Source organism: Drosophila hydei, unplaced genomic scaffold (genome assembly GCF_003285905.1).
Source record: "Drosophila hydei strain 15085-1641.00,03,60 unplaced genomic scaffold, DhydRS2 tig00000090-arrow-arrow-pilon, whole genome shotgun sequence".
NCBI classification, from domain to species: Eukaryota; Metazoa; Arthropoda; class Insecta; order Diptera; family Drosophilidae; genus Drosophila; species Drosophila hydei.
Genome location: NW_022045662.1, coordinates 801,805 through 856,615, shown reverse-complemented (window position 1 = coordinate 856,615; position 54,811 = coordinate 801,805). Strand labels below are relative to the sequence as shown.

At 43.2% G+C, this 54,811-nt stretch overlaps 6 protein-coding genes across 8 annotated transcripts in view; 5 read left to right on the top strand and 1 right to left on the bottom strand.

Annotated features, from left to right (window-relative positions):
- LOC111598145 overlaps positions 1 to 816 on the top strand; it is a 14,478-nt gene extending 13,662 nt beyond the window's left edge. For both annotated transcript variants that reach the window (XM_023313216.2, XM_023313217.2), the window contains exon 6: positions 1 to 816. This exon is cut by the window's left edge and continues 746 nt beyond it. In XM_023313216.2, the coding sequence (XP_023168984.2) occupies positions 1 to 535 (535 nt within the window). In that variant the 3' untranslated portion in view covers positions 536 to 816.
- Positions 817 to 27,168: 26,352 nt separating this feature from the next.
- LOC111598110 lies at positions 27,169 to 28,365 on the bottom strand. The gene is made up of 3 exons (XM_030223047.1): positions 28,096 to 28,365; positions 27,760 to 27,849; positions 27,169 to 27,579 (listed from the first exon to the last, which is right to left on the bottom strand). Exons 1-3 carry the CDS (start codon positions 28,363 to 28,365, stop codon positions 27,169 to 27,171), a joined length of 771 nt encoding a protein of 256 aa, XP_030078907.1.
- A 4,405-nt stretch (positions 28,366 to 32,770) lies between these two features.
- LOC111598166 lies at positions 32,771 to 33,434 on the top strand. The gene is made up of 2 exons (XM_023313254.2): positions 32,771 to 32,942; positions 33,010 to 33,434. Exons 1-2 carry the CDS (start codon positions 32,817 to 32,819, stop codon positions 33,283 to 33,285), a joined length of 402 nt encoding a protein of 133 aa, XP_023169022.1. The 5' UTR covers positions 32,771 to 32,816; the 3' UTR covers positions 33,286 to 33,434.
- A 9,511-nt stretch (positions 33,435 to 42,945) lies between these two features.
- Positions 42,946 to 44,678, top strand: LOC111598157. 2 transcript variants are annotated; one of them, XM_023313243.2, is made up of 3 exons: positions 42,946 to 43,069; positions 43,123 to 44,332; positions 44,384 to 44,678. In XM_023313243.2, exon 2 carries the CDS (start codon positions 43,149 to 43,151, stop codon positions 44,295 to 44,297), a length of 1,149 nt encoding a protein of 382 aa, XP_023169011.1. In that variant the 5' UTR covers positions 42,946 to 43,069; positions 43,123 to 43,148; the 3' UTR covers positions 44,298 to 44,332; positions 44,384 to 44,678. The 2 variants fall into 2 exon arrangements, with proteins under 2 accessions (XP_023169011.1, XP_023169010.1); XM_023313242.2 differs by having other exon boundaries at positions 43,123 to 44,675.
- A 1,850-nt stretch (positions 44,679 to 46,528) lies between these two features.
- LOC111598164 lies at positions 46,529 to 47,498 on the top strand. The gene is made up of 2 exons (XM_023313253.2): positions 46,529 to 46,774; positions 46,884 to 47,498. Exons 1-2 carry the CDS (start codon positions 46,650 to 46,652, stop codon positions 47,284 to 47,286), a joined length of 528 nt encoding a protein of 175 aa, XP_023169021.1. The 5' UTR covers positions 46,529 to 46,649; the 3' UTR covers positions 47,287 to 47,498.
- Positions 47,499 to 53,119: 5,621 nt separating this feature from the next.
- Positions 53,120 to 54,200, top strand: LOC111598163. The gene is made up of 3 exons (XM_023313252.2): positions 53,120 to 53,634; positions 53,695 to 53,868; positions 53,927 to 54,200. Exons 1-3 carry the CDS (start codon positions 53,446 to 53,448, stop codon positions 54,137 to 54,139), a joined length of 576 nt encoding a protein of 191 aa, XP_023169020.1. The 5' UTR covers positions 53,120 to 53,445; the 3' UTR covers positions 54,140 to 54,200.
- Positions 54,201 to 54,811: the final 611 nt, after the last annotated feature.

Genomic DNA, 54,811 nt, shown 5'->3' with positions numbered 1-54,811 from the left:
CTATGACAGCTTGATGAGCCTGCCGGCGCCGCCTTCAACCGAGGAGATTAAAGAGCTCAACGATTTTACGCTGATGGAGTCGACTCAATTGGATTCATTGCCGCCACCACCGCCACCGCTCAACGAGACAGCAAATGGAAATGGACCCCAGCATAGCGAGGAGAATGAAAAGCAGCAGGAGGAGGAGGAAAAGGAGAAGGAGAAGGAGAAGGAAAAGGAGGACGAAGAGGAGGAGAACGAGAAGGAAAAGCAAAACGATATCGAGCTAGAGCAGCTGCAGCAGCAAGTCACTAAAGAACAGGAGCAGCAGCAGCTGGTCGAGCAACAACTGAAGCTAGCCAATGGCAAAATTTGCGCACTACCAAACAGCGCTGCAGCCAATGGAGCCGGCAATGGGCAGGAGCAGCCATCCACATTGACGCCGCCCGCTTCGCCGCCCGCCTCGCCGAGCGGCTCGACATTGTGCGCGGGCAGCCTCGCCAATGGCATACATGCGGTGCCCCAGCCCATGGCCGTTGATGTGAACGGTAGTTAAGAAGAACAAGCAGTCAGCAAGTAAGGCAGAAGAGGAAGCAGCTGTAAGCAGTTGAAAAGGTATGATATGCAAGAGTACTCAATATATACTAATATCTAAGCTATTTAGAAATTCGATCAAACTGGTGTTGTTTTTTTTTTTGCAAGCGGTGGGTGCGTGGCCCCACCCGCACACAAACACTACACACACATGTGTGTATGTGGGTGTGTCAAAAGTTTAGGCTAGACTAAGCGTTAGGCAACATAAAATAATCGAAAAAAAAAACCAAACAAAACTGAAATGAAAAATACTAAATATAAAAAAAATGCTAAATGAATTTCAATTTTTCCACTTAACTGTTTGTTGATTTTTCAAATATTGATAAAAAGAAAACAAAATGAAAAACGAAGACGAAAACGAAAAATATAAGAAAAAGCGAAAATAATATTTAAGAACAATTCAAATGCGATTAATATTACAAATAAAACATAATTAATTGTTTGTCTATTTGCGGCTACAGCTATTTCAATGTCTATCTACAAATAACTAACAAATAAGCCAAATACCGAAACCAAATAATATAAAAGCCTCTCTCCACGGTCCCATCTGCCCCTCTACCCCACGCCGCCCCCTGCCCCAAAAAACAATGGCATACAAAATACCCGAAACACAATTAGAGAATGCATAAATAATACATTTTAATTGTTTGCACACAAATTGTTCAGCTATTTATTGATTGCGCATCCTATTATCGGGGCAAATAGCCAAGTGAACTCTGCTGTTGTAAGATATGGAGCTGTCGGGTTTGGTGTGCGAGCTGATTTTGCTGTTAGCTGTGGCAATTCGATATTTTATCCAAATATATTCTAGAAGCAAGACAGTTTTGAATTTGGGTATGGGAATTTAGCTCAATCCTAGCTCTGCTAATAAGTCCAATTATTTTTGCCACTGACCCAGTTAACTCAGCAACAGCACTTTCAAATTCGGTATGCTATCATTTCTAAGTGTCAACGGCCTAAATAAAAATATTTCTTAGAATCAATATGCATTTGGCATAGATAGACACAAACAGGTGGGAAGATGCCTGCAGGGCGCATCTACAAGTCTCGTACTCCGATATTAATTGACATTTATTTTCAATTTTCTTTGTGAAACGTAATCAAATGTGCCGAAATTTATATAGAACAAGACAAGAACACACAATTTACAATAACAATTTATACAATATATAAGAACTTTACTTATACAAATACGATACGCGAGCAACTTGTGTAATCTTTGAACCACTAGCGACTAGCTAATAGTTTTCTTATTGGTAAATCACAAAATAAAAAAAAAACTAAAAACAAAATAAAACAGAGGACTTCAAATTCAGAACAAAGCATGAACTATATATGTATGGATGTACTAAGTATAACTAAGATAAACAATTGAATACTCCGAAAAAATAATAAATAAAGAAATCAACGTAAAGAATTATACAATACAAGCAAAAACAAAACAAAATAACTCTCAAATAGACGTAAAAACTCAAGATTATGGGAAAGCAGAAGAAGAAGAAGAAGAAATATTATAGAACTAAAAGATAAATGATAAATAAATCAAAGGAAATTAAGAGACATACGTGCACTGCAAGTGGTACGTGTTCTTTTTTTTTTACAAGTAGAGAATTATATATGCAATACCCAAAGGATATAGCAAGTTATATAGATCGGTTCCGATCGGTTCAAAAAAAAAAAAAAAACGAACAAACGAACGAACGAAAGTTTTTTAAGTTTTTTGTTATCTCTCGATTGTTTTCAATTGTTTTATTGACAATTCGCGGTTTTACGGAGCAGGCACAGAATAAATCTAAAGATAATTAAAATAATTAAAATATATAAAACTGATTAAATGATATATGATATATACTTAAATAATCCCAAATAGAAATTGCACTTTAGGCAAGTGCCAGAATCTTTTTTTTTTCAATATGAAAAAGCCAAAAGGAAAAACCAAAACAAAAGTCGAAAAGAGACAAGAGAAAAACGTAAATGGTAAATGAAAAATGCAAAATGAGAAGAAAAACAAAACAGAATAAGTAAATGTGATTGTTATTTAACTTAAGTTATGCATTAAATTGATAATTGATATGAATGTGTATGTGTGTGTAAGGTATGCCAAAATACATATATATATATATACTCAATATATATGTGTATATACATATATATAGCCCAGTTAGCCAAAAGATTGACTCGATCAAATTCAGAGCATGGAACAGTAAAAGCTGAACAGATCAAACGGTAACTACTAAAGGCTACTAAGCTATAAATCGGCCTTATATATATGTATATATATATATATACCAGGGTCTACCAGCGATTGGAATAATGAATAAACTGAAATTCAAGATATTAAGAAACCAATTTTATTTACTTCTTAATGTGGATTTCCTTGCAGATTGGTAAGTAATTTGGATTCCATATGGAAAATTGATCAAATTCTGAGAAATTTCCGCTGAGATGAGCTGTCAAATATTCCGGAGTTGATTGTTGATTTCAAGATATTATATTTGCAGAAATAATAATAACAATTACCATAGCAATAACAATAACAATTTTTAATTAAATATTCGAGTAAATTTATTTGTTTTAATGGCATTTTCTTATTTCTGTGGCCTTGTTCGTTAATTGAGCATTCGACCTCATTTTCATCTTGTCTTTCCGTCACTCTCTGTTTCTATCTCTCTCTGTCTCTCACTCAGTCTGGTTGTTAACATATCTTAATTTGATGAAATTTTCAGCTCAATTTGCTCAGTGGCCAACTTTGCCTTTGACTTTTGGGCTATGCTCGGCTTGGACTTCAGTAGGTCAGCTGGTGTGGTTCTTGCTTGCCAATGCAGGCCATGCGCACACAAACACACATGCACACACACACAGACATACACACATAAATTGGTGCACATCCTTGGGGGCTCTGCTTGGCCGCAACATGTGTCGAGCATGTCAACGTCGAGTGCCAATGCACCACTTGCTCCAATTGTTGCCAACCAGCCGAGTCCCGTTCCCTTCCTGTGCCACGCCATCTTATCTTACAGTGCGGGGGCTGACAACATTCGATCGGGCGTTGGTATCAATAAAATTAACAAGCCCTTAACAGCCCACTTAAGCGGCTTGGCCCGCACGCTTTAAGGCCCATAAAGCGGGCCCAACACGAACATAGAGGGAGACAGTGGGAGAGAGTGGAGCAGGACAAAGGGTGTTGGTAGCCTATAAACAGCGAGTGTGAAGCATCAGCAGCACAGTTTGGGAGTGGGTAGAGCTTAGCCAGTGGGGCATGACCGTGCGGCCAGTGTGGCAAGTTGTCTGTAAAACGCTGCAGTTTAGTTGCACGTTTTGAGTTTCACAGACAGGCGACAATGCCCGGGAATAACAGCTCAACAGCCGCTTCAACTGTTTCCTCCGAGAAGATACCCTCTAATTATGGTGCATGAGAAGCAAAAGAAATAGGATGGGAGCGAAGTTATGAGTTGCTATAATTTTATTTAAATTTAATTCCAATTTAATTTAAATTTAAATTTAAATTTAATTTCAATTTAATTTAAATTTAAATTTAAATTTAATTTTAATATAATTTCAATTAAATTTTAATTTTAATTTTAATTTTAGTTTAAATTCAATTTTAATTCAATTTAAATTTAATTTTAATTTTCATTTTAACTTAATTTGAAAATTAATTTAATTTAAATAAGAACATTGAAATATTTAATTCTAATTTAAGGCTAAATATGTTGTTTTCAGTTAATTTTTACAGGGTATATGGCCTGCTATTAGCTTTACGCGGACAAAAACTTGCTTGCTTTTAATTGCAGGCCAGCTCGTGTTGCTCCCATTTAGCCAAACCTCAGCTAGCCTGGCACACACTCAACCCTTTGCCCCTCGAGGCAACTCCTCTTCCGCTCCTCTCTCACCCCTGCTCCAATGAAGCTGCCACCCCTCGTCCTACTATTTGTTGCTGTGCTTTAACTTTTACTAATTTTAAATTGCTGTCGCTTTCATATTCGCATTCGCTATGTGTGGTGGGCGACTGGGCGTGGCTGTCAGCCTGTGTGTGTGTGTGTGTGGCACAGTTGGGTTGACTTGAAATTTTAATGAAATGCGCTCGTTTTATTGTCGCTGCACGTTTTGGCGTCTGCATTTCAAATTATTTTTAATTGTCAATTTCTGTGGCTGCCTGCAACACTTAGTTGGCTTCTGCTGCATTTGCTGCTGCGGCATGTGGCAATCAAAATATTAATGCCACGGGCAGCTGATTAACCGCAAACGAAACAAACCGAAACAATAACAACGGCAGCCAGGAGTTCAGCCTCAGCCAGTGTTACATAATTAAAATCAAATTAACTCACATATACACACCAACTCACACAGGCAAACACGCACACACACACACACGCTCACACGCATGCACACTCTCTCAATTTGTGCAAAATTTTAATTGACATTTTGCCAGCGACATTCGAGCGCTTTCAACGAATTTGATCATCAACAGAATTTTACTGCACCTCTACCACACCAAGCCCGCCCCTCTCCCCACGAAACCGGATTCAGAACGATTCAGCTCACACGCATTTGCATTTGCAGCTGGTGTTGATCGAAAAAGTGCATTAAGCCGCAACCAAAAAACAAGAATCAAAGCAGCAACAACAACGTAATCCACAAGTCCAACAACAGTTCAATAAATTTTGATTCTCAATTTACCGCATGGCTGAGCTGAATTACATTTTATATTGAATGTATCTCCTATCTCCTATCTCCTATCTCCTATCTCCTATCTCCTATCTCCTATCTCCTATCTCCTATCTCCTATCTCCTATCTCCTATCTCCTATCTCCTATCTCCTATCTCCTATCTCCTATCTCCTATCTCCTATCTCCTATCTCCTATCTCCTATCTCCTATCTCCTATCTCCTATCTCCTATCTCCTATCTCCTATCTCCTATCTCCTATTTCCTATCTCCTATCTCCTATCTCCTATCTCCTATCTCCTATCTCCTATCTCCTATCTCCTATCTCCTATCTCCTATCTCCTATCTCTATCTCCTATCTCCTATCTCCTATCTCCTATCTCCTATCTCCTATCTCCTATCTCCTATCTCCTATCTCCTATCTCCTATCTCCTATCTCCTATCTCCTATCTCCTATCTCCTATCTCCTATCTCCTATCTCCTATCTCCTATCTCCTATCTCCTATCTCCTATCTCCTATCTCCTATCTCCTATCTCCTATCTCCTATCTCCTATCTCCTATCTCCTATCTCCTATCTCCTATCTCCTATCTCCTATCTCCTATCTCCTATCTCCTATCTCCTATCTCCTATCTCCTATCTCCTATCTCCTATCTCCTATCTCCTATCTCCTATCTCCTATCTCCTATCTCCTATCTCCTATCTCCTATCTCCTATCTCCTATCTCCTATCTCCTATCTCCTATCTCCTATCTCCTATCTCCTATCTCCTATCTCCTATCTCCTATCTCCTATCTCCTATCTCCTATCTCCTATCTCCTATCTCCTATCTCCTATCTCCTATCTCCTATCTCCTATCTCCTATCTCCTATCTCTTCTCTCATGTCTTTCATCTATGCAGTTTTTAGGGTATATTATAGTGTAAAAAGAACTACATTTTCGAAATGAAATTTATAATTGATTAATTGCTTTCGTTCCTCTTTTTGGGAGTGATTGATTGATTGAATGTGTGATTGATTGGGTCAACGCTTGGTCACATTTGTGCAAAATTTATTGCGCAGCCTGGCGCATAATTGAATTCAATTATTAAACACGAATGCAATATTTAAATGCCAATCTAAATGGTCACGAGCTTCAAAGCCAAAGCACACAAATCCATCAATCTTCCTCAGCTGCAAATAGGTCAGCTGCGCTAATTAGCGCGATTGAGGCGAGTAATGAAATAAGACTTAAAGCTGTCTGTGAATGCACAAAATAAAGGGCATCGTCAAAGTCAAGGTCTTTTAGATCTGAGGCTAACCAAGCTAAAGTTCTTAAAGCTGTCCATCTTGACGGAAATTTGATGGCTGCTCTGCCCGCTCCTGATGAGCACAAAATTGTACATTGTTCTTGGTCATAATTAAATGAAAACCTCGAGCTGTTTGAGAAACCACTTAAGTGAATGCTTTTAATTGGGCAAATCAACAAGAACTTAAAGTTGATATCCAAGCGATGAAAATATTGTCGGAAATTGAGCCAGAAATTTGAAGACATCTGAAGAGGCGCTCGGACCACTCGACTCTGTCGCTTTTCAAGTGTCTAAATGACTCTAAGATGCCAATGGCACAGACTGAAAGGGTCAAGCCACAAGGTGCGTGTGTGTGTGTGTGAGCGTGTGCATGTGTGTGTTTGTGGCAGCTTTGATGTTGCGTCTGGATGCGCAACCAATATTGGATACATGTAGACAAAGATATGTGTGTAGAACGACTTCAATTTGCAGCTACATGGAAAAGGCAAGTCCAGTTGAAACTTCACACGCCCCTCCCGTTGTACCCACCCACGTTTCGCTCGCCTCTCGTAAGCAGAGAGGAAAGCAGTGAGCAGCGAGAGAAGCGATAAAATTAGCAAACACATCGAATGCCCCACGTTGGGCGCCACTTTGCATAATCACATAGCGGGCCACGGCGGTGCTGCGTGAGCGAGAGGATGGTGCGAGGGGTGTACGAGGAGTTGGTTGGGTAACTGGGTCGCGTGCAATTCAATTAAATCGTTCGACGTTTAAAAACCGAATAAAAAGCCAAATAAAAATCAAAATTAAATTCATGCCGAGAGTTTCATAGCAACGGACACAGACACAGACAGCAGCACACTCGCAGTCACTGTCACAGTCACAGTCACAGTCTCAGTCACTGTCACTGTCACCGCTACGAATGTGAATGCGAAACGGAACGTCCATTTGGCATTTCAATTTGATTTGCTGGCCATTCGAGTTTTAATGTGCAAATCGTTTCGAATTGTTTAAATCAATTAATTTTTGCGATCATCCATGTGAATTGGCCAGTGGGCGTGGCCCCCATTGTGTTTCTCGAACAGTTGCTAAATATGTTTATAACGCTGCACCAACAGCATGTTGCGAATTCGAAAAGCAGTTCAACGGAAAAAGACCTTTCAATCGTAGCCATTAAACTGAAACAACTTGAAAGTCGTGAATATTTATGAGCAAAGGAATTGCTAATTAAAAGAAAATAGACTCAAAGCAAATATCGTTCAAAGAGCTGCATGCAAATGAAGCATGGCAAAAGATGAAGCCAATTTAGCTGAGACTCTTTTATATTGGAAACAATGTTCATAGATCGAAAGGAAAATCAGCTTAGAGTGAGCAAAGAAGAAAGGCCTTTAACTGAGATACTTAACTTAGTTAAGATACTTTCTTTCCGTGAGATCATAAATCATTAAACTTGATTTATCTTGATTGACGGATTGACTGATTGATCTGTGCCTTTTATAGCACTTAAAGTCATTCCTAATATAAAAACTAATCTCTTTGGGGCGAGCAAAAAAGTATCTGAAACTCAAGTCTTATTCTTATCAGAATTTGGTATCAGCTACTTAAGATACTTTCCTTCCTTAAGACTGATTGAGCTATGTCCTTTATAGCTCTTATTACTGATATCCCTTTGGAGTAAATATAATATATTTAATATAATTTACGCTGCCTTGGCGTTTATTTGATTTATCTTTTTACTAATTGACCCATGTCCACTATGAAACTGAAATATTCATGGATATGGTGGATATGTCTGATTCAGTCCACATAGGGTCAGCCATACTTCAGCATTTCTTAGACTTCGTTTTCTGCTCTTAAGTTCATTATATTTCTGCTTCAATTTGAAATTTGAAAGATAAGCCTTGGGCTTAGTAAATGGACTAATATACTGTACGGAAATGCTGCTGAGCACCTTGTATACCCTGTACATACAGTCGAAGAGGGTATATATTGGCATTCTGCACTTTTCCGGCCATGAATATATTAAATAAGGCAGAGCATAGCAGAGTCAGTTACGACTCTTACTTTGCCAATTTTCTTCTAATTAGTCACAAAGTGGCTGAGCAGCTCATGCTACCCTCTTGCCTGCTCTGTCAACTGTTAGCATTTGATATTTGTGAAATCTGGATCTGGCTCAATGTTTCTGTCAGCTGTGTAGCTCTGTGTGTCAGTGTGTGTCGGTGTGTTTGTATTTCTGTGTCCTGGACATGGCGCATTGCGTATCCTTTTGCCCATTTATCATTTGTCATGTTTGTGAATCTTTAACCAACAACTGGGCAAATACTCCCGCCCCCAACGTTCGTCCATTAAGTTCTGCTGCTAGTTGCTGCTGCTGCTGCTGCTGCTGTTGCTGTTGCTGTTGTTTCTGGCGGGGTCAACGAAATGCTCCGCAGTGTCAGTCAACTTGCGCCACTTCCTGCTGCCCCCTTGGCTCACGGACAGGCACAAACTGATTCCCATATACTGCGTCCATTTGGCTGGCTTTATATAATCGAAACCTTCTGTCATTTTCTTGTCGCTTTGTTGTTTTTTATTTGTATTTCCTTGTTTTCTGCGTATTGTTGCTGCTCTTTTTAATGCATTTCCGTGGCATTATTGCGTCGTGTCCAACGTGGCGTATACGCAATGTGCACAGCAAATTTTCATTTTATTCCTTTTTCGGTTTGCAGTTAACTTTACGTTTGTTGCTTGTTCTTGCTGGCGTCGAGGTTGCTGTGCCCGTTGCTGTTGCTGTTGCTGTTGCTGTTTTTGCTGCTGCTGATGTTATTGTTGCTGTTGCTATACCCAAAATGTGACAACGCACAAAATTTTGAAGCACAACTGACCCCAATTTTTTGGAGCTCTACCTCACTCTACCCTTGCTCTTGCTCACTCTGCATCTACCTGCTTCTGCTCTTCACTCCCTCTCTCTGCTTTTGTCTCCTGCTTTCTTGATTCCTAGTTTTTTGGCCCAGCATGTCCGTCTAGCTGGGCTGAGCTGGGCGTGGCGTTTCATGCTACTTTGGCATTTAATTGCAAATTTTACGTTTGCTCTAAATTTGTTGCACACTCACCCACACTCACCCACACTCACCCACACACACACGCAGACAAACAGACATTCATATTTACACACACTCGCACATGTACATAGACATTTGTGAGTGCATTTCATAATTGCCAAATGCACTGAGTGCTGCACAAGCCATAAACTCTCCCTCTCCCTTTCTGCCTCGCTCTCTTTAGGTATATGCATGTGTGTGTGTGTGTGTGTGTATGTGTGCCGTGTTCATTAGCCAGGGATTCTGCTTGGCTCTTTTGAACATTTTTCAGCAGCCGCAACAAAATGCAAAGCGCTTGTGCTGCTGCTGATGCAGCTGCTGGTTGTTGTTGTTGTTGCTGCTGCTGCTGCTGCTGCTGCTGGTTGTTGTTGTTGTTGTAGGAAAATTTATGATTTCAAAAAAGGAAACTGGCAACAACTGAAGGCCAAACCCTAGCCCAGAGCTGTAGCCGCAGCTAAAGCCCGAGTTGCAGCCGGCATTGCCAATTGCAGCAGCAACAGCAACAGCAACCAGCAGCAACATATAAAATGACGACAACAGTTGGTAATGGTAATCACTGGCAGCAATGTAGCCCGCATCATGCGGCCAGTGGATGCTGTAGTTGTTGTTTCAATTCATCATTTTGGCACAAGGCGACGGCGGGGGCCGCCCGAGCATGGCATTGCATCAAACGCATTTCACGCAGAATATCTAACAACAACAGCAACAGCAACAGCAACAGCAAGAGCAGCAGCAACTGTTGCAACTGGAGTGGCAATCAGTTGGCTGGAAACGCATTACTCAAAGTGTGCTACATGCAGGCATCTGTATGCGGGCATAACTAAAGGCGCATGGGCGCGTGGGCGTGCCAAATTGCTACTCAAAATGTTGACAATCGCAAAAATGTTGACGTCGTTGCATCGTTGTTGCTGCTGCTGCTGCTGCTGTTGCTGCTGCAGTGGCTGATTTTGCTAATGGATGCCCATTGCACTGATGCTTCAAAATAATGTGAAATTTAATGCAAACGATATTTAAGGACTCCATCGGCCTCTGTAATCATAAGAGATACGATTGCATCAAGCAACATCAATTGAACGTCTGTTGGGCGTGTTAACTACTTGTGCAGTGTCTCAGGTTTATTATTTCGACAGCTTCTGTAAACAGTGAATGTGTTTGGCTTAATGGTTGTGCTTTATTGGCGCTTTAATTATTGTAAATTAATGCAAATATGCCAATAATTTGCAGGAGCTACAAGCCATAGCGGGACGACTGACAGATACTCTGTATGCATGGGAGCTAAGGCTTATGAAAATGTGAAGTCGATTCAGTTGTGTAAGCAAAGAGAGAGAGAGAGAGAGAGAGAGAGAGATATTGGTATAGAAAGAGTTAAAGAGAGAGAGGAAAGAGAGAGAAAAAGACAATAAGTGAGAGACACAGACGTTGAGAGTGCGAGCGTGAGGGGGGTAAAGATGTGCATAAAGATATGAAGCCGATGCTCTGTTGTGATAGAATCGAAAGAGATAGAAAAGTCAAGAGAGAAAAAGATAGAATGAGAGAGAGTAAGGAAGTCAGAGAAAGAGAGAGAGAGAGAGGTTAAGAGAGTGGTAGAGAGGTAGTGGGGGAGAGTATCACGGCACATCTAATGAAGCCTATTTACTTATCTATTATAGCGCATATACCCAGCTGTTCGGTTTTCTAGGGTATTCCACGTAAGGCCACGTGAAATGCTTAAAATCAAAACATGTATCTGTGACAGCCCATTTTATGTGCCAGTGATATGCACTGACAGCAATTGAATACACTTAGCATGTATCTGGGATTTATGTATCTGCTCATTGGCAGCGCACGCCCTGGCCTCGATTACTCGCCCATTGGATATGGATATATGTTTGCATTTGAATTGAAGCATTGGAAATAATCTAAATATTTGCGTGTAACTAAATTGAAATGCTGCCGGGCCCAGCAGTTGGGCGAAATTCCTAAATTGCTGATGCCACAAAAATGTTTAAAGCACTTTCAAGCCATTGACCCAGCCCGCCTGCTGCTCCTGCGGCTTCATATAATAATCAAAATAATTATGTTGTTGCTCCTAGACAAATGTAGAAATATATGTATATGTAAATATCCAATGCTATCGTGCTAGTCACAGCTATGTACATAGTTATTATGGAGATTCACATGAGATTTGCATGAGGCGTGGCAAAGATCTGAGCTCGGGCGTTCAAAGGGCAGCGGAGCATTCAGGTGCAAGCTGACTCCTCGGGCTATATCCAGTACTTCAACTGAAGTGCGGGTCATTAAATGCCGCATTAAAGCTCGCACTCTATTTCACTTTAAGCGGCTTAATTGGGTATATTAGCTGAGTGGCAACAGGCAGCCTTCACTTCCTCTGATTAACAAAATGGCTTCAAAAGTCAATTTCAAAACTATAAATTTTGAAAAAACATAAATAAATTTCTTCTACGCAGCTCAATCCAATTAAGGTCTAAGTAAATGGAAAGCCAGGCAAAACAGGCTGGCCAGCATAAGAGTTGTTTAAGCCAGGACAAAGTTGTCTCTATGTAAACATAGCCCACAATGTGCTCCATGACAGAATTATGAAGCTCTCTGCAAGGGTATTAAAAAAGATAAAGAGCTGCAACAATTGCATCAACGTTTTATAAAAAACAATTCACTTACAAAATATGAAATATTCAAAACGATGCCATTAAAGAGAGCGTGCGAGAGAGTGAGGGAGATGGAGAGAGAAAGGGAAAGAGAAAGAGAGAGGAATAAAGCACACAATGAACGTTTATTGAGAGTGATGCGAGGTACGGGAACAGCTGAAGCCTGGTCAAGTGGTTGGTGGCCCATTTCGACCAGCGAGAGTCACTTCACAAAAGTGTGAGCATGTGTGTGTGTGTGTGCTCGTGTGTGTGTGTGTTTAAGCTGTTTTTTTTTTTTGCATGTGAAGTGCCAAAAATTGTTCTCGATTGCGTGACAAAGCAAAGTGAAAAGCTAGCAAAACTAGCATAGCGTGCATTGATAAAGAGCTGGCAAAGCACACACAGCTATGCAAAGAAAATGCTGGTAAAGCAAGGGGAGTGGGCGTGGCAAAGGCAAAGTAAAAGAAATGCTGCTGCTGCTGCTGTTGTTGGCGCGCTGCCTAACGATCTATTTACGTTGAGAGTCCATTGAAGCGTATTAATTCTTTTTAATGCCAAAATAATAACGACGCCATTATGCCGAGCAGCAGCAGCAGTAGCAGCAGCAACTGACAACAACAGCAACAACAGCTGACAACAACAATCGCAGCCGATTTTCATGGACGTCATCAGTTTGGCGACCGCCCGTCGAGCTGAGTTTTTGCGAGGCGGGCGCCAAAAAGTCTGCTACGAAATGTTTTCCAATTGACCAAACAGCGCACAAATAAAACCCAGACAACACACACACACACACAGGGAGTCACGTATAGGGTGTGTGTTTCTGTGTGTGTGTGTGTCGCACTTATAAACATAAAAACTGATAACGAAATCAAAACGCCAAGCCAAACGATTTGGAAATATATATCGATAGCCAACAACAACCACGACAACAACAACAACAACAGCAGCAGCAACAGCAAACAACAAGAGATGTGCTCAGAGTTCATTTAACCGCACTCTGTACACCCTATACTTGGCTTGAGTGAAAATTGAGGTGTGGAAACTCCTAATGAAACAATTTAGCTCAGTTGAAGCTTCACTTGAATTTCCGAAGTAGAACAAACAAATTTGGAATATAGCCCAAGCAAAGCTGTGATTAGAGCCACAAAGACTCGTCCCAAATAAGTTAAGCTAGTCCACTTCAATCTTGCTTAAGCCAAATCATCTGTGGCAAGTTCAAATTGGAACTTAAAGTACATTCACATCACATAGACTAAAAGCTTTGAAGTAGTTTTTTATGAACTCGAACCATTCCCATTGGTTTGTGATGTGATATAGTTACCTGATTCTTGTGATTTGCATATATTTTCAGCTAAAGTCAGCCAGGAGAAATGCAGCTTAATGGAGAGAAATCCTTAAGCTGAGCACTTGCTCATGGAATGCATGTGCCTTCGGTGAGGGCATTATATAACAATGAGTAGCTACAACACAACACTGTCCGGCTGTACGATTCGACGGGTTGTCTGGCTGTCGAGCTGTCGGGCTGTTGTTCGTTTGTTCGGCCGTAACGGGGGCAGCCAAGCAACATCAATGTAACGGCCATACGACATTATTATCATCGCAAATGGCAAGTTAGACAAACACATTGAGTGCCCATTTAATGGCCCAGCCGACAAAGGCCCAGACCGAGAGGCCGGAACGGCCAGCCAGCCAGCCAGCCAGCCAGCCAGTCAGTCGGGCTGTCCGTCTGGCCGACTGTCCGGCGGACAGCAGGCAGGCACATAATGACCAAGCTAAACAGCAAATGAACTTTTAAACGTATTGAATTGACGTGCCGGGGGGCAGCTGTAGGTGGCTGCGATAGGCGCCCTACCCTGCCCGGGCATGGGGCCTATGCCGTTTAATGGGTTGTCCGGGCAACCGGAACAACAAGCACAACAACAACAACACAAACAAATAGCAGAATGGGTGGCCATAAGCATAAGAATACTAAATGTTAAATACCTAAGCAAACCAAAAAAGACCAAAGCAGACCAAAAAGGGGCGCCAAAGAGCTGAAAGCCTTATGCAAACTAAAGAAGCAAATGGAAATGCTAAAGGAATCACAGCCAACGTGCTGCAAATCTGAAAGAAAAACATATAAATATATATATAACATATCTATGCATATATACAAGTTAAATGTCAAATAAAATTTCCTTTTTGCATTTGTGCAAGTGTTGTATAATTCGGACAGACAATAGCTCCAGGTCTAGTCTAGTCTAGTCTCGACATCAATAAGATTGCAGAGAATCTTATGAACGAGATGGCCAGCGGGCACTGAAACGCACTGAAAAGCAGCATGTGTTGCTTGGCAAACCAAATTATGTTTAGTCATACATCGAATTTATTTTGCTTGTAGATCACTTTGCCTGACATACAGAACTGTGCGCTGGTTTGAGTCGAAACGAAGACGGCAGTTGGGTGGAACAAACAGAATGAAAGTCACTCAATCAGTCAAGTAGTCAGGTGGTATGTCGCACCAACAGACAGGCATTATCATTGGCGAAGGCAGTCAATCAATTAATCATGCGGACAGTCAGTCGGGCAATCGTTCAATCAATGAGTCAGCTACACAGTAAGTTCGTCAAACAAGCAGTCACTTGATTATATCAAACAATCAGCCAGTGAGCCAGTCAATCAGTTGATCAATCAGTCAGTCATCTAGGCAGCCATTCAGTTAAACTCTCAGTTAGTAAGTCCAGCTTTAAAAAAAGAGTCAGACAATTAGTCAATCAATACAAGCAGACACACGGTCAATCAATCATATTTTCATTCAGTCAAACAACCAGTGTGTCAGTCAGATTGACAACTGTCCCTTTCATCAGTCCACCAGTCCATCAAACATACAATCAGTTCAGCAATCAATCAGCATTGAATTCTATTAATCCCATAGTCAATCAATCAGTCAACTAATTAATCAACCAGCGAGTCATTCAACGCATCAGCCACTGAGTCAGCTAGACAGGTTCACAATCAATCCGTCATTCAATCAGTCAATCATTCATTAAGTTAGCTTTTCAGTGTCAATCGTCTGTCTTCTTAAGCACAGCTACAATATCTGCACCAGCCTCACAGTCTGTCAAACAGTTTCTGCTGGACTAAATATTCCATATTTGTCATATTTGCAGATAAGTCACAGATAAAAATGCAAGCTGAGATCTGTGTCAGCTTGACGAAATGGCAAGGGAAACACAGATTTGAACAGCTGTTGCTCGACGAGTAGCAAATCAAAATTTACAGCCGTGCCTCGCGATGGTTATCCAATTGTCAGCTGGTCACGATCGACGGGTCGCATTGTCGGTTAGTTTTATAGCGTGCCGTGGGCGTGGCAGGGGCAGCAGTTGGTGCTGTGACGTGACCCAAAAATGAAAGAGAAAACTGGAACCGGAGCCGGAAACGGAAGCGGATATGGATTTCGATGCGAAACCTTTTGACTGCGAGTTGATTTAGATGATGCAGCATCAGCATTCGCAGCAGCAGCAACAGGACGCAGATGAGCTTTTGATGCTTGCGACGCTGCGTTTTACGAGCTGCCAAATTGTCAAACAAAACTAGCGGGAAAAGGGCCACAGAATTTGTGCCGCCAGCCGCACGCATAATTTAACAATATGATCCGGGAGAAGCAGCCACAGCTTGGCTCTGGAATGTAAGGGCCAAACTGTCTACGTATTTATGTGTGTCTGTGTGTTTGTAGGCGTGGCATCTTGACGCTCTCCGCCCACAGCAGCCAGCTTCTGTTTGTGTTTACATTTCATCTTAAGCCGGCTACCAATGCCACATATCAGTCACATGGACGCCACTTCTGCAGGCCCCTCCACAAGCGGCTCGCGGGGAAGTTTTGGCTGGGCGGCTCGGTGGCTCACAGGGGGTGGCACAACAATCGTCGAGTGGATGAATGCGGGCTGCTGGCTGCTCGCTCGTCGGGCAGGGGCAAGGAGTGTCGTCGTGCAAATAACCTTAAGCCGTGAAGCTTGTCAAGTGACTTTGGCAGCCAATGTCTACGCATTTGCTTGGCCCCGCTAACCACACACACACACACACACACACACACACACACACACACACACACACACACACACACGCACGCACACACGCACAGTAGCTTAGGCTTTGGCTTCAGCCTGCTGTCAGTTTTCCATCTGTGACTTTGTCGCCGGCGTATTTGCATTTTGTGTCACTTAAGCAGCAAGTTTTTATACCCTGTAAGCCTGGCGTGCAAGGGGTATATGCTGTGTGAATCTTGCAGCATGTCATATCGTTCTTTATGTTAGACTGTTTCATGAGATGTATATGACAGCCAAATACCCTGTAAATGTAGTGAGCCTACTGTACGTCTGTTAATTGAGTAGATGGCTGGACACACTCATTTAATACACATGGCTTGCTTGTACAAAAGGGCGTATTAGAGACATGCTTATCTCATTCTGTTCTGGGTCACATGCAAATACCCTCTAAGAGTCTTCAAGTTGTAGCTGCTCAGGGCTCTTCTCAAACACATAACAGGGTATGATCTAGGCAGTCTGTGCGCATTCTGCGGCAGCTTCCCATTTTTCTTTTTCTTTTCTGTTACCACTGGCCACAAGAGACATTTATAGCCAAGCACACACACACACACGCACACACATTTGTAGATCTGCCTTTCCTTTGGCTTGCTAGTTTACAACCCAGTGTAGTCGCGTGTGTGTGTGAGCTTTGTTTGCTGCTCAAATGTTAACTAACGGTATTATTTGTGAGCTCAAGTGCGTCGGTATTTGCTGCCTCTCCCAGCCCACACCTCCACATAGGAGCCCTCACTCTCTCCTTCAGGCTCCCTCTCTAGTTGACAATCAAATTTGGCTTCGGCTAGAATTTGCTTGGCGCCTGACGCGTTCCCCAGCTCCAACAATGTGTTAAGTAGTCTGTCACACGCGCACATAAGAGCGCACACACACACACTCACTTACAGCCGTGTAGCACTCATCCAGCTTGCGCTCTATTTGACTTTCAGCTTTCCGACTTGACCCACATTTCGCTTGGTCTGCTCCTCAAACGCCCACCTCTTTCTTAGCTCAATTAGAGCCCACTCACATTACATCTCAACTGTATTTCAAATATACATCTCTTTGGCATCGCTTTACTTAGCTTAAGTCGTATTCCACATTTGGATTTTGTCTTCATTCAAACATTAATAATAATTCATTAGATATTCCTTGCCAATTGCCTTTCCACACTCCCAATTATCTTGATTGAGTTCATGAGAGTTGCTAAGGACAACAACCAGCAATAACTATAAATACTCAAATGACAAAACAATTGTTAAGGACTTAAGCTTCATTCAATTGAATTCGAGTATGAAAATCATATTGTTGCTCATGGTAATTGCAGAGAAGAGCTGCAGCTGCAGCTGCAGCTGACTGACCTGCAGGAGACACCTAAAGCCACTCCCCTTGACATGCTAACCGAGAATATAAATATATTTATGTACATTTCTATAGATCTGATAGACAGGGTATCACTGCGGACCCATTGTTGGCCACTAAGCTCCGCTCAGCTGGCTTTCATTCAAGCCATTTATCATTATACTCGAAATGGTTTTAGTCTCAACAAGGCTGTACTTAAATGTCCAGCTCTCTGTCAAGCTGTCCGAGTAAGCGCCTTTTAGCTGCTGCTCATTAATTAGATGCCGTTGTCTCCCGCTCGCATCGGTGCGGGGCCAGCAAAAAGGTGAGCCTGCAGCTCCATTGAGGTTGAGGGTTTGAGCTTGCTGTTCGAACCTGAAGTTGGAGTGGGAGTTGGGCTTTGGACCTTTTTGCATGCGGCTGAATGGAGTTGAGGCTGCAATTTGTTTAATGCTGTTGTCGGTGCTGTTGGGCAACCAATTTCACTAACTTGCAACTCGCATCTCTCTGCCCCAGCGTCGCGTCGTCTGCTGCTCTGCCCTTTCGCTTCGTTGCCGGCCAAAAGCCGCAGCAAAACTTTGCCAATAACTGCAAATGCAATGCATTAAGCCAAAACTCACACACACACAGACACCTACTGAAAGCTGAAAGCTTTTGGCTGCAAAGCGAAAATCCACTTGGCCAACGGCACAACAAACACACACACATAGCTATAGCTGGCTGCCCCTTTAGGGCGTGACCTGGTAACGCACCTGTCGCAAAACTGACATTAAATTCACATTACAAAATTGGTTGGCTGCATTCGGCGTATCAGTTTGTGAGCTAAATAATGCGGGCAGGGTCTGCCGAAGGGTGTGCGGGGCCGGTTGGGGGCGTGGCAGCAGGCAAAAGCCATCGATGCGCTCACCTGCCGAAAAGTTTGTTTTAATGGACAAAGTTGGCAACAGCGCTCGACGGGATTGCGGCCGTTGCCATGTTGCAATGTTGTTCATGGGCAGAGGCAGAGGCAGAGGCGAGGCAGAGGGACGCCAGTTGGCGAGGGCAGGGGGATCTATGTGACAGCAATGCTGCAACATTTAAGCTATGAGGCACTCACCATAGCAGCGGCAGCCGCAGCCGCAGCCGCAGCTTCAGCCTCAGCCGCTGCCTTTAAACTTTTAGTCAACACAAATGAAATTATAAGTCGAGGGATCCTGTTGGATGCCAGGTCTGCTGTCGTCGATTGTGGCATTAAGCATCTTGTTGCACGCTTGCACTCCGCTACCTGTCTGCCCCACTCACCTGCCCGTTCCCACTCTGTCCGTTGCCAGCTTGGAGTGATTTTCTTGCTCGTTAAATTTTGCTGCTCTGACGAGCGACAACGTGGCGTATGCGTAATCTGATATCGACAACTTCGTACAACTTTGCCAGCCTTCAAAAGCCACACACACACGCACACACACACACACCCACGCACGTACACGTTCAGCCAGAACATTGTGAAGAGCTGGGCGTGGCAGGGGCGGCCGTGGTATCTGCTTACGTAAAGTTGCCAGCGCAAACTACGTCCTGCGGCCTAATTTTGGATAGTTGCAGACCTAAAAAAAAACCTCATTTACATATCATTTTTTAACCATTTTTTTTTATGATATACTCTGTATATTATGTTCAGCAGCAGCTCAGACTTCAGTTCAGAGTTGTCCGAAGGACAAGTTCCACTCGATGCTGATCGATTTTCAGCTTTTTCATGTTGAAATATTCAAAGCCTTGTGAAGATCAGAGAGGACTAAGCAACGCAGCTAGCCTGTGAGCAGGAGTGAGCGGCTGCAGGGTATTTTCTAGTCAAGCATCATCAAGAGCGCATCATCACTAGTTTTTTATTTACACATTTTTATCACTTGCGCAAACTCATGAATTTTTTAGTAAAACTTTTCGATTTTATTAACAAAACTCTTTCATTATTGCAGCTAAAGGACGACCACAAAACCATTTCTGTTAAGAACTATGAGCTTATTAATAGCCTGAATATTTTGAAGTTAAGATTATCGATACGATCAGATATATCTTATCTTTAAAAGTACGTGTAAAGCTCTCTAAAAGCTTAAGCAACTTATATCTCATATAAAACTTACTTTAAGTTGCTGTGCCTAAAGCTCCTTTAAGGCTCAACTGAATCTGAAGCGTAGAATAATCCCCTTTTATATTCTCAGCTGCAATTTCATGCTTAACTTGAGTTCACTTAAAGCTCTGATTAATTTTATGTGATCCTTGGCTTGCAGAAAGCTTTGCCAGATAATCTTGCTTACATTCCCAGCTCCCATTAGTCAGTAAGCTAAAAGCTTCGTTTTAAATTGTTTACTTCAAGAGAAGCTTGAAGCTTCCGGCTAACTATCTTGATCCTTGCCTTTAGACGTGGAACAGCTTTAACTGCACAGCGTGCTTTCAGGCTTGCTGCTGTGTGAAATGAGCCAAAGATGTTTACAATGTCATTTAATTGCCTGGTCGAGGCTTTGATGTGCCCGACATGATTGCTGCTGGCTGCATCTATTGTTGCAGATGTTGTTGTTGTTGGTGGCGATGTTGCCTGGTAACCGCGAGCAGCATTTAACCGCGATGTTGTCCTTAAATGTTCGAGCGTTTAATGAAGAAAATTAGCAGCGCAGCGCGCGAGTAATGAAAACGAGGACAAGGACTGGGCAGGCGATGTGGAACGCAAACACAGCATGAGGTAGGACGTCGAAACATGTCAGCTTAAATGAAAATCATAAAATGAAAATATAGTTGAACGTCTCAAGGAAACCAGGTGGCAGGAGCAGCCACAAGCGGGGCTTATAGTGAAAAATATGATGCGAATAAGAATCGGGAGAAATGAAACTAGGCTAAAGCAAATCAAGTACCCGAGACATCTCTCGACAGAGCAATAACAATATGATGAAACTAAGTGAGTGGAAATATATGATGATAATGAAACTATGAAGAGGACTAGATGAAAAACTAAGTGAAATTAATTTTCAGCTTGGAGAGCTCTATCAGAAAGCACTCTAATGAGAGCAGCGACATAAACAATAAGTTTGAAGAGCACAATAGATTGAGAGGACAGAGATGGTTACCCAAGCCAATAAAAAGAGCCATGAGAAGAGCGAGAACAGGATAAAGAAGTCAATTAAAGGAAGGACAGCAGCAAAGTAGTTTCAAGAAACTGCGAACCGACCCTACAGAGAGAAGACAGCTGAAGTTTAAAATAAAGCCACAGACTGAAAGAAAATGCCCAACGACAAGATGGGACAAGAATCCCGCCAATGAAGCTAACTAAAATGTAGAAAAAAGTGGGAGAGCTGACTGAGGGAGCTACGAAACTGGGTAGATTATTAAAGGCTAAATAAGTTGCACGGGCAAAGATTGAGAGAAAAAACATTTCGCACAGGCAGCAGTTGGAGCTGAATGCCAAAGGATGCGGCGAAGACGAGAATCAACGCCGCAGCACCTCAGCTCGCACCACTCTCTGTACTGGCCGGCTGCACAAAATGTTGCCAAGAACTTATAGACCGCAGACGTCTCTCCAACCTATTCACTCGCTGCCGCCCTCTCACTCTTTCTCTCTGGCTTTCTCGACACGCTGCTAAGTTGGTTGGCTACTGAAGCGTGCAACCAGGTTATGTTTTTCCCTTGAAGTTCATGAGCCAAAAATGTCTTAATTTCTGAAATGCGCTGGAAGCCCCTTGAAGCTGGGCATGGCGACGCCGATAGAATAGCTCAGGTGTAGTCCAGCAGGAGTAGTCCAATTGAAGAAATGCAAAAATTTCATTTTAATTAATTTGCGGGCAAGGCTTGACGAGTTGGTTCGGCTGCCGCAGCTGATGGTTGCAGGACGAGTGTCCTGGTCACATCCTGCGGCAATAACTCACAGCACTTTATGCGCTTAAGTGATTTCTAATGCAAACCAATTTCCGAAATCAGCAAAAGCACTTGAAGCCATTTCGACTGGAGCCAGGACGAGTCGCGCCAGCTAAAGGATATTTCGTTTATGTTTTTGCCAGCCAGCCAGCGAGACATACAGATAGAGAGAGAGCGGTAGAAAGATAGGGAGAGGGAAAAGGAAAGGGAGGGAGAGAGAGAGGAAGGAAGAGCGAGCACAGTCTGCCAGGCAAAACAGGAAGTCAGCCTTGTCTATCAGCCAAATGACAGTCGCGACGGCTGCTGCTACCGCCACGCCCCCAACAGTCCAGCCCAGTCCTTAGTCCTTCGGTTCATGCATGTCCTCTGTATGTGTCTGTAGCTTGGCTTCGCTCTGATATGCCAAGGCAGAAATGTGCACATGATATGCCACGCAGTAGCTGGAGCAGCACATAAAAAGGACACACACAGACACACACACACATGCAGCAAAATCATAAAGGATAATATTGAATTTACTGCATGAAATGCAAATTTTTTGCACTGCAAAAGAATAAAAAACAAACCCACTCAGAGAGAGGAAGAGAGAGAGATGTGGAGGGGGCGAGGGAGGGGGACCGAGAGGAGGAGCAAGTAGCGTAACGTGTCCTTAGCGAGCTGCTTGTAGTATCCTCTACCCAAAAGCTAACAGCCCGTCACTGTGCAAAGGACTAACACACACACATGGGCATACACGCACATACACACTCGCACACACACACATGTATCTTACTCAATTTTAATATTCATATATTAAAAATCAAAATTAAAGCATAAACAACAAAAAATTATAATCAAATATTAAACTTTTATCTAGCCAAAGACCCGTTGGCATATTTGTACGAAGCGCTACCGAGAGCAGCTCGAAACATTTGATATATGATACAAAAGGAAGCTAATGAGGCACCCTAGATAGATATAAAAAAGACCTGAAGCAAAGCTAAGCTCAAATTCATTTTGAAACTGAGCGCTCAACATTTACCGACTGCTTGAGTCAGAGAGAAGACATTGGCCCTTAGACATCTTTGAGTCGAGATTGTAGACAAGCGAAATACATAAGAACAAAGCTAAAACCTAAGTCAATAGTTAATGTGGAGCCATATCTGAGCAGGTTTTAAGCCAGGGAGTAACCAAAGAAACAGACAGAAACTGAACCACAAGACAAGAGACAGAGCCAAGCCAAGCATCAGCTGTAAGAAAATTGAATAAAAAAAGTTAAGTTTATTGAGAAAACCTTCTCTACAAGGCTATGGTCTATGGCTATAGCAACTGCCCAAGCAGCCCTCGCTGCAAGCGTTTGTGCCACGTAATCAAACATATTGGACGCATATTGTGGCAAACAGAGCCCGATGCGCGCATGTAATACGCTGGGCAATAAAATGTAATATTGCCAAATGATAAACAAGGAGGCTGAGCGAAGGCTCAATAGACCCTGAAGGTGTGCCATGTAAGCGGGCGGCGGTGTGTGCAATGGGCGTGGCGGCAGGACGAGGCAGATATGGTCTGTAATAACCTCAAATGAAACGCAGCCCATAGAAGACTCCGGCAATGACAATCAAGAAAAACAACCAGAGAAAGCGAGTGTATGTGCGTCTATGTGTGTGTATGTGCGTGTATATGAGTGTGTGTGCGTGTGTGTGTGGCGATAAAATTAACAATTCAATGAAGTGAATTCAAAATGGCAAATCGAGAAACGAAATCAAATAACGAGCCACATAACAAAGGCCAGAAAAAGCACCAGAGAGAGAGAGAGAGAGTAGCAGGGAGTGGGAGAGAGAGAGAGAGAGTGAGAGAGTCACATCGAATACGCATTAGCCATTAAAGCAAATAAATACAGAGCCATAGAAGCAGCATAGAAGCCAGTCGAACAACAAGTCAATAAAAATTGAAATAAGGAACAGCAGGCAAAAGTTTTTATTTTTATGGCCCAGACTGTAACAATTACAAGATTAAGGAGTCTAGCGACAGTGTGAGGCATGGCAAAAAATAAATAAAAATAAGCTCATAAAACAGACAACAATATACCCTGTACAACGGGCAGAGTCTGCCTTGGCTGATGTGAGGCCAATGGCAAGGCTGAAAGAAGAAAAACTTGTTGGAAAATGAAAAAGAAACAAACCAATAAGAGTGCTCTCGTCGGTTAGAAGATACCCTAAGTGGATACTCTAACTAAGCACAAATGCACAGCCGAGACTCTAGCAACGGCCAAAGGAACGGAAGGACGGCCTAACTCATCGTCCTATGTGCTTTATAGTGGTCTGCTGCGCCTCCTCTTCAATGGTTGCAGGGCACGGCGAGATACAGGGCATCTGCTAGTCGTTCACTTTGGGCTGCATTTGTTTAAAAAATCAAGTTTTAATTCAAGAAATCAATCGTCGTGGCATAAATACTTATGCACGCAGTCGTCTTAGCGAGAGCGCACTGTGCAGCACGCTTTACACACTTAAGCTTTGCCTTTATCAATTTTGTTTAAAGCGAATTTCATTTCTGTCATTTTATAGTCGATATTATTTATTTTTTTGATGATGGCATAAATCGTATTTTGAAACAGTTTTCGAAAAACATTTTCCTTGAAATTGAGTTGAAGGCAAAAAACCTACTGCCAAGGCGGCAGGTGGGGTGGGGTGGTGTGGAGCGAGACGAGGCTGGGTGGTGTTACAAAATAGGGGGCGGCGACTTTTGCGCCCCTTGTGAATGCTTTACATTAACATATACCATAAATCTCTCACACTCGACGAGTTGCTGCCGCTGCTGCTGCTGCTGTTGTTTTTTTCTCTTCTGCTTTTATACACATTTTATGATCGCATGAGTTACATATATCGATTTATGCAAGTGTGTGTGTGTGTGGGTGTATGCCAAAAATCACAGCATACTTTTTGGGGCGCTCGCCGAGTGGAGGAGCGGCGAGCTGGCCCGCTCAGAATAATCGAAAATATTTTCACATAAATGCTCAAATGAAGCTGGCGACAGTGTGCGTGCGTGTGTGTGTGTGTGTGTGTGTGTGCAGCGTCTAATGAATTCATGTTGCTAGCAGCGACGCCGGCAGAGCAGCTGCCGCTAAAATGTTTACATTTAGTTAAACGCAAACTTAGCAATTGTGCGTGGGCGCGTGCTTGTGTGTGTGTGTGTGTGTGTGTGTGTTTTAAGCATATGCTGGCAAATGCAAATTGCTGTCAAACTCAGCTTAAGTGGGCGACAGCGTGTGGGTGTTGCCTAGTTTGCAAATGCAGCTGTTTGAATTGTTTCATATTTTGATTAATTTCAGCAGCTGCTTCTTCTGCTCGTTGTTGTTTGCCAGTTGAAGTAATTGCGTAATGCACTCATCTCTCTTTGCGTGTGTGTGCGTGTGTGTGTTTGTGTATTTAAGCACATAATCGACAAACACACAGACGCTCACAGACTCACACACTCGCAGAGCAATTAAGCAAATAAAGCGCTAAAAGGCAAAAACTAAATGAATTAAACGATACAAACGCAGGGCTTAGCAGGAAGGGCGGAGAGCGAGGAGGCGTGGCAGTGCTGCAACACTTATAAGCCAACTGCCAGATATATATATATATCTATATAATGTGTGTGAGTGAGTGTGTGTGTGAGTGTGCGTGCGTGCGCTTCTCTCCTGCTCTAACGCTCTAGTGCGCTTCATGCTCAGCCATAAAATACGAGATAATAAAAAGTGAATTATGAGCCCGCGAGCAGCGACGGCTACAAAAAAAACAGAAAAAATAGCAAACAGCAGCTAAGTTGCAGCAGCGGGCATGCACGACTAGCTGTATGCCCTGGCACTGCGCACAGATAACTTTAGCAATCCGATTTCCATTGGCAGACTCGAACCGGTTCAACACGAGCCTGAAACTGTCTTAAAGCAGCTTTACGATTCAAATTCCATTGAAAACGTATCAGCTTAAGCTGCGCTAGAAAGTCTATAATGAAACCGCAAATTTTTATATATGAACCGGTTCGAACCGAGTTTTATCTGTTGATTCATTGAAAGCTTATGAGCTCTTTAGCTACGTATAGCTTAGCTTTTCTTGAACTGAATAATTTTAATAGTTGAGAGGCCCAAACCTATTTTGAACCGAAGCAGTTTGAAGCTATTTTAGCTTAAGGTTTAAGAGAGCCTTACGTATTGCATTGCCAAGGAAATCTTTTATTTAGAAGCATATCAAATATTCAATAAGTTATCAAAAACATTATCAAACGAAACATTTTTTATAGTTGCGAGCTCTTAACCAGTCGTGAGTCAAGCCTTAAGTTTCAGATTTCCCTAGACTTACGAATGTCTGTCAATTAATGACAACATGCTTTATTCAGCATCTCAATTGCTTAGAGGGTATTGCAGTTACAGCAGCAACAAAAGCAACAGCAGCTACAGCAGCAGCGACAGCAGCGAGAAGCAAAAAGAAAACATTTAATTGCAATTGTTTGTTTTCCTGCTAGTTTTTATTTGCACTTTAATTATGAAAAATATGAAACGCAGCAGCAACTGCAGCAACTGCAGCAGCAACTAATTTTTACAAGTTGCAGTTAAAGTTAACAGCCAGCTGAGGGGGCGTGGAGACGTTTAAGTTATGAGCAATTCATAAGAGAAAGGAAACAAAACTCAGTCCCAAAGTACCGAAAGCCAAGTGCATCAAGTAAATGAATTTGGTTTAATCGATTCAATTGGCAGCAGAGCTAATCCAATACCCTGTAAAGGCGACAATCTGGACTGATGACTGCTGACTTATTGACTAACAGATTAATTTCAATAAAGGACTAAGCTGATCATTGATTGACTGAGCGACTATTTGAATGATTAACGGACTGAGAACTGACTCGTGACTGATTGATTGGTTGATTGATTGACCTGCTGACTACAAACATATTAACTTACCGATAGAGTGACTTACTTGACTGAGTGATTGATTGACTGACTCGTGAAGCTGACTAACTGATTAAATGGTTGTCCGACACTTGAGTGATTGATGATGGACTGATTGACTAACTCATTAAGCTGACTGCTAATTAAATGTCCTTGAGACTGATGACTGATTGATTGACAAGTGATCAGCTGACAAACATCAGATTGATTGAATGACCTGCCTGACTGATTGATTGCTACGATCGACTTGATCCGACAGATTCATTCATGGCTGATTGATTGCTGGCGGACCAATTAATTGATACACAACTGATTGATAAACAAGCGGATAAAAATTGATTGACTAACTTCATTTTAGACATTGAATATATTTTGTGTGTGTTTACATGTGAAATAGGACATAAAATCGCGTTCCATATAAATTACATTATTTCAATCGTAATTTAAACATTTTTTTTTTGTTCTTCTTGCAATGTTTTGATTTTAAGACAAGATGGCCAAAAGTGAGAAAAAAATGTTTAACGAACGCGTCTGCGTGTTAAATCCCGCAGAAAGACGAAGTTAATGGAAAGTATTCGATGGGCTTTGGGTCAATTCCAAGAAATTGGATGTGAATTACGCGTATCCCATTGATATGGTGATGAGTGTTTGATTGATTGATTTCATGAATTATTGATTGTCCGAGAGTGTAATTTAAATTATTTGCTTTAGGTGATCGATTGATTGTTGGAGTGAGTGACTGATTGATAGCTTGAGTTACTGATTGATTGATTGCTTGCTAGTTTCATTAGCCGAGAGTCGGGAACTCAGCTTCATCGTTCATATTGATCGGATCGGAAACACTCTCCACCTCGCATTTGGCCATCGAACGACCGGCAACCCAGCCGCTGAGATAGCCGCTGCGACGGCGATCGTCCTTAAATTTGAACTCGATATTCATGACGCGCTGCTGCCGCCCGACGCGCTGCGGATACATAGAGGCATCATACTCCAGACCCGAATCGGAGTCCGATTTCAATGGCTTCTTCTTTGGCAAGACAATCATTTTCTTCCAGTCCGGCTTGTTGGCCTCCCCCTCGCCGGCCTTGCGTATATTGTAGATGGGCTTGGCACGCTCAACGCGCATGGCACGCCACTCCTCGACAGTTATATACTTGGTGTCATCCTCCTCCATGCAATTATCGCCTTGCTGCTGGAGCTGCTGAAGCTGGAGCTGCTGCGACTGCGATTGCAGCTGTTGAAATTGCTGCTGGTGCTGTTGCGATAGTTCCTGGTGCTGTTGGCGCTGTTTCTGCTGCTGCTCGGTGAGCGAATCATCTTTGTCTGTCAACATGGGTGACTTTATGGCAATGCTCTGGTCCTCGATGTCATTGATCACCGAGCCCCAGTTGTGGGCGCCGCCTCCATTGCGTTTGACCACGGCCTTGATGCCCGTCTTATCGGAGCCCGAATGACGATCGAATTTGCTCTTATAGAGCCGGCCATAGCCATAGCCGCCGGTCTTGCTGCTGTTACTAATGATGCGGCTCAAGACAGTCCGCTCCCTATAATGGCGCTGCGGCTGGGGCGGATCCAGTGGCTGCTGCTGTGATTGTTGTTGTCCTTGCTGCGGCTGCTGCATCTGGAATTGCATTTGTTGCTGTCGCTGCGCATTCAATTGTTGCTGCAATGGCTGCTGCTGTTGCTGCTCAGAGTTCAATTTCTTTAGCTCAACTTTCTGCCCGCCGTTAATCATAAATGTGCCGTTGGTTGCCTTGGAGCGATCAGACTTGGGCCCCTGCTCGCCCTTGCCGCTGCTTTTGGTCTGGTTCGCTGTCTTCTTGCCCAGCACAAGCGACTTTAGCTTCTCGCTGCCTGGCAGCTTGTTGCACTTGAGCTTCGGGTTGTCGTCGAACTCCTGGAGCTTCTTTTGGCCAACGCACACATCGCTGGCCTCGTCATCGATGAACAGCAACTGATAGCGATTATTGCCCAAGGAATCCATTTTCTCGACGAAAATAAACTTTTTCACAATATTTATTCTCTCTCACCAGCTAACGCAATCGTATCAAAATAAACTCTACAGCTCATTTGACGCACTCCCAACAAAAAAAGTACAAATCCTATGTCAATTTGTCTCGGACTACTAGCTCACTTCACTCAGCTGCCGAGCGAGTTGGCCAAAGAGCTGACAAACTATATATTTATCGCCCTCAATGTTCCAATTTATGCCAAGGCATAGAAGCTTTTGCAGCTTTATCCATGCCATCTGCTATAGACCAGGGCATCATTCAAATGACAGCCTGGCCAACAATGATACGCTCGCAATTAGATCTCTAAGGTTGGTCTCGACTTGATGAAGGCGCCAGGGGCAATAATCTCTCCCTCTACCCCCACCACTGCCTTCACATCTTCTGACAACTGAAAAAGATGCAGGATCAAAGGGCAAATGTCCTTGAATACTTACACAAATTTAGCTTAAGCTTAGCTCAAAGAATTCTCAAAACTAAACTGATCGGAAATAGTGTAACTCCTGCTGAACTGCAATTAGCTCTGCTGTAACAGCAGATCATAGTCGCAGCATCCAGCTGAGCCAGCTCAGCTAAGACTCTTCTTCTAAATATCAGAAGCACGATGCACTAATTTTAAAGCTGGCATTAATAACTTGATGCGCGCCCACAGAGCAGAGTTCGGAACGCAGACTCGCTTAGTTTTTTGTATTATTTTGTGTTGTGTGGTTAATGCTCCCTCCTCTGCCGCCTCTCTGGCTACATTAAATTGAACAACTGCTGCCGTCGAGCAAGCACAAAAGCAAAGTCTATATGTTGAGCATAAAAAAATGTCTGTAAACTTTTTGCGCGAGCCCCGCAATTTTCTCTCTAATTAAAACGGGTAGCACACGTTGGCTCTCAGTGGCAACGGGTCCGAAGTGAAGGTACTTTGTGCGGGTGTGTGTGTTGACTGGATTGCAAATTAAATGCGAGAATTGCAGCAAAGAAAAAACTTGTTAAGCAACACAAATCTCAGGCACTTCCTGCTCCTGCTCCTGCTCCTGCTGCTGCTCCTACTCTCCCTCTCTCTCCCTCCCTCCCTCTTTGTCGATGATATCAATAATGGCAATTAGCAGGCATTTGACATGCAGCTCTGAGGAAGTGGCTTGTATATTTTTAGACATGCATGTTAAGACGCACAGCGTTGCCAGACAGATGAAAAGTTGAATGAAGCGGAAAGTGGGCAAACGAAAAGGAAAAGGTGTTTGCGCTTGTTAAAATTGATTGCCTGGTCGAGCTAAGTCAAGTGAGAGCCTTGCAATTGGGCACAGCCGACTGTCTAATACTCGAACACTAGAGGCAAAGATTAGGTATCAGCAGCGAGAATTGATTCGGTATCTGTTTTGTCATGTTCCATGTGAGCACAGATCTAAAACTTGTCATCAATCATCAAGCAGAGAGAGAGAGAGACGGACGAACACACACTGCCCCGAACCAATATGCTCTCTTCAGTTGCTGAGCGAGTATGAAAAGAGAAAAGAAAAAGCAACGCAAAGCAAAGCTGCTCACACACTTTTCAACAGCAGCAAATGCCAACTGTTTGTTTAGAGGCTACCTTTTGGGCTGCTAACATTGATTTATATTTGTATTGACACTTAAAGGATGTCCCAACCCCAGTGCCCACGTTCGTCTCTTTGTCTCAGCTGTCCATTGTTCGGCCGTCCTCTGTCTGTTTGCCAAGCGCACAAATTTGTCCCTGTCATTGTTTTACAAGCCCAAAAGGGAGCTCAACACAAAGCACAAAAGACGAAGACGAGAAACTCTTTCAGTTAAAAGCACAAAATGTATCGATTAAAAGCAAAACACGATATCCCAGCAAAGCTACGACTAGTCGAGACGTGAATACTCTAGAAATTACTGAACCGGTTTACAACTGAAACGACACGAATCTGCCTACAACCACTAAAGTCTATGCCAGAAGCTGTTGCAGTGGCTCAAAAGCTAACGAGCCAAACCATTTCGAATGATTCAACTTAAAATATAGAGCAACTGAAACTGAAACGGCAACAGTTGCTGTCTTCCAAAATGTTCAGGAACAGAAACCAAAACCTGGTTCAAAATTATCTTCCACAAAACAAACAGGAGCCGAGCTTAAGGCGTGAACATGCAGAGAAGCAAAAGAAAACTATTCGAAGCGTAGAGACTCACTCAGAACTGTGAACCAAGCCACATAGAAGACAGAAGCAAGACCTGAAATAGGAAGGCAGTGCCAGGCAAACAACTGAGAGAGTGAAAGTTGAGTGTTGGATGTACAGTGAAGCTCCTAATACCTATGGGCAATACATAAGCCTCATCTACTGTTAGATATTGTAACATCAGCTCTGCGTTACATAAGGCTTTGGGAAATTATCATACGCTTTGGCAGCGTATTAAAAAGATTTGGCTTTAAGTTTCGCAGGCAGCAAATGTGAAGTGACACTTGCAAAACAGACAGACACTTGCAAAAGAGACAACGAGACAGACAGACAGACAGACAGACAGACAGACAGACAGTCGGACAGGCTTGAAAAATGGGAAAGGAAAAAACATTTTGTGTCTTAGCCGACAATGGGGGGAAGCAGTTCGCTGAGTTGCGATTTGCATGCGCAAATCAGACAAGTTGGCAGAGCGAATTAGCATTGATGAAAGCAATTAAGTGAGCACGGAGGTGAGCAGCTAAATGTCAGGCCAAACTTAGGCGCATTGATGTATTCTTAAGTTGCCTAAGTTGAAAGCAAGACTTGAAACACCCAATGAGATTTCTAAAAAGTTCAACTGCACATGGCGCTGAGCTGAGATAGGAGGAGCATACAGATTTCAATAATATATTGGAATATTCCATAAAGTGGGAGTGCTGGATTTAAGATGAACATGGAGGCGAGACAGCAGATAGACTGAGCAGATTACTTTGGGATAAAAAACTGTTATTTGCAAGCAGCTAGCCAAAAGTTGGAATTGAATTTGATAAAGTGAACATGGAGGCGAAACAAGGTAAATATTTGCCTAAGAGGTCTAACTGGAATGCTGTAATTAAATTTCCGGACAAATAGATAAGGAGATAGAGAGATCAACGTGGAGGTAAGGTAGAGACAACTCTAGAGCAACGACGGCACAGCTCAATGGCCTAAATTAATTGAAAATTCAATAATAAAATAGTATTCGAAAACTATTTAATGCACAAATTTGATTTTCATTTTCATTTACTATCAAAGTAGACGTAGAGATAAAAGGCATTAAAGTGAAATGAATAAATACCTTGATAAGCATAAATCGAATTTGAAGCTTATTTGCTCAAGCCATAAATAAACGAGAAATTGAAGCGAGCCTAAGAACTGAACTCAACAGGGAAGTAGATTGAGATTTGCCAGTTGAGTTAAGCGAGATTTGATCCGAGTGTAGAACGAGAAAAGCGAACATGAATGTGGCGCTGGCTTTGGGAGATTCGAAATAAATTTTTAATTATTCAAAGCAGGCAAAACGAAAACCAAAACAAAAACAAGCTGCAAATTGAATTCGATGTAATTTTGATTTGATTTGATTGAAGTGAAATTCCAGTTGATATTCAAATTATTTCCAGCCGCAATCGAAGGCATTATTTATTTTTGTAGCTGATGAAAGACGAGCAGCAGACAGGCAGAGCTGAGGCTGAGCCGTTTCCTTAGCTTTCTGCTTCTTTCTTTTTTACAACAATTTTAGAACTTAATCCTTGAGCAGCAGCTGCTCGGGGCCAAGTCAAATGGGCCAGAAAGCAAATGTGCTACGACGTCTGCTCTCCCCATCTCTCTCGCTCTCGTTGTTTGTTTATCTAACGAGTAAATACGATTTTAATTAAATGTAAATCACATTGTCAACTCACACACAGACACAAACAGCAGCCCATAAAAGTGCCTTCACTTCAGCTAGCAGCAGCAGCAGCAGCAGCAGCTGGAGTAGAAGTCGCATCTGGCATTGGTTTCTCATGTGGGCCTCACATGAGTTGCTTATATAAGTACATTGCGTCTATTGTCTACCACAAGTTCACATTCTACACACACACGCACACTCAGCAACATGCATATGACTTGTATCTTTATGCTTTGTGCCTTGTCTGCCCTTAGCTTCAGCCACTCTGCAAGTGAAAGCCGCAAACACCATTGAGATTATTAATTAAAAGACAAGAAAACATAATTTCTAAATTTACACACATGCAAAACAAACCAAAGAACACAAAAACAGAGAGAGACAGAGAGAGAGAAAGCGAGTGTGGGAGAGAGAAAGTGAGCTTTGTCCCATCTTTGCAATGTTGATATTCCTAGTTAAAGGGCTGGCAACACGTGCAGCTTAGTGTTGCACAAGATGTTAACATTTATGCACGGCGTTGTGCAACACTGCCTCACTTTTCGATTTGGCTGACACATTCAGCAGACAAGGGGCAACTTTTTCTCTCATGGATCGCGACTCGAGCACGGATACAAGTTCGGTTTATGAAACGGAACCGGAGCCGCGGCGACGTCGTGTTATCTTCGAATTGGCCGTGGAGTCGGAGCCGCACATCTCGCCACGGCCCGAAGATGTGAGTGTGCAGCTCGATGTCCCACTTTCAGGCAGCACTTCGATTCCCGCTTTCCTCTTTTTTTCAGAATGGCGCCGCATTTCGACGCTTCGTGCTGAACGTCTCGAATCCGCTGGACAAGCGTCTGCTGATCATCTCCCTGTTCAATGGCCCAATCGATGCCAATTTCCGTTCGCTGATGGTCGAGCTGAATGGCGGGCTGCAGGATGTGCTGCGCGAAGAGGCCGAGGCCGATGCGGCCAAGCAGCGGGCCACGCGTCCAACGCCTGCCAATGAAATGGAAACGGGCTCCACAACAGACACCTCTTCCGAAACAGAGCCCTCCCTCAACGACAGTCTCTAGTATATCTCACAGAGTGTAGCTGCAAATCACCAGACAGACTACATAAATGCATACAGACACGCATACATACATACACATGTATATATGTGTGCAGGTTAATAAAAATGTTGGCAACTGATGCGCCAATCGAGCAGCTTAAAAGCCAACGGGCGCCATAACCGTTAGTCATATAAACATATATATAATCTATCTACATACATATATAGATATAGATATATCTCTCGGAGCGTCAGGAAAGTTGGCAACTTGCCCGATGCTCACTTAAAACGACATGCAACACCCTTTTTCGCTGGCAAAAAGTTTATAAGCGCAGATTACAGCCAAAAGTAGTTGCGCGTTTTATGCGGCAGCACAGTGGGCGGCTGGCGTGTGTCGTGCGCAAGTGGGCGTGGCTGGCAGCCGCTGCAAACGTTGCGGCCCCACCACAATGGGGCCGAGTTGCCATTTAAAGTTTTGGTAAGCCAAAAATCACTTTTGCATTGACGCGCAGCCAAAGCCGCTGATGAAAATGATCGCGCTTTTGTGTGAATGGCAACAGTGAGAGTTTGACCAATCAGAAAAGTATTAATATTGCCTAGCATTGGAAGACGGAAGTGGGAGAGAGAAAGCACGTGCGACTAGGCGATAGGCAAAGGAATAGATAGAAGCTAATGGGTAAATACATATATAAATAAGTAAGCATATATATTTATAGAGAAATAGAGAGAGAGAATGGTATATAATAGATAGAATGGCAAACGATAGATAGAGGGATAGAGAGATGTATATATATCTGTATAAAGTACTATAAGAAACGACGATAAAATTGAAGAAAACTATGCAATAAAGTAATTCAGCTTTTGCATTCAAATGTGTTTTGTATATATCTAGGAAACAGAATTTCAAAAGATGGATTTAAGCAAAAGTCACATATCAATGGGTGATTTAGGAATATATGAAGGTGTATGACAATTATGTAGATTCCACACGTGGCCGGCAGGATCGTGCCTGGAAGGGATTGGTCAGGCATGCGAAAAAATTTTGCCAGCAGCGATAAAAAGCCAGCAGCCAGCACCTCTGCTTAGCCTCTGTGAGGGCGTGTGTGTGTGAGGCTGTCCCTTTTCATTTGAAAAGCAGGCAGCGTGACTTTGTGTCTCCGCGGGGAAGCGCAGCGGGAAGGAAGGAGGAACAACTCAAAGGCAGCATTGTCATCGTTTATGCCGTCAAAGTGAAAATCCATGCGCAAAATTATATGTCGAAAGTTTTCACTTTTGATATGCAAGGCATTCTGGCTGGCATTGGCGTTGACATCATCTTGGCTTTGGATGGAGGGGAAGGCGAGGCAGCTGCTCTGCATGCTCCAGTGACGCACTCTGACAAAGACACATTTTGCTAAAGCAGCGTGGCAAGGAGAGGGTTGGGGGTCCAAGCACAGACCGAGGCTAGGGGCTGGTAGGGAAGGAATCTACCAATTACTCGAGTTACTGGCCCAGTCGCTCTCGCTCGGTCTGTCATTGAAACGTATCCGGCCTTTTAGCCTTTCAGTCTTGCTCTTCTTCTTATTCTACTTGTTTTTTTTCTGCACAGTTGCTGTGTGTGAGTTCCACGTTCCTCATTCCTTGTTCCTGGTTCTCACTCGTTCCGTTGTCCTTTTTAGTTTTGTCTATGAGACGGCGGCTTCCTATTCGACTGTTTCCTTTCTGTTGACTTTTCCTTGGGTTCAGTGGCGCCAGTCAAGCCCCTCAGTCCCACTTTTTCCCCTTCGAACTTTATTTTTTTCCTTTTACTTTTTGCTGGAATTTTCCGGCATCTTGCCCGAGCATCGTTGAAAAAGCTATGTAATCTACCCTACTTTACAGTTGAGAACGCAAAGAGCGCCATCTGTCGGCTGCGGTTGTGGCGACCTTTGCAACTGCATTCAATGCACTCGACATACCCCTGCCGCACCCCTTTCTAGCTGCTTACTTCCCCCGGTCCTATTTTTCATTCCGTTTGCACACTTTGGTTAATTTGATTTCTTTGCAACTTGGCTTTGATTGCGTGTGTGCAGTGTGAGTGCGTGTGTATGGAGTGTGTGCGGAGTGTGTGTGATCAGTCAAGCCTTTTCTTCTTGTGTTCACACACATGTTAGCGTTTTACTTTGAATGCCATTGAGGCATTGGACAACTGTTGCCAAAAACATATGATGAAAACACCAAACACAAGGAACTGCATATATCATATATCATATATCATATATCATATATCATATATCATATATCATATATCATATATCATATATCATATATCATATATAATATATAATATATCATATAGCATATATCATATATCATATATCATATATCATATATCATATATTATATATCATATCATATATCATATATCATATATCATATATCATATATCATATATCATATATCATATATCATATATCATATATCATATATCATATATCATATATCATATATCATATATCATATATCATATAGCATATATCATATAATATATAGCATATATCATATATCATATATCATATATCATATAATATCAGACAAAATATAATTAAAATATAATTCTGACGATATCAAGTACAGTTATGGTTACCTATAGCTACTTATGCATATGTCCTCTGGTTCTTAGATCTTTTTTTTTTTTTTTGTGTTGTTTTCTCATTAGCTGGAATTCCTCGTTGCTTGTGCAGTCTGAAATTTGAAGTCTCGCAAGTCTGGGCGCAAGTAATTCATCTCTGTTCTAATGTACTCGATGGTTGCCTAATAAACGTTGGCCGCCCTGTCAGGCGACTCCAGAATTTATGGAGTCCATTAAACGCAACATTGGTTGCTCTGATTGGCAAGGGGTTCCGGCTGTAGCCGCCGCGTGACATCCAATTTATTGCTGGGCAGTAATTGGCAGTCAAAACGAGGCGAGGCAAGGCAAGGCGTGGCAAGTCGAGTCCGAGTCGAAAGCCCTTTACCAGCTTCTGCTCCAGCGCCAGCTCCAGCTCCAGCTCCAGCTCCAGCGCCAGCGCCAGCTCCAGCTCTTGCTCCTGCTGTTGTTGCTGTTTATTAATAAATTGTCACTTGCAACTGGCGACACATTCCGAGCTGCAGCCAGTTAGACGCCAGTGCGTTCTGCAGCTTCCTGCCTGCTTATTGGGCATTATTCTGGACTGTCCTTTGCCAGCAGACAAACAGATAGAGAGAGAGAGAGAGAGAAGAAGAGTAAGGCAGCAAGAACCACATTGCCAATTAGCTGATATCATCGTTCATCCGGGCGTCAGTCGTTGCCTAATCCTTGTTAAGCTTTATCGAAATTGTATCATTATCATATCGAGTGGCGCCATTTTACTTACCCTCTACTTCTCCCTCTCCCACTCGCTCTCTCGCTCTCTCTCTCTCTAATACCTGAGGGAAATCTGCTCAGCCATATGACGATGTGACCTCTCTGTGTGGCATGCCAGCGACATACGCTTTCGATTTGGCGCTAACAAGTTTTCCTATAGTTCTTTATTCTTGCTGCTGCGCATCGACGCGTTCGCCTGGACTCGAGACTAAGCTGCTTATTATCCTTTGGGAGCTTTGCACACACACTCACGCGCACACATAGCCAGACACACATTGTGCAGCATTTGGCAGCGTTAATTGGATTTTGAAGCAGCTGCAAATGAAATTGGAAGCCAAAACTAAAGTATCTTTAATTCGGAGTACCGTAAACCTAACTTGTGGCTGCGTAAGCTCAACATTTTCTTTTTCGCTTTGCCGCTCAGCACACAGCGTTGCCACCTGACGCCACTTGAAGCGCATTGCTGAAATTGGCCTTAAGATCTGTCCAAGCAAATACTACTTTGAAAATAAAAATGAATATACATTAATCACTATCTAACTGTATCTCTCTCTCTATATTTCTCTATCTCTATCTCGCTTACTCGTTTTAATTCTATATGACTATTTTTCTTTTCTCTGTTAATATATCTCTCTGCTAGTCGCTTTATATCTCTTGCTCTTCCATCCTTAATTTATCCTCTTATCATATCGCTTCAGTTATCTCTCACTCTGTCTTCCCCTCTGATTATTTTGCCCAACTTCTCTCTCCCTCTCTCTCTCTCTCCTTCTCACTATGCCATTATTAATTTCTTCTTTGCTCTAACCCCCATAACTTATCTGTCTGTATCTCTCTCTCACTCTCTCTCTCTCTCTCTCTCTCTCTCTCACTCTCTCACTCTCTCTCTCTCTCTCTCTCTCTATCTCTTTCTTTCTTTCCCTCTGTCAATATCTATATGTTTTGCTCCACTTTTCGTTGTCTTTCTCCCACTTATTCTCTCTCTCTCTATTGGTTCCTCTCTGCACCTCTTTTCCTTTCTTATAGCATATCACTACACTAGCCTTCTAAGCATAATTATTAAGCAAAATCCCCATATTTTGATTGGCTTAACTACATTTTTACAAAGACTCAGCAAGCAACGCCTCGAGCTGGCTGGCAAAGTTTGTTCAGGTCGCTGTTTGCTCAGCGCTGCCCCAGCACTGAGCGAGAGACGGACGTACGTTAAGTACCATGTAACACTGTACAAATATGTGTGAGTGTGTGCGTGTGTTTCTGTGTGTGTTTATGCTAAAAAATAAAATACAAAAAAAGAGAGCAAAACTCCTCTAATGGGAGCAGCCCGTGGGGATGTGTTGCCGACTGCATATAAAAATTAAGTTGGAGCTAATTGTGAACACAAATTCTGTTTAAAATGCGGAATAAAATTAAGAAAAAAATATAAAATAAAAATAATCATCATGATAATTAACATAACATAAAAGCCGAGTGCCTGAGTGCGTGCAAAGCGAATGAAATGTGCTTTCATTCTGTGCGAATGGCAAATAAATGTTAACTGTCTGGGAAAAGTATGGCCATAAATGTGAATATGGGCGGCATTCGCGCTGGGATAGCCACTGACATAGGCCACATCCTATGAAAATAGAAAATAGAAATAATAGTTGTCATAAAAAACTAACATTAAGAGCAAATCACTTTTGTGTGAATGGCAGATAAATCTCTAAGCAACGCAAAAGTTGAAGCAGACAGAGTTTATATTAACTTGGCGATTATGAGGACATTTGTCTATGTCTTATACTTATAGTAAAAGCTAATGAAATGAATTTCTATTTTCTGTGAATGAGAAGCTTTTGAATTTTAGAGTATAAAAATATAATTATTAATATCTATATTAATTGTTGTTGAAAATTGTTGTTCATTTTGTGTGAATGGCAATAGCATATAACATAATCTGGCCACAGTGGATAAATGCTTAGCTGCAAGGATATCCGTTATATGAGCACCTTCCAATTGCCGTGTGATGGGCGTGGCAGCAACGCCTACGCGCTTACATCTAATTGAGCTGCGGACGAGGTGAAGCAGCTGGCAGACAAAAAGTTAAAGAAAACGCGCTCATAATTCATTCGGTCATTCGGAGTGAGTGAAGCAGGCGATGCGGAAGGGGCTGGACCGACAGGGCGGGGCGAGCAGCTAACAAGCACATTAATAATATCTTAACCGAGACGCTGAAGTGCCACCCATTCGTCCATTGAAGCAGTCGCCCGCACTCAGTGCGATCGCCGGCATTGTCCAGGACGTGGTCGAGCACAAAATGCAGTTAATTAATCATTTGTGGCAAAAGTAGTTTGGCGCTTGATTTATTTTCGGCCATAAGAACTGGCTGCCAACCACAACAAAAGTTAAAGTTTCCTCTCAACTCTCTATATTTTTTTTTTTTTTTTTTTTTTTTTTTTTTTGTATCTGCTGACAGCCGGAGCTGGAGACAGCCGCTGGCGCCACAACGGAACTCCTTCTGGCCATGGATATACATACATTAAAAAGCAGGCAGCGAAACCATTTGAAGGCAGCCATCAGCCCGAAAAGAACCAAAAAAAAAAAATCCCAGTGACAGGAAGTCAGGCGAAATGAGTGAGCGAAGAGCTCAGAATGGGCTAGACGCAACTGCAAGATACTCTATAAAACAAATGACTGAACAACTTTATAGATTCACTTGGTGATTCATAGTTCCTTTAGCTGACGACTGACACATTCATTTCGCTTTTGACTGAATAACTGTCTATCAATGATTGACTGATTGACATATTCAAGTACTGTCTGATCAGCTGTATCAGCTTTCAGTCTATACTTACATTTATATGCAACTGTTTGGTCTGATTGCTAACTAACTGATGAAGTTTCACATATACTACCTTAACATAGATGATTGATTGATTGATTGGTTGGTAATTCAATGATACTTTAACTTTATTTGTATTATTTTAACTTTCTGATTGATAGAGTGACTTACTGATGTATGAGTATTCCAACAAATGTCAGATTGATTGACTGACTGATAAACAGACTGATTGAAATACATCCAATTATTTGATTGGCTGACTTAGTGACACACCTCAACTTTCTGCTTGACCAGCTAACAGCAGGATTGACGTTGCAGCTTACTCATTTGCTGATTGGTCAACAGATTCTCTGTATAACTATCCGATTGATTGATTGGCGATTAATGTCTTACAAAGAGTTTCAAAAGCTTCTAGCAGTTAAACAAATTGAAATCAATCATACCAAAAGTTTCAGGGCTCAGACTAGGAGCTGCCTAGGAGTCCGTTGTCCGACTAGAAGAAGTTATAGATCTGTCCACATTTCAAATTCTCAATCATCAATCAATCAATCAACTCTCTTTAACTGCGTGCATAGTGTATGCAAATGTATGGGATCGTATCGGCATTAAGTGCAACCGACTTGGCATCGACTATGAGTCGATTAATTAAACCACAACCGTTTAAGCGGCAAACCGCAGCAGCGGTAATGCCAACAGCAGAGTTTGCTTTAATTTGACTTTCACTTTTCCCAACACACACGCACACACACCCACACACACACCCACACACTCGCACGCACACACTTGTTCGCTCGCTCGCTCGCTTGGCAATCTCTTTTATAGGTTACATCCTGGGCCAGGCCCGTGTTGTCCCATCGCGGCAAAGGCAATCAAATTTCGTATTAATTATGTGCTTAACCAAACACCTCCCAGCGCAGCGGCGTCCTCTCGTGCTATGTGTGGGGGAGGTCAGGAGAGCTCACAAGGGGTGGCAGGGCGAGGGGCGGCAAAGGGGGCAGCTTTTGCTGCAAAATTGTAAACTGTCAGCTGGGTCACGTTGCCTGGGATTATGCGACAATGAGTGAGTGAGTGAGCGAGCGAGCGAGGGGGACAGAATGATGCACAGTCTGTTGGCCATGCGGGTCAGGGACGTAGTGGCAATAATTCTTTGGTTTTCCCATTTTGCAGCCGCTGTCGAAAATCCTTTTTGCGGCTTATGTTCCCAATGATGTAGCAGAGACGGGGGCCAGGGCTAGTCCCGACACATGTCACGGGTCAGTTGCCCGGCCAGGCTTACACTGCGACACGCCCATTTACATAGATGTATGTTATGTATAGAGACACCTCCATGATATCATCAGACTTGTGCTTAATGCGCTGTCGAATCGTGTATTCTGATTTGTTGAGGCGCTGTTGCGTGTGATACAAAGCTGACGGATTACCTGATATACCCCGTACTTATGCAAAATTGTTTGGTAAATGAATAAACTATTGACCTACCATTAGGCATGCGTGATGAATCGATCATTGTTTGTATAGAACGTCATATCTATGATCGATATATATCGATTTCCAATGATGGCCTCTGTTCTTGCGTCAAAAGCAACAGTTGACAAATCACGAGGCCTTAAGATGCATATTTGACAGACGCAATGATCGACATTAATCGATAAATATTGGTGTCAGTTTCTTTAAAATTACCTTACATGACGAAAGACTTCAGAAGACTTAAGCTTTATGAGGGCTTAAGGAGGTTATTTGTTAGAAGCAAAGATCGATAGTAAATAAATCGATAGCCAATGCAGTTGAAAACTGAATAGCAAAGCTGATGAAAGCTCGCAGACGATGTATCGATGCATTGTAGAATAAGAACATCTATTAGCTCAATTAGTTTCGACATTTGTATGTTCCAAAGTTTAGATGGCGCTGTCAGCTTAAACGGCACGCGATCTGGCAACGCCAGATTGGAAAACTTCAATTGAGATGGAAATAAACAGGCCAAGCGTTTATTTTCCCTCTTCTTCTGCATTGTGATATATTTTAAGTGAATATGATTGCATTCTAATGTCAGACATAAATTAGCGACTCGCACGCCACATAGTACAACTGCCACGCCTCGCTCTCCCTGCCGCCCTCGCTCAGCAAGCAGCGTGCATTACGTGACAGGAGTATGTGAAACTTTTCAACTTGAACGAAAATTTATATGTTGAAAAATCTAGGAAAGAAAAAGATGTGTGTGTGTGTGTGTGTATAGAATGTGTGAAAAATTCGCTTAGAAAATGGCACTTGGATTGGACTGGGAATGGGCAGCTGCAGCTGGGGAAGAAACAGTCGAAGTCACACGACATTCTGCTGCGGTTTCGCGTGCGACGCGCTGGCTGCTGGATGCTGGAACGTGTCTGGCGCCTGCTGTGAGTTGCGCCAGCTGCAGCGACACATACCCAAGCCCAAGCCCAAGCCCAAGCCCAGACACAGCTGCAGCTGGCAACTGTGGCTGCGTGGGCGTGGCAACAGTAAGTATGCTTCTGCCATGTCTGCAGATGAGAAACTGCCACGGATTACGCGCGTATGTGTCTGTGTGTGTTGGAAGGAGTAGTAGGGAGTGGGGAATGGGGTGAGGGACTTTGAAACACTAGGGGGATTCCACAAAGTTTTGCCGCTTGATTTTCATGTTGATTATAATCTTTATTTTCTTACATGATCCTGATATGAAGGTTGCGGCTAGACGCGCAGCAGCTCGGGGTTGGCAATTGACTGTGCCCTAGTGCGACTTCGAGTTGAAGGATTTTCGAATTCCAATAACATATTTACTTTATTTAATGCAGTTACTTGAAATAAATTGCTAACGAAACATGCATTGCATCAAAGAGAAATCATGAAATGAGCTGAGTTCATTTTTGTTTCATTTCGTATTCGTTTGCTCTGTTCATAGCCCAATTGCCTTAGTTACAGCTTGAGCTGTGCAAGACCCGAGTTAGTTATGAATAATAAATCAAGAAATAACTTTCGAAAGCTCTACACTTATAGCTTGTCTGCCTCTAGGCTATGCCTTGTTCTGCTCCGACAGCTGAGCCAATGGAGAGACTTGCAAAACTTGCCTCAATGTCGAATGGAATGAATGCTTATTGCTTGCAATAAGCAGATATCGATACCAGTAGAGTCTCAATATAGTATAGTATAGCTGAGATGTGGCTAAAGTTGACCAATTAAGAGCAATAGCAAAAGAAACTTCAATACAGGAAAGCTTGTTGTGGACATCATCTTGCCTATGATACTATATTACTTTCATGCCATTGCGTATGTGATATCGATCAGATATGACAGAGCTGACACAAAATTTGTCCCTGATAACTCTCGTTTGGCAAACCATATTCTATGTGTCAACCACTAGGTGTTATCGATAAGTGAGAGCGCTATAGAAATATAGGTATCGGAAGTTGTATGACTCATGTTTGGTCAGCAATCAGGTTGCCAGTCAATGAAAAACAATGACATCAAAGCTAACACTGTTTTCCAACACTGTTGGGCCAATCGAACTGCCTCGCAGCACTGGAAAACCGAGTTTACTTCAGCCCTGAAGCAAGACAGCTATACTCTTTCACGCTGTGTCATTGTGCGATTCACAACTTGTCTGTGCGGAGTTCAAAATTCCCAAAATATTCTCTTCGAATTGTAAGTATGTCAGCCAGTCGATGGGAGTCGTACTGAAATTGCTTCTGAATCAGGCTAGATATCGCGAACAGGAATCGGCATGTCTTGCGGTAACCACTATCTGCCTAAGAAACAGAATCAGGCCAACGTTCAGCCAATTTACATTCATATACCGCGCTCGAGAATCATCATCTTGAAGCTGGGCAAGCAGTATCGTCGTCTCTATTTGGATGTGCAGCCGACGACAATGGCCGAGCGTCGGGCGCGCCTGGCGGAGGCTCAGAAGGCAGCGGCGATTGTGCGTCAGGTAAATCCGAAACCGAAATATACAGTAACCGTAATAATTGGACCCACCGAGGTGGTGTGCGACCTTGAGCTGCTGCAGAGCAATTGCGACTTCTTTGCCCGGGGCAAGCATGGCATGGCCTACGGCCTGCCCGCCTGCGACGTCAGCCTGGATGCCTTCATGATCATCTACAAGTGGATGGCGAAGCCGAACGAGATCATCTTGCCGCCGATGCTGATGAGCGTATTCAAGGCGGCCATGTATCTGAAGATCCAGGTGCTGATCGATCAGTTTATGGTCGAGTTTCGTGATCCGTATACGGCACGCGAAGAGATCGGCTTCCATATGTTCTTCGGCCTGCACAAGATGAACGTCTATGTGCCGTTCCGCAAAACGTTGCGCGTTCACAAATATTTCCTAACTCTGATTGGCACACCAGAGTTCCTCAACCTGTGGCCCAATGCGCTCGTCTCGCTGCTTGACTCGCCCTGCATTTGCGTCAACTCCGAGGTGGAGGTGCTCATCGCTGTCATACTCTGGCTGTATCACGACTATCAGGCGCGCTGCTCCCACACCGACCAGCTGATGAGCTGTGTGCGCTTCGATAGCATTCCGCTCGAGGCGGTGCTCCAGCTGCGCCAGCAGAGCGCGGTCACCGGCCTGGGCAAGCTGCTCTTTCGGCCAGAGATCGAGAAGTTCTTGAAGCGCGCGCCGTCGCACAACAACAACATACGCTACTGCAGTCGACGCATCTGGATCTACGATCAGCTGTGCGAGTATCATCACGACGCCCACTGCCCCAAGCGCAACTTCATCACGCTGGCCCAGTTCCACGACTACCAGGCCCTACTGCGCACTGCGCCCGATCTCCACTGGTGGCATCGCCATCAGCTGAATCCCTACGTGCACAACTGTCGCCACGAGAAGTGCCGTCGTCTCTCGGGTCCACATGGACGTCGCTAAGCCGCGCCCATGTGGTGAACAGACAGACCGAGATGGTAATATATAGGTAACACAGAATCCAGTTTAATTTCGCATATTTCTTTCAGCTATCTGCACATAGTTTTCATTCACTTACAACACTTAAATTTTGTTTTTCAACACTGGCTACCGGAGGGTATTGCCATACCATAATACACACCTGTGCAGCTAAGCAACTTCCTTCCCCCTATACAACACTTGCTTTAACAGAGATCTGTGTAACTCTAACATCGTAACTCCTATGCCATCCACTTAAATTTCATATTTACTAACACTTGTTTACGTTTCGGTCAGACTGTACTAAATTTCATCCCTTGAATTCTTATAATAACGTCACTTCGAATTGATTTGTAATCGGTATATGAAAAATACTAAAATTACTGAAAATACTAAAAATACTAATAAACATTGCGTTATGCAAAATAGTTTAGTCAAGCAAACTCTTTATTTCCATGAGTTTTTTGCTTATCTCCTTTACAGGGCGTCTGCCATGGATGACTGCGAGAGATAAAGACTGAGCTCCTGGCCAATAAGAAAGCGAAAGCCAAGCTGCAATTTAAATGTGATTCGACAACTATTTGTGATCTGATCTAGTTTGCTTAGTTATATAATATATATAGTTATCTTCTAATATATCTATCTGTAAGTTTCGATGTCAAAGGCAGCTAGGCTGCAGTCGATCCATCCTTATGTATATGTGTCTAGTAATTAAAAATATAGTTAACTTGGCCTGTTGCATCAACAAATTTCCTCATGTTGTTACTTCACTAATCCACTAAACTCTGCTGCGCATCAAACTAGATATTGACTTCTGTCGAGGCAAATGCAACTCTACTCAATTTCAGGGTTTCAGCTCATGGGTTTTTCCTCTAACTGGGGAATGCGGTATATGGCATGGAGGGAAAGCTCTGTTGAGTTTCAGTTTCGCTCGTATTTTTGGACTTAATACCAAATGCTTCGGGGCCTCAGCTGCCAGTTGCAGGATCTGACTCAAGAGGGGAGTGGAGGGTAGTTAAGGGGGAGGCCAGAGACAGCCCTGGGTGCTCTGAAATTTGGGCCATTGTCGCAGGCTGTTAACGAGTTTCTGTTGCCGATATTTTCGTTGTTTGCTATCGCATTCGGAATTGGCTCAGTGCGCCCTTTGATATATATATTTTGTGTTTTTTTTTTTGGGCGTCGGCAAAGGCCGGAAGGCGTTACGAATTGATATCCATTAGCGGCGACCTGAAATATTTTGCACTAATTGGCATTTGTTCGGCGGTCAAGGGCACTCGTTAGTTGGTTCCCTTTTGGTTGCTTTTAGTTCGTAATTAATCATTTTGTGATTTGCGGTATGCGGTCTCTGTTTTGGAATTCGTAAGGATGAGGGCGCGGAGAGCGCCGGCAGGGAGCTGGCCATCTTTACCTACACATTTTCCGGGCATTTCACGCGCCGTTAAAGTTTAATCGAAAAAGTATTTTTGTGGCCAATGAAAATTCCAATAACGAAATTCCCGCCAGCAGAACAAACCGCAAAACAACTTCTTGAGTTTCTTTTATGTTCGAAGTTTTTATCCAGAGGTCATCCCACTCTCACTCTCTGTCTCTGTCGCAGTCTCAGGCAGGTAGCACGCACAGAGAATCTGCTTGGCCGTGCGCCTTCTGGCATATGATGAAGTGCAGCCTGCAATTGACACTGCGAACACAAAGCCAAAGATGTTGGCAAAACTTTGCGCCTAAACGCGCAATTAAAACAAATTCCGAATTCCGAATTCCAAATTTGATAATAAAATGAAAACTTAAAAGTCTCGCCAAATCGCATATTTTGACGGAGACGCACGAGTAGAGGGGCAGGGCCCGAGCAGGGGCAAAATACCTGCGAAACTTGACTCCAATTATGATGAAATGCTTTTTATTTTAAGCTTATTAACGTACTTTGATGAGATGAATAAAGTTTTCATTTCTTTCGCCGCAGGCAATTTATTTAAATGCCTCAAGTGTAGTTTTCCATGTTGGGCAGTCGCAGCGGGCCCAAGCTCCAACTTCATCTTAATTAAAAGTGATGCGGACGGACGGACAGAGAGACAGCCAGTTCGATACGTAGCAATGTTGTCTTCTGGCTGTCATTGGTTGGGATCTGACTAAACCTGTGTGTTTGGTCGAGAGCTGAGTCGACTTTTATGTCGAGCTATTTAGGGGCATCGGCAAGTAGTATCGGAAACCGATTCAATTTATATTGGCAGTTGTAGACAAACACATACATGAACTGAATCTCAAAACAAAAACACACAGGTTATTTTTTGGAACAGATTTTCGGCCATAGCGGGAATTTCAATATAGTACGAAAGAGTATTGATGGGAGATAAGCCAAGCGCGGGGCTGGACGTTAAAAATGCCGCGGCGCCGCCCAAGAGCAAAGTAGTGTCGTCTAAGGCTAAAAAGGGTAGCGTGCTCAGCGCCATTGAAGACATACAGCGCATGTGAGTAGAGTGAGACAGAAAGAAAGAGAGAGAGAGAGGGATAGAGAGAGGGAGAGGGAGAGGGAAAGGAAGAGAGATATCGATATCTTATTCTGTTTCTATAAGCCAGGTCTCCGGAAGCCATTTGCCAGGAGTTCGACCGTTTGGTGGATCACACGCAGCGCCACTTTCGCCGAGAAGCCCACATGCCCTGCACGGCATTCGCATCGCAGTTGCAGCGCTGCCTGGAGCAACATCGACGGGAATCGTTCAAATGCTTCTCCGCCATGGATGATTATAGGTTGTGCGTGAGTGCGGCTACCCAGGAGCATATCGAGCGGTTGGCTCGCGAGCATCAAGAAAATGACCTCGATCGTAGTAGGCACAGTTCGCAGGAGCACCAGCAAGAGCAGCCAGCGTTGCATCCATTGCCGGTAGTGCCACCCACATCCATGGGGGTGGCAGCGGCGAAGACTGAAATCAAGAAGCAAGGCCAGCGCAGCTGGTACAAGCCGTGGTCCTGGCTGCGCTAGCTTCCGACACCGCACCGTCAATAACCATACGCACACCCACATCGACGTCGCTGTCCTCGTCACTTCTTTAGTAAGCTTGCCTTAAGACGACTACACCACAGATACAAAATTACAGGCAGCTGAGCTCAGAAGTTTCAACTCTGCTGCCCACCATTTGCCGACCGCCTTCGGATAAATCGTTTTACTAATTAAACGCAACGACTTGAACAGCTTCAATGCTTTCTTCTGCCACTTCTTTCAGCCAACAAATATCTCCCTATCTCTCTCTCTCTCTATATATATACATATATATAGATGTGCTGCTGCGCTTGGACTGTTGCCAGTTGTCCCAGCACTCATTCATTTGAATGTCTACATCAGCTCAGCTGCCAGCTGCCAGCTGCCAGTTACATGTGCTTGTATGTGAATGTGTTTGCAGTGCAAGGACCTGGACCTGGACCTGGACCTGTACCTGTACCTGGACCTAAGCCTGGACGCATCCTTCCTGCGGCGCTGCAACTTGCAATAAAAGTAAATTTGCTGCAGCTGCCACTGCTGCCGTCGCCGCCTTTTGCCAGGCCAGCCAAAGAGTTGACCCTATGAGATGTGCGCTCTATTTTAGCCACGCCCATACCACCTGCCACGCCCACTTTTGAAAGCTAAGCGAACCTTTGTGCGGTTGCAGGTTGAAAGGCTTGCCAGCCACGGTAAGCAAACATTAGAATTTATTAAATCCAACTCAACGGCGTCGCCTGCCACACATGACCAAAAAGAGCTGCAACTTATGAGGCATGTCCGCTTGCCACATACCCTGTAAAAGTCGCCATACATCCTTGGCCATGATGGGCGCGCTAGCTCGATATGGCAATAGCGTGAATTTCAGTAGATCACGCTGCAGTAGGTCGACTGATATTTTGACGTAGTTCAAAGTATATCGAAAGTTCGTATCGCTAAGGAAAAATGTTTTCCTATGTCTAGGCGATACACTTACTAGCGATAGTTGAATGGGTATGGCAAGTAGCAACTATCGATTAATTATACTTCTCTCTTAAGTCTCACTTATCCTTATCGATATATATCGATCTATACTAACAATCGATTAACCAGAGCTCTCCGACATTGGAAAATGAATCTCATATATTATCATCAATCACATCTATCGATAACTTTTGGCTAACAATCGATTAATCAATAGATCTCTTACATTACAAAATCATCCAATTCTTCAGCATATCGAAATCGAAAGCAAATAGCATATATGCCAATCGATATCTATCGATAGTTCCGCTTCTGTGCCTGCTTACTATTCATAGCTCTACGGCTCTAGAAGCGAGGCTGTCTTGGCAACATGCCTAGCAAATTTTGCAACATAATCGAGAGCTCCACGTGAAGAGGGACTGGCGAGTGGCGCTTTATGGGATTGCAGTTGCCCACTACATAAACTTAAGTCCAACTTAAAACCTTGCTTAGCCTTTCTATGAGTACAGGGTATAAAAAAAAAATTATTGCATATAAAACTCACCTGGCTGGTGAGCGGAAAGCTGGGGCAGGGAGCACGGCGCAGAAGATGTTGGGAATGAAGTAGGGCAATAAACTTTTGCTGCGCAGCGCCACGCCTACACAGCTCACACACATGCCCACACACACACACACACACACCTACAGGTATACGCATTCAAGCCCAGCTAGAGATTTGTATTATCTTTTCACACACACCAACATACCCACACCCACACCCACACTCGCACTCAGATATATACGCCTAAATACACATGGAGCACATGGGGGCATCATACACCAATAATCCAACTTTGCTTTTAGCATTTTCCAACCAAAAATAACAAAAACAGAAAAAAGAAAACATGTAGAAGAGCTGCAGCACTCGAGCGTATCGACTGGCAGATGCCCTGTAGCTACGACATAGCAGGCTGTATTAGCTAACGGCACTTCATTTATATCAATTTGAACGAGTCTTAGGTGCATTTTAGATACTAGAGGAGAAGATATAGTCATGGCTAGGCAGAAGAGCAAAGCTAACTGTCTGAGCTTGCCTATTCGACGTACGTTGGTCCAAGCCAATATGCCCGCTTGTGGCCAATGCTCAGTGTGTGCAGAGTATAAAGAAAAACAACGGCCAACAGCCAAACAGCTGTGAATAGCCAAAAAGAGTTTTGACCATGCCCAACAACAAGAAAAACAGCAACAACTTCGGATACACTGACCAAAGCATATCGCAGATAGAAATCTCAAGATCTGACATTGATATAGGGGTTATTGAAGGCTACGTGCTCTCTTTAATCTTGACAATATTAAGCCTGGCATTTGGGAATGGAAATTGGAAAATTCTATTCAACTTTCGGTCCCCAGGGAGAGTTCAAAGGAAATTATAACTTTTGAGCAGAAAACGGAAAACTTAATGAATATTGTTCCAGGCTCTTTGACTGAAATGGAAATGAAGTGAAATTATACAAATTGTTGGCTCTAATCGATAAATATTATCGCTAGTATCAAATATCTTTAGATAGCAATCGTTAAATTGGATTTTCTTTTATTTTGTTGTTGCCAATTTGAAATGCTTGTATCAAGCGTTGGCATTGAATAGAAGGCACGCCTGCATTTTATCAGGCTTTGCTTGGTTTGTATTCAACTAAAATATCTTTAATCTATAATCTGCCAAACAAAGACAGTGAAAATCCGTTTTCCGGGCAGCCTTTTCAGCAAAGGGCTGCGACTTCATAAAAAAAAAATGAAGAGAAAAATAGCAAAGCAGAAAAGGAAAATTTCGTAACAGCAACAGCAGCAGCAACAACAACAAACACAAATCACAGTGTACTCGACTCGAACAACCTGTGCCGCCTCCACCCTCGCATACCCCAAGCCCCGACACGCAGCCCGCTCTGGAACTCGCGTTCGTCCTGGATGAACCCTTGAGTTTATGCTCGTTTAGCTGGTTTTTCGATGTTTTTTTTTATTTTTTGGAGTGAGTGGAGTGGGGGTTTATTTTTATATGCTTCTTTTAGCTCTCGAAACATCGTGGCATAAAGATTATTATGAAAGTATTTTTGCTAAGCTTTCGCCCATGCTCCGCACTTGCCGCCTACTTGGGCCTGCCAGCAGCGAGCAGGAGCAACGGCGCCGGCAGAGCATGTGCATATGCCAGCGTCTGAACATCTGAGCATTTGAGCATGGGTCATCCATCTGCTGAGTGTCAGGCACTCAGCTGACTCTAAGTGTGCATGCACGACGACGGCATCTACTTGAGCAGCGCATTTAGCTTAACGTTATTAGCGAAGCGACTTCAAATTCGATCTCTCACTCGACGAATTAAAGCACAGCCACTCGAGGCAAATCGCTTTAAGTCGCAAGTAGACGTTGGCCATTGCCAGCACCAGACTCTGCTGCTGTCAGTGCTATCGTTTGCAGCAGACTCCGACCGTCAGTCATTCACTCGGTGCGCCCCTCGCCCATCCGCCAGTCAATCAGGCGGGCAGACGGCAAATCACTCGAGCGCGTTTTCAACTTCAGTTTCAATAGAATTTCGGTAATGGGCGAAGGAATGAAGTAACTGTTGCCTGTTATCGATAGCGTCTTCTCATCGAATAACTTGCTTGTGCCTGGTGTCGACATAGTTATCGATAACAAATATTTCATTCATATTATATTTGCTGACTATTGATGATGGTTCGATGCTTTTCTTTCTCTCATTTTACATACTTAGCTAAGACTAATTTTCGATAACACAATCGATAACATTTTGACAACGCACACATTACATTTTGTCGAAATTTCGCTAAGCCAAACTGTGAAAGTCGTACAGGCAAAGTGCACTGTGTGAGAAACTTGATAGGCATATAATCGATAATTTATCGATTTGTGCTTAAGACAATCTGACATATATTCAAAGTGCGCACATTCAGAGCTTTCCAAGAGAGCAAAGCTAAACACGCAAAACAATGAGAAGTCAATTAGTGATAATCGATAACATATCGAAACTGTTTTCGTTTAACTATCTATGAGAAAATAAGTTGATTTCCTACGTCAACGAGAGCTGACACATCTTTAGCGTGTATGTGCCGTTAATACATCTCTTTAATTTGGCTTCGAGCGCAATTGCATTAGGGTAAAGCGAAAACTGTGAACAGGCAGCAGGAGAAGAGCTGGAGCACGGTCAATGTAATTCATCAAAGCAGCTGTGTGACATCGATAACGTTTGAGTTGCCCAGAGTACTCCGCATAATGAAATGCTTATCAAGGACACATGCTGTGCACACACGCTGCAGCCGCTGCTTTGTCTATCGATAACATATCGATTACACCATTAAAGCTTCAATTTCGGCTTGCGTCGAGCACATTATGTGCTTCAACTTTGGCGAGAATAACTTGGGCGCACAGCAAGCGGGTTGGGCGCGGCATGTGGCTTAGGGAAAAACCAGCTCGAATATCAAACGGTTGCCATACGGCCCGAAGGCAGTGTAGAACAAGCCGCTTTTGCGAGTCGAAATATGGTGGGAATACGTTTTCAGCTCTGGCCCAGCACATCAAGAGCATTGGCATAATGCAGAGCTGTTGCATAAGTGCATTTGCCTGTTATCCTGGAGCCTAACTATGTATATCCAGCTCACTTGTTCGCCGGCGCAGAATCAATTTAGCGTGAGTAAAGTTCTGCTTCTTCATCTATTTGTTTTCTGGCTCTTTTTTTTGGCTGCCTGCGGTGCCTTGTGGCTTGTCATGTGCACGAAGCTCGACTTGGAGTTGTTTTGCTTGTTGTCCTTGTAGCTGTTTGCTTTGTTTTCGTTGCTTCTCCTTTTTTTTTTTTGGGCATGTGGCGCAATTATGGCAGCCGTCGAGTAACGTTACCAAGGCCCAACTCCACTCTATTAATCAAAAGTTATACAAAAAGCCAGCAAACTGCGCCACAAGAATCCAAGAGACTTGGCTGCGCTGCGGCTGCTGCTGCTGCTGCTTGTTTGCAATTTAACTTTGCTTGAAGCGCAGCCTTCCAGTCGAAGTTCGGGATCAGGCTGGGCGTAAAACAAGTTATAATATTTTATGAAGGCTACATCCTGTCTGGGCCGGCAACTGGGGTATTGGGGCCCAGCTCCGATTTCGTAGCTATAAATAAATAAAGCAGCCCGACACACAATCAAAAACCAATGAAGCACACCAGCAGCAGCAACCGCAAATGACAACAGCAGCCAGGAGCAGCAGCAGCAGCAGCAGCAGCAGGAACAGGCAAAGCGCTGGCCTTATCAGCAGCTGCCCCATCTTCCTCTTCATCATCATCATCAACGGCAGCCACGTCGTCAGCAGCGTCATCATCGTGTCGGGTTATCCTGGGACAGGTCTCTGCTGGACCTAGCACATTTTTGCGGCCATTTCATTATTTACTTTGTTGCTCGGCTTCCAATCGAAACAAATAACCAAAGAGAACCATCAAAGGACTCTCAACTCTCAACTTCAATCCATTTGCCCGACTTAATTCTTGTGGTTTAACTAGTTCGCTAGCTCTTCCCCTCCCCCTCTCTATCACACACTCTACGTGTGCCTTCATAGTTGTTTTTTGCTTCAATTTCATCGACTGACAGCGCTTTTGAGATATGCCTGACATCTATTTCTGCCTGGGCTTGCTTCACTTTTGCAATATTTCAACGCTAGATGGCGCCTTTCGCTTGCAACTTTTTTTCCGATTTGTTTCGGTTAGCCCCGCCTTACTGATTTATTGGCCATATATTATGGAGAAACTTTATATGTAAAGGCAACGCAAATAATACAGATAGCTATACGCATTCACTTTAAAATATATTTGCAATAAATTAAGAGTTTTGGTTTTAACTCATGGTTGATGTATTGAGACTTGAAAGGTTGAAGTCCTATCTTATCCAATCTCGTCGACAAGCCAGGCACTCCTTTGGTTTTCGATGGACTTGTGTAGCCAGTTCAATACTTCCTGTTGTCGAACTTAGGTCTTCATCAATAACAGCCACAAGAGTGTGTACTTATCGGAGCTCAGACACGGCCACGCCTCTCTATGCCCATAATATTCTCTATGCCCATGGCATTTTCAATGATTTGAGAAATTTTTGATTTTCGAATCACATCATCTCAAAACCTTTCACAATATTGTCAACATAAATTTTTTAGTTTTTAATTTATAATTTTTTCATTTTTTACTTTAAGAAGATGAAAAATTTGCGCTTCTTCAGAGATGCTTGCAATGATCTGTTGCACCGCCATGTGAACCTCGATGTGTTCTCCATTTGGCCCACGCGCCATGCTCAGAATCGACGTCAATATGTAATACGGCGTGCGATCAAGAACTGGTTGCCTTGGCTCTTTTGGTTCTGTGTCGTCTACAGTTTTTTGGGGCTGGTGGGCTAAATAACTTTCCCTCATTTGAGCTCGCCTAATGTCCTGCACTCGTACCCTTAGATCCATAATTTCGTTGAATTGGTGCGAGCCAAGTTGGTCGCTACGCGACCTGTGTCCATGTGGCGTGTCCGCTGCTTCTATGGGCTGCGAGACACGATCATTCGTCAAATGCGCGTCATGGGTAGCCTCGTCATGATCGTCTGCTGGCTGATGCTCTTCATAGGCCTCTTGTGGGTGCGTGCTATCATAAACCGCCGTATGTCAAATATGCGAACTTTAGCTATTGTTTTAGAGCAAACCCATATATATGAAGCCCTGGCTGACAGTAACAAGATTTATCTTACCTTTTGACTTGGTTCTGTGGAGTCTGGAGGTTACCTTTGGACGCGAAGAGTTCAGTTGGCAAGCGATTCTTAGCTTTGCGCTGCCTTGCATATGCCAATTTTTTGTGGATTGTCTGAAAAGAGCTCTCGAGGAACCCAATCAGAAACTGTTCAAGGCATGAACCACTTACTACGACAGATGCTAGTTAGTTCTCAATTGGTTTTAATAAATTTATTTATCTCATACACTTTAGCCATGAAGTCGTTGGACCTGTTCCAGTTGCCGCTTGAACATCCATTCCAGTTTCAGCGTTGGCCACATTTTCGAGTAACTCAAGTGGAACTGATGAAGTTCCATTAGCTTAGCTTGTACTGCGTTGGTTGCGAACTGAGTCATAAAACATATATGAACTAGTTCCCTGACAGTCTTAATGGGTGCTTAGCTCTTTCCGCTTGAGCTGTGCTTTGTTTTAGTTAGGCATATAACTCCGGAACTAGTTCCACTTGCACTTTGCACTGCTGTATGGCTATGTTTTTACCCAATTTCATGGCTGCGCTGATTCAATTTTAATTACGCGACAATTTGACAATCCTCCACCGCCTACCACCCATCGTTACATCCTGCTTCCGTCTCCCACTCTCTCTCCCTCTAATTCTCCGTCTCTCGCTCTCTGTGTTTTTCTGTCGTCGACCACGATTTGCCCTTTTTCTAATTTACTAAAATTGCGCGTGGTTTGACTTTTGTCCCGGAGCGTTGCGTGGGCGTCCAAAACTTAATAAACGAAATGAGCGCCCGGAATCGTTGCTCTCCTCTATCCTTCCCCATTTTACCACTTCCGTTATCTGCGGCTATA

Excerpts from the sequence above, each read along its gene's own strand:
- LOC111598110 (XM_030223047.1), bottom strand. The coding sequence starts at position 28,365 with ATGGATTCCTTGGGCAATAATCGCTATCAGTTGCTGTTCATCGATGAC. Across the intron at positions 27,850-28,095 it reads TGATTAACGGCGGGCAGAAA|AGCAAATTCGATCGTCATTC; the intron begins GTTGAGCTAAAG and ends CGGCTCTATAAG. Across the intron at positions 27,580-27,759 it reads GCGCCCACAACTGGGGCTCG|CTCCAGCAGCAAGGCGATAA; the intron begins GTGATCAATGAC and ends CAGCTTCAGCAG.
- LOC111598166 (XM_023313254.2), top strand. The coding sequence starts at position 32,817 with ATGGATCGCGACTCGAGCACGGATACAAGTTCGGTTTATGAAACGGAA. Across the intron at positions 32,943-33,009 it reads TCTCGCCACGGCCCGAAGAT|AATGGCGCCGCATTTCGACG; the intron begins GTGAGTGTGCAG and ends TCTTTTTTTCAG.
- LOC111598157 (XM_023313243.2), top strand. The coding sequence starts at position 43,149 with ATGTCTTGCGGTAACCACTATCTGCCTAAGAAACAGAATCAGGCCAAC.
- LOC111598164 (XM_023313253.2), top strand. The coding sequence starts at position 46,650 with ATGGGAGATAAGCCAAGCGCGGGGCTGGACGTTAAAAATGCCGCGGCG. Across the intron at positions 46,775-46,883 it reads ATTGAAGACATACAGCGCAT|GTCTCCGGAAGCCATTTGCC; the intron begins GTGAGTAGAGTG and ends TCTATAAGCCAG.
- LOC111598163 (XM_023313252.2), top strand. The coding sequence starts at position 53,446 with ATGAAAAATTTGCGCTTCTTCAGAGATGCTTGCAATGATCTGTTGCAC. Across the intron at positions 53,635-53,694 it reads TCTACAGTTTTTTGGGGCTG|ATCCATAATTTCGTTGAATT; the intron begins GTGGGCTAAATA and ends TCGTACCCTTAG. Across the intron at positions 53,869-53,926 it reads TCTTCATAGGCCTCTTGTGG|AGCAAACCCATATATATGAA; the intron begins GTGCGTGCTATC and ends CTATTGTTTTAG.